The 72,089-nt window shown below is 39.9% G+C and overlaps 1 protein-coding gene across 2 annotated transcripts; it reads left to right on the top strand.

Moving 5' to 3' along the window:
- The first annotated feature begins 11,838 nt into the window (after positions 1–11,838).
- On the top strand, positions 11,839–52,701 carry LOC144525399 (cytoplasmic protein NCK2-like). Of its 2 annotated transcripts, none has more exons than XM_078262183.1 (4): positions 11,839–12,080; positions 43,717–43,958; positions 50,141–50,901; positions 51,956–52,701. In XM_078262183.1, the coding sequence occupies exons 2-4, from the start codon at positions 43,733–43,735 to the stop codon at positions 52,148–52,150; spliced, it is 1,182 nt and encodes a 393-aa protein (XP_078118309.1). In that variant the 5' UTR covers positions 11,839–12,080; positions 43,717–43,732; the 3' UTR covers positions 52,151–52,701. The 2 variants fall into 2 exon arrangements, with proteins under 2 accessions (XP_078118309.1, XP_078118310.1); XM_078262184.1 differs by lacking the exon at positions 11,839–12,080 and adding an exon at positions 33,326–33,677.
- Positions 52,702–72,089: the final 19,388 nt, after the last annotated feature.

Here is a 72,089-nt window from a genome sequence, read left to right as displayed (position 1 = left end):
AATTTCAGGCATGTGATCTAATTGTTACCTTAACAATGGTAGTCTTGATTGCCAGACATATCTCCACAGCGCTGTGGAGTAAGGTCTGGCTACACCACACATACATTCTGGGATAGGAAAAAAAACATTCTGAGTTGTTTGCATTTCTTTAAACCAATCACAATAGTCTTGGGCGGCGCTAAGCTCCGGACGCAGCGTCGGTGGCTCTGCAAAATAGTTTCGGAAAGGAACTTGTTTTGGTGGAACATTTGCAAAAGAAAACGCCGCACAAACTTTTAATGAAGTTAACTGTTCACACAATACAGTAGCGTGAGCTTTTTAAATTAGCTGGATACATGGTTAAACATAATTTGCTTTTACCAGTGTATAGCTGTGTGTAGGCCTACTTTATCTACAACATAAAACATATTCTTTGTAAATCTTTACAATCATTCCCCGAAAGAACCAAGCAGGCCTGCTTTGCCTTGTTATGATCCAAGTTTTCCAAACTCTCAGATCCAAAACGAGCCATTTTTAGCGCGTAGCTTTCTAGTTTGAAGTTTGTTGTTGTTTCCCAAAGCGAACAGAGTTTGAGAACGGCAACACACAGAGAGCAAAGTTGAGGGACATCCGGGCTGTGGCAATTATCCTCGAAATGTAATTTCGTTGATCCAACGGAAGGGGCTTGATGGTGTTTTTTGCCTCCAACGGCGCCTTCCAGGCAGCTAACCCTAACCTTAACCCTAAACATAACCATTGCCGTGCTGCCTGGGAGGAGACGTTGGGGGCAAAAAACACCAAAGACCACGGAAGGGTCAGTCTGTTTTATGCCCAACTGAAATATTTCCCAGGACTGCCCTGGCATGCCCTCAGTCCTTGCCCCTCAGCCCTCAGCCGTTGCTTCTTGCCTGTATTCAGCTAGCACATAGTCATCCCTCCCCCACTCTGTGCTCTGGATCGAGGCCTCCAACTCCGCTACTAAGGCCAGGGGATAAAGGTGCAGCTGTCTGGGCACTGCAAGGCTATCGTGCTGCTAAAGCCTGGTGCTTACTTCTGCTGCAAATACAGCCATGTGAAAAGGTCAAGCAAGGCAGACCCCATCATCACTAGTGAACCGTTAATCATTAATGCCACAGCAACCAATTGGACTGGGATATCGCTGGGTAACCCAAGATCCAATATGATCCTCTGGAAGAACGTTACTGCCCTGCCTGTCAAACTGGTTGAAATGGATCCCAGCAACTGACTTTAAAGAGCATATGGCGTCATAATGAAGGTCTCAAATGGGCAATTAGAACTGATGAAGAGGGACACAATAATATTGGGCTCGCACTGTGGGAATAGGGTATAGATGCAGCTTAGCAAGTGTGACTACCACAGCCTTGATTTGATGCTGAAGACTCACACAGGATTACGTGCATTAAGGGAATATTTGACATTTTGGTAAATACTCTTGTTCGCTTTCTTGCTAAGAGTTAGATGAGAAGACAGTGACCACCCTTACATTATAGTCCGTTCATTAAGGCTACAGTTAGCAGCTGGTTAGCTTAGCATAGCACAAAGACTGTGAACGGGGAAACAGCTAGCCTGGCTCTGTCCAACGGTAACAAAATCCATCAGGGTGATGGAAAAGAGACGAGTTTCTGCATCTGATTGCCAGCTACAGACTAACAACCCTTCCATTCTAAACACAGGATATTTTATGTTTATTGTATATAATAAAAATTAGGCCCGATACATTTTTTAGCCTCAAATTTAGCCTCACTAAGCCTTAACTTGATGGTTTAACTTGCTCCAACAATTGTATTATATTATATTGAATAAGGATTTGCTTTAAAAAATTTCACATGCAGGGCATTTTACATCATGAGGTATGGTCATGTGGTAGAAAGGAGAAAAGTATGCAGAATTACAAAAACATCCCCTCAAACTTCATTGTGACAGAGATGAGTAGGATTACTTTTCTTGCGTTGCACACAAGATAACATGAAAAGTAATCTGCAACAGGAGGATTTGAAACTTGAACCTGATTATTTTTCAATAAAGATTTCAAACAAAGAACAAAACTATGGAAAATATGTGTTTACTCGTCTGAAGATACTTTAGATGGGAAGATAAATGAATTAGCATTTGTTTTAAGAGGTCCCTGCTCAGTAATTTATGCATACATTCATCATTCCATGCATTCCTGTGTATTCCTTAATGCCTTATTAATTCCTAGCATGCATTAGGACAGACAGGACATGCCAAACACAAAACCAGGAAAACAACAAACCGTTTTAAATATAAAGTAACAGCAATTAAACTCTTGCAATGGCCAAAAACATTTTTAAAGTCAAATTAGTGAAACTACAGACACCTGTGCACATTTCTCTGGTCAGTGTGGTTGCTTTTTTTGCTGGCATTCAAATTTATGATGCCGATTAAAAGCCTCCTGTGCTCGTTTTTACTTTATTTTTTATTTTTTTTGCTCGCTGCCAAAGCAGTGATGTGGGTCTATATATGACACAGCAAATCTTCAGTCATTAGCCTGGTGTTGTGTTCCCAGACTGCTAAATCCCTGTGGAGATTAGTGCAATGTTTCAACCCCAGCAGTCACCAGGCACTTTATTTAGATACTGAAATTTGTCTTTTCTTTTGTTCCTTTTGCCTTTTACCTATACAACCACAAACTGAAACCAACAGATACAGAATTACTCTCATCTGCTTTCCTCTGGAATCATTTGGATGTTTCTGTGACATTGGAAAGCACACCGCGTTTATTATGCAGCGATTATAGAGAGCCTAAAAAAGTAGAGCAGAAAGGATCCTTATAACAGTAATACTATTTTAATCTTTAATGGTAATCTCTCCCCTTAGTGTCATTTTTACAATAAAAGACTTCTATAGCCATCTACTGTATTTTATGGACATGGGGATTTGTTCCTTTACTAAAGGTTAATTACCGCCCCCTCTTCTGATGATGCCTCAGTCCAACATCCAGTTAATCTAAACTAGTTTCAGAGAAAAGTCCCATGTTAAGAACTTGTAAATTACTTCTAGTTGTTTTTCTCGTGGTCCCATTCACTAAAAAGGTGCTGCAGTCTCATCTGACCTCACTTATCGGGACAACAACTGGGCCCCTCTGTCTCTGGCTGTGTTAATCTTACTAATTCTGTCTGTTGCAAAGCAAGGGCAGCTGTCATGGTGGCACTCTGGCAGCTACCACCAAGCCCCCATGTCCAAGAATACAGATCCCAAAGATCTGGGGGCTGGTGGAAGATTGAGGCTGGTGGTATGGTGGCAGCTGGGGGCCAACTGTCCAACCGTGAACCTTCCCAACTTTGTAATGCTGTTAGGCTTTTATTATTTGGTTACTCTGATGGCAAAGGCCTATAGGTTTGGTTAAAGAGATGTTTTACTTTTGCTGTGTCAAAAAAGGAATAAGGATTTGTTTACAAGTGTGTGCCACAAAGTAACACTTGAGTTAGAAATTACAAATTAGTTTGCTAATTTGAATTATTTCATTCAGGTCAGTTCAAAGATTCCTAGTTCGTAGTAGCCATTCATATATTTTCTTTTTTCAAATACACATGACATCACCAATCATAATGCCATGATAGGCCCTTTTCACAGAAGACATTTTTAAATGTCACGGAAGGAAAAGCACTGGTGTGGACAAGAAAATGAATTATGTCTGAATTCTATTTAGCTGCCTCAGTTTCAAGGTCCTGGTATAGACCTTTTTTTTCATGGCAGACATTTTGACATTATGTAGCAAGAAAACCACAGGTGTAATAATATCAATTGGGCTGCACTCCATTTAGCAATGGAGAAACAGCAACAGTCTGTTGCAGCTTCAACCTGTCTCCTACAGTTCAATACAAAATTACACCTTTACCAACACTGTTTGTAAGAGTAATATGACTCAACAACCACCTATCTGCAACAGACTTATTATATCATGATTGTTTCTGTAGCTTTTCTGTGGTCTGTCAGTAAACTTTTAACAAGTAATTAACAGATTTTAAAAAAAGAGCTACTGATTCAGTCAATGACATTGATGATTCAGAATACTAAGCTTAGCTTGAGGATTTGGTGTTGAAGATTTGCTTGTAGATGTACTGACCAGCTCTACGTAGTCTCTTTACAATTAGGAGCAATATTATTTCGGTCAGTTTCTGACATTTGTGAATCTTAGTATGCTTCTCTGCATACAAAGAGTTGAAAGCACATAGAACCTCTCAGAGAACTTTTCTCTCAGGACTTTTAACACTTTGGTTTTTGTACAGATTAAACAAATGGGATGTAAAGGTTGAAATTAGTGAGCTCTAGAGGTGATTGTAGGCCAGGCTAGCTATTTCCCTCTGCTTCCAGTCTTTATGCTAAGCAGTTATGGCTTTAACTTAATATTAAACGGACATAAGAGTGGTATCGATGTTGTCATCTAACACTCGGCAAGACAACAAACATACAACTGTTCTTTAACATATATACTCTATATGTTGTCAGTTTATTAGATACACCTCGCTTGGGAGGTGTATCTAATAGTAAGGTAAATGTCATAACCGTCATAAACTAATATGGATTGCAGGGCTGTTTTATTAGAATGCATTAGTTTTACCTTGTAAATGATTTTGATCACATCTCTGAGTATTATAACATAAAAACCTTATTTATTATTTATGGAAATTGCTGCGCAGCAGTTGCAATACAAAGTGGGAAGCGTGCACATATAAAAGTCCACTATTACAATAACAATAAAGTGCAAAGCCAAAATATATGCAATATATACTAAGCCAAAATTAGGTACAGTATGGTACACATGTGTTTTGATGATTACTTTTTATTTGCAAATTGCATTGTCTTGTGTTCACTAAAATTACTTTTTCACACTGTCAGATGTTTTGGAGATAGCATGTATGATAACACAGCCACAACAAAAAAAGACATCAATTTACACATCATACACATTTTACAGTCTATGTGATTCACATTTCACTGGGTCTGGAGGCCACAGAATAGCAAACATAGCACAGGAGCCACCGGTTCATCACGTACATCATCACTTCCAATCAGGTTGCCTTAAAGACGGGCGCCTTACTGCCAAAATAAACATCTATAGTTTCATCAGCGTTGTAACTATAGCTCTGATGAGCTGCAGGGCTCTCAGCAGTCACTCAGTGGGATGACTTGGTATGGCTGGTGAGAAAATGGAAGACATCCTGGTTATAGCAGTGGCAGATAAAGTGTTGACAAGTGTTACTAAGCCTTGATTAATAAGTCAAGCTCTCCTTAGGCTTAAGAGAGGAGGGGTATGAAAGACAGACCATTCCGATCATTTTTGCACTTTTACAGCAGCTTTAAATCCTCTATACAGTGGTCACATGCCATCAGATGTTTTGTAATTTAATGTTACGTGACATTCAACCATGAAATCTAATAATACCAGCTCAATGTCTGGTAGTGTAAACATGCACCTCAGCTCTTTCCAATTATCCTTGAGTCAGCTGTATAAAAAAAAACAACCTTAAATGTTATAAGCATGTGCTTCTAATTTATCATCTAATTGCTTTCTAATCAAATTGATTTGTAAGGGTATGAAAGTCATTGTTGAATGCGAGTAGGGAGTTGGGTTGGTTATTTTGATATTGTGACACTATAGCATGACCCTGTAGAGGTTGGTACTGTATGTGTGACGTGCACAAATGATGATGGATACAGAGACAGTGTTTAGCTTCTCTGCTCTGCCCCCTTGTGGAAGGGCAGCTAGATCTGTGTGCAAGAAACATTTTTGTTTTTGATTGCTATGATTTTGCTCACATTTCACTATAAATTGAAGCATTGTTTTGCCCTTGGGCCTGTCATTTTCAGTTTCACATCCCAAAGTTTCAGATGAGTACCAAAAAACCTTTACACCCCTTTCAATGTGTATAAATAAAGATTGACATGTGGGGGTGCTGTGGAATAAGGAACACGAGAATGAAGTTGCATCAGTGTAAAATGTTAAAGGGATGAATATTGCAAATGAGAAAAGTTATTATATCTTATATAAGAATTTATGGCTTCGAGAGCTGTTGTTTATGAGCCGAATCCAGTTTTTTTAGACTCATTTTACAGATGTGTACAAGTTTTAATTAATACTATTTAAGTAGTTGTACATTTTTATTCCTAACTTGTATATATTTTGAATATTTGTTATTGTATTCTATCCTTATGTATATTGTATCCTATTATGTATATTCTGTATGTGTGCTGTGTGTCTGATATTTTGCTGCTGTAACACTGTAATATCCTGATAATAATATATGGATTTTTGGGCTCAATAAAAATCTATCTATCTATCTATTTATCTATTTATTTATTTATCTATCTATCTATCTATCTATCTATCTATCTATCTATCTATCTATCTATCTATCTATATATCTATCTATCTATCTATCTATCTATCTATCTATCTATCTATCTATCTATCTATATATCTAGTTGGTGGAAAGTCTGGCATAGTGACAGGAATATAATGTAACCCTCTGGTTTACAGTTTAAGTTTAGATGTATTCTTAATCTTTACTTCATGTTAACTTTCATGGCATGCACAAACAGTGGAAAATGAGTCAATAATAACCCAAAGAGGTTTTTGAGAAGCCCCTTTTTTACTGAATTCACAACTTTTATCATATAATGTAATAGTAATAACTTATTTAATGCATTTGATTGATAAAACACCATGATAAAAAATGACTTTGAAGGGAATAATACAAAAATGGACAAGAACACTCATACACGCACACACACGCCAAAGCAACAGCATGAGTATTACAGTTTTTTTCCGATTGCTAACATGCATTGGACAAAACTGAAGTCCCATTGTGAAAACTCTTCATACAGTCAGCAAAACAAAAGTGTATGTGGACCAAACTGTGAATCATGTTTGGCAAAAAATATTTGTGATTTTTTCAAAATCCATGAACTCTTTTCTCCTCCATACCACCTGCAAAACACAATGTATCTGCAGCACAGTTTTTTAATTGATACCACACTGCTTTTAAAATGTTAAAACACAATCAAAACAGAATTATTCTGTGCATTTCTGTAGCAACCAAATTACTGTAAAATATAGAGAACATCTTAGCAAAAATATTTACAATAAAATGAAGCAATAATCATTCGAAACAGCTGATTGCAATTTCAGCTGAAAGAGAAGACTTAAGATGTGATGTTGATGAGAACTTGCGGCCAAATGCAGGAGAGAGGGAGGGTGGCAGTAGCTCATTCAGTAGGGAGTTGGGTTGGGAACTTGTAGCTGGAGAAATGCCAGTTCAACTCCTGGGCACTGCAAAGGAACCAAACCCCCAACTGTTCGGGGCGCCTTTCCATGGGCAGCCCCCTCACTGTGACATCTCTCCATTAGTGCATGTGTCTGAAATTCAGGCCTGTGTGTAATAACAACAGAATGAAAACATTGTAATTTACAGTTTTTCTTGATTGTTTGACCTGCTTAAAGAAACTGGGATCCACTCGGTTTTCATCATCACTGTCTCAGCAGAGCAGAAGACACCTCTTGCAAATGTGTTAACCCTTTCTCATTGGATTAACACATTTTCCCCACCCTTTTGCAGAACAGTTAACATGGATGTCATTCCAGCAGTCCAAACTCCATTGTTTTAGCTATGGTGACCAAACAGAAACCATCTGTTCCTAACTATTAGAAACTACCTACATCAGTGTGAAATCACTGAAGCACCTGTTTGACACTCCTTCACACAAATCTTCAATTAGCAGTCAGTCTGCAGGCCTTACAGTTTTTTCCAATTGCTAAAACACAATTTAGCAAACTAGTGTGGTTTATCATCATCAAAATACTCAATACAATTCACAAAACCACACACCCAAACTGCAAAATATCTCATATATCCTGCAAAATGAAGCACTGCAACCAAAACTACATATAGCATTATCAAAATCAAACTTTTGCACCACATGGCACACACTTCATTCATATTACCAGATTTTTGTCTAACCAACTACACACTGTTGGGCATAATGAAAAGCACTCTCATCTTTAGTATGCTTTGCCATAATACTAAAATAGTTCAAATTGTAGAAAATTCGTTAGATTGTTCACATGCACAGACCTTATCATGGTCATTGCATTTCTGTGCGTGATTTTTATTTTTATTCTTATGTATGTGTGATATATGTGTGTATATGTGTTTGTTGTGTTAAGGTTGTCTAAGCTACTGGATCCTAAAATTTCCTTCGGGGTGAATAAAGTATCTATCTATCTATCTATCTATCTATCTATCTATCTATCTATCTATCTATCTATTTTTCTTTTGTTGCATATTTTAAATGTTTTGGCACGGTTAGAGCCTTTTGCAAACAAAATGTGTCATTTTGACCATGAGTGCCACTGTTTCGGCCTGTGTGTTAACTGTTTTGAAAAATGTGGAGTTTGAGTTGACTGCTGTGTCAAAGCAATCAAGAAAAACTGTAATAAAGTATACATTATAGCAGTGGTTCCCAACCTTTTTTCCTTGGCGCCCCCCCTACTTATGTCTAAGAAAAGCTGAGCCCCCCCCTCCGAAACCGAAGTTGAGGTAACTCTCGAGATAGAGCCTTACTTTCTTATTTGATACAGAGGAGTAATCAGCACATTTACGTTTCTCCACCATGTTTTAGTCATAAAATAGTGATGCCGTGGCGGCAGGAAAAACGAGGATGATAGCAGCTAGCAGCTGACCTGATGACAGCAAGGGTCACAGGTTAAGAGGTCCCGGAGGTTTGGCCTACTAAGTAGCCTGCCTACAATTTTAAGCAAGAACAAAAATATATAGTTTTTATACAGACTTTTGTATACATTATATATTCTAGTGTATTATCATAATTTGTTTAACATGTGCAAATATTTTTTTTTACCTCAACCTCAAACCAGATAAAGACTTGTGCACTCCCCTCTGATCTTTGCAGCCCCCCTGAGGGGTCCCCGGACCCCAGGTTGGGAACCACTGCATTATAGAACCCTCACATACTGTACACTATGAGTGATTATACTATAGTATAAGTAATATTAAAAAAATAAAATAATATTAATTATTATTAGAGCTCTGGAAAATCAAGAATTATTTTTTAGTTTGAACTTTTTAGTTTTCACCATTACAGTAAATTACGATATGCACAAATATAAAAAATGAATGATTTTGAAGCTAATTTATGATTATTTTTTCTTCCATATACTTTGGTACAGTCAATAAAGTGAAATGTGTTATTCTTTCTCTATAATAAAATACTCATTTATGTATAACCACAAACGTTCAAGCTTCAAAGATTATTGTTCTAAATTAAGTTCATTATTTATGGAATGTTCCCAGTTGTCAGTGTTGTTTAGGTCAGTGTGTTATGAGTGATGATGTTTGCTTTCTGAGTGAGAGGTGTTGCCAGTGTTTTGGTCCAGCAAGCTTGTTTTGAGACATGTATGAAGTGGTTTGGTGGTTTGAGTGAGTTTTTGAGGTGAGATTAAATGTTTGGCCAAGATGCATGTTGGTAATGCAGAGACTGTATGAAGAATTTGGAAAAAGTGGCTTAAGTATTGCTCAATGCTTGTTAGCAATCAGCAAAAACTGTAAATAAGCTGGAACAAAAGAAACTTGGATAATACTATCTTTATTTTCAACATTACTTCATGATTCAATAATTGTTGATAAAGCTTGATCCTATCAGAAAATGCCAACCTTCTTTTACTTTTAATAGCAAAATAGGACTGACTCGTTTTTTTTCAAGATGTGACTGTCACAATCTACGAGCTTGAAGTTTAGTCATCCAAAACTCATCTTTCCATAAAGATAATCAATCACACAATACTATTCAATGTATTACAGCTTTCATATCACTGACAAACGTGTTTTCATTGCTCAACTTACTTTTTAAACATTTTATTTGAACGTCTCAAGGTTGACATTTTCTTAATAGGAGTCCAAAGTATTTTACTTTTTCATGACTCTACACTGCTAGCTGCAGAAAAAAATCACTTTACCCACCACACAAGTAGACCTAGGTTTGTATTGATTTACTGTATTACATTTAGGCCTATACAATCATACTCTTTTATGTAGTATGGTGTATAACACGTCTGTGATTATTCTCTATGCACTTATTGTTGTAGTCTACTTCTTTATGCAGCTGTGACACGTCTTTAATTTTCCTGTGGGTGTACAATGAAGTTGATCTCATCTTGAATGTAGTTGAGTCGAGCTGGAGTATCTAGTTGACTGTCTTGTGTCGACTAATATTGCTACTTGCTCATACAATATGTCAAATGATTGAAAAATGTGGAAATCACACATGTATCATTCTTGACCCAGGAAACGGCATTTAGTAGGCCTACCTGTAGCCTACTACATTTCACAATGTAATATGAATACAATAAAATGAAATGTTGGACCTAGATGAATGTAATAAATAGAATGTAAAGCAAATTTTCCATTGTCATCAGCCGTGGGCGAGAGGGTTAGGGTTAGTCCCCCAGAGTTTGTCCCATTTCCTTTGGCGTTGTCCTGTACCAGTCCAGGCGTTGGTGACGTCACCAAAGGAACCGGTGATCAAGCTAACCGAAGACAGCACGGTCTCACCGAAAATTAAGGGATGTTCCTTCAAAAGAAAAATGTTCTCTTCAATAACTGTTGAATGTTATAATGTACTGTATAAAAAAAGTAAAAATGTTAAGCAACTTACTTGTTTACAGTCATTAAAGCTTAAGTGCGAGATTCTAAATAGGCTACTGCTTACTTTCTTTATGGAAAACATAAAAAAATATTTTTGTTGGATAATTTACATTTATCTAATATATATGGAACTTAACTGATTTTGTAAGCTTTTTTATATTTTCTGTTATGTTATAGCTTCAGAACCTTTTTTGAATATTCATAAAAATAGTTTATACATTGTTATGTATTAAACAAACTGACAGTAGTCTGCATCTTGACTGCAACATTGAAATACTGTTTATACTTGAATGAATCTGCAATAATAATCGAATATAATATATGATTATATAACACTAAAAGTAGCAAATCTCACAGAATCAGTCACATCTTTTGAATCACTTCTAAAAAACGTATCTTTAGACTACGTTTATGTGTTTTATGTGCTTATTTTAATGTATTTTGGGTATTTCATTCATTTCCCCTCCCTGTACTTTAATTTGCTGGGCCTTCTTTAATTGTGTTGGGGATTTGTTTTAATTTAGTTTTTCCTTGCTATAGCACTTTGTAACATTGTTTTCAAAGGGGCTATGTAAATAAAGTTTAATATTACTATTATTACTATTATATATACTAGTATTATATTACTTACAGTAACTAGCATAGTCGGTAACTTGTTACTTTTTACAAAAAAAACACATGATATGCTTAGGCCTATATAATATAAGTCAGTGTTATACTACTAATCTAATCAGTAGTTATAGAAAGTCTTTAAAATAAAAACACCATGACGAACTATAACATCAGAATCAGTTTTTATGGCCAAGTATGTGCACACAAGGAATTTGACTTTAACGTGACTTTTAACATTAAATTACAATAGGCTACAATTCGTTAGTGATAAAAAACTGAATAATAATATTCTATAATAACATAACTGAAAGTGAAAGGATCCATTCTGCATAATGAGTAATTTTCCTTACTTTAGGTACATTTTGCTGATAATACTTCTGCACTTTTTAATTTTAACTTTTTAATTTTTAATTCAGGACTGGTAATTCAGACTCTGCTAACCAAATGCCATTGATATACGTACATGTACTGTATATCTGTCCATTCCCAAATGCCGTTTATTTTGAAACTTGTGAGCGGAAGTGGATTGTACATCCGGACTAGCTTGATACGAGGTGTAGGCACCGAGGCAGTCAGCTTGCGACAGAAAAACAAACGAGGATAGGTCGAGCAGTACACAGTCAGCCCATGTTTTAAAAGAAACAAAAATAAACAGTAAAACCAAAGTATAGGTGGATTTAAACGTTATTTGTGTCGGTTTTACGCGGGCTCAGTTACTTATTGTTTGGTTCTCATTTTGGCGGAGTGTGTCACCGTTTGCCCATTCTCACTGGAGTGAGCACTAAGGTAAGCCTGTAACCGCAAATGAACTGTGTAAGTTGGTGCAGTTTGATCGGCTACTTTGCCCACTCAAGCGCTGTTTAAACGTCTGTTTTTGTTTTATTTTCACACGAAAATTTAAATCACAAACAGTCGTAAAAGTTGGGACAAAAATGGTAGCTTACTCGACTCACTTTCTAGATTTGACGCTTGGTCTTTGTCCACTCAGATGTTGCTTAACTAGACATTGTGCTGGAAACCGCGGTTTGCCTTGCATTTGTTTTTGTTAGGATTAAACAACACACCCTGAATGCCTTAATTGTTCATTTCTTCAACTAAAACAGGTAGTTAAAATGTATCCATTTACCCATTTTTTTAGGCTACTATTTACACTGGGTCACTTCTTAAAAGGCCTGTAAGCGCAGGCTACTGTTTTTTTTTTTATTAGATATCTCTGTTCTCAAAGACATCTATTTTGTTTGAATTCTTTTTCTAAATTTGTATTCTTTTCTTATTTTAAAAACACAATAAGTCATTTGTTCATCACTAGAGTGCATGACGTGTGTCAGAGCTTATTGTTTAGAACGCAATAGCTACACAATGAACCACATTTGCCATAACACCATAGATTGGCGACTGTTGCCACATGCCGAGCTTGTCAGTGTTTCTAGTGGCTCTTCGTGGTAACTACACCATGTATCCTTCCCATCAATCCCAATATATGATGGGATGCATTGTCTTTCTTGCTTGTCTGAAGTAGTTGCTCATTATACATACATTGATATTCTTTTTTTTTTTTTTTTCGAAAAGACGAGAAGAAATGTCTTTTTATCTCACGTATGCGGTGGCAATGTAATGATTCAGATTGCTTTAAGGTACAGGCAGCAGTTTTGGGTTGAGGTACACTTCTATGGCACACCTATTGTGCAGACACACCCTCTGTTAAGGGCACCATGGTAACGCATAGGACAAGGTTCACTCAGCAATGACAGGTATGTGGAAGGCAAGTGCAAGAATAGACTGTTTGGCAGGTAATACAGAAACTTCCTCTCTTGCATCACAAGTTAAGAAGTCTTGAGGGCAAACGCGATTCAAATGCTTTGCACATTTCAGTATTTTTTAAACCAGACTAAAACTAGAAGGGTTACTACTCACCGGATAATAATATTGTACTTTTTACTTGACTACATTTATCTGAAAGCTTAAGTTATGATTTTACATACAAGTACACATTTGAATGCAAGACTTCAACTTGTAACAGAGTATTTTTTACAGAGTGGTATTGCTACTTTTACTTAAGTAACATGTATAAGCACTTCCTACTCTCAGTGCGTTTACATGCACTTTAAAGAAACGATTATATTTGGGTTAAGGGAATACCACGATTCCTAAAGTGGTTAAAATCAGAGTTCTTATAAACCAGTTAACAGTTAACGTTATAATGAGCCAAACAAGTTGTCGGTTATCTGACTGGAACACTGTGCTGTCCTACGCTGTGACAAGAGTAGGGGTGTCACGATTCTCCAAATCTTCGATTAAAAAGCACAGGTTGCTATGCCATTTTTAGACTTTTATGCAATATAATATCTGACCTTTGTTCGCAATGTACCATACCACATTGTCAAATTTAAAACATTTCTTAACAACATAATGTAACAATAACTTATATCTTCAGTCAATTGGAAACTTGACAATTTGTCAATAAGCTGTTAAAGCTTCCTTTCTTCAAGTAAAGAAACTCTGGTACCAGCTTTTCCAGTGTGAGCTGTTTTTCTCTCTTTAACAGGTTTGTAAATTTAATATTTTGTGTTTTTGGACTGTTGATTGGACAAATTAAGGTGTTTTAAAATATTGCCTTGGGCTTTAGGAGCCCATTTGTCACTATTTTCTGACATTTTACAGACCAAATGGTTAGATTGAGAATATAATTGACAGATTAACTAATAATAGTAAGAATCTTTAGTTGCAGCATTTCAAGTTAATGTGTACTCAGTACACAGCTCACCAAGGTGTAACCTTCATAGAATGAATTAAAGGCTACCTGCTCCCCTTTTCTAAATGAGATGGTTTAAAATCAGTTTGAAACGATGAGGAAAGACTAGGGAGGAATTGTGTTGGTTTTCTTCTGCTGTTGTGCACCATTAAAAGCATTACATATATTTGCAAGTGCTGATGACTTCATTTGCTAATTCTTTGACTTTTGGGTCTGCATCCATTATACTCTCAAGACCTTTGAGTTGAGCAATCAACAATCCAGGTTAATGAAAAATATATTGGTATTACTAAAATTCCCTATAGCAATGTGTCTAATTGTAACTACTACATGTAATAATTACCATCATATCCAGGCTGATAAAAAGAACAAACACAGGTGTTAATGCTTGACTTTCATTACGTAGGCTGCACCTTTTTCATTGGTTCGGTTCGTTTGAAGTATTTTACTAGTGGCTGATGAACACATGGCAACAAATTTCAGGTAAATAAAATGTATACTTGTGATATTTCCCAATTCCCCAAGTTCATGTGTTGTTATGCACGGCAGCCTTGTCTAATGTAATTGATTTGGTCTCAAAATACTGATTTTTAAGGAGGCCACTTCTGAATTGGGACACACATCTGTAACTTATTTTACCAGTTTGACTCACACGTATGAACACATTACATAGGTTTGGTGTTACTTGTAGAAGCAAAGTATGATCTCTATAATATTATCTCTTTCTGTTTTTGGTTTTGGTTGATTTTGGTTTTGACTGACATCATTTGCAGCTGAATTTCTTTTCTTTAATTTGTTGACTTCCCAAGACAAACACTTAACACACAAATTAGTCATTTGAGTCACATCTTTACAGATGAGATAATAAGCCAAATCCTCTTTCTTCTTTATGTGATTGCACAGTTATGAGCTGAGACTAATTACTCTGCTCGTCTCTCTCTCTCCTATATAATGCTTAATGGGCCTAAATGTCCTTACACACTGTAAGTGATTACATCTCAAACAGTGCCTATACAGTGTTTTGTTCATCTATTGTTTTGAGTAGGAGTTGGTGGGAAAAGTTAACGTTATTAACAAGAAAATATTTCATGAAATGTCATATTTACATGACTCTACAGAGCCATCTGCTCCACTGAACTCAAGTGAACAGTCATTCGCTCTCTTTCCCCTTTGAGGGTGAGCAACTGGAACAGTAGTCTATATCAACATCGTCCGGCGCATAGCGCCACCCAAGACCATTATGATTGGTTTAAAGAAAGGCCAATAAACCAGAGCACTTTCTCCTCCTATCCTGGAATGTTGTGTGGGCTAGCCAGACTTTCCTCTGCAGCGCTGTGGAGTTAGGTCTGGCAATGCCGTGTCTACTGAAACAGTGACAGGCGGTCATCATTCGCAAAGTCATGACAACCAAATAAACAACAGCGCGAGTGCAGCTTTTTTTCCTCAGGCAGAGTGACAAACAGCGACGAAAGCCTCGATGGCTGTTTTACCATGAAAAGCGCTCACGCGGGTCCTGTGAAGTATGACAGATACAGTAGCTTGGAAAATAGTGTTATGGGCACTGAATTTGATAAATGTACTATTTATCAGACCCCAGATGAGACAGATATGAAGCTGACAGTAGTAGTGGTCATAGTGAGTGAAAATGTGATGCAAGATGCACATTGCAAAATGTTTTATGTATCTGGAATTGTTCATTAGCTGTGATATCTGTAAAGCTGAACGGACTCACAGTAGTAAAACAGATTTTATTCTGACCCCGAGACTTCTGTGAGACAGAGGACACTAACATTATATCCCCCCTCCGTTGCTGAAAAACATCCTAGCGGAAATACTGCGAGCTGCACATGATGGAGTAATATTTATAAATGTATTAGTCTATTAAATTAAAACAATAAAAAAAATCATACTTTAAAAATATAATTGGTAGTTAAAGAATTTAAGATATCAATTTCAAGACTAGGTGAAACATAGGTCTTTTTATTTGAATGTGCGCGCTGTGAGTAAAGGGAAGTTAATTGCATTGTCCTCTTACATTTCATGACTGTTATGGAGTTTCTCTTGGAAAGTGAACTTTAAAGGAACACGCCGACTTATTGGGACTTTAGCTTATTCACCGTAACCCCCAGAGTTAGATAAGTCCATACATACCCTTCTCATCTCCGTGCGTGTTGTAACTCTTTCCGACGGTTCCACCGGGAGCTTAGCCTAGCATGGATCCTGAAGGTAATCGGTTCCAACTAGCCTACTGCTCCCAATAAGTGACAAAATAACGCCAACATGTTCCTATTTACATGTTGTGATTTGTATAGTCACATGAGACACAGCCATCTTCTAACCGTATATAAACTGGGAACTATATTCTCAGAAAGGTGAAGCATTTCTACTCTCTGCTCAGGGCTTCTCAGGTGCTGCAAGCATATCACTCGGCCCAAGTAGCAGAAGTAGCACTGCTTCACCTTTCTGAGAATATAGTTCCCAGTTTTGTGTCTCATGTGACCTTGTTATTTGTACACGCTGTGACTATACAAATCCCAACATGTAAACAGGAACATGTTGGCATTATTTTGTCACTTATTCGGAGCAGTAGGCTAGTTGGAACCGATTACCTTCAGGATCCGTGCTAGGCTAAGCTACCGTTGGAACCGTCGGAAAGAATTACAACACGGTTTGTGCAAAGGAACACACCGACTTATTGGGACTTTAGCTTATTCACAGTAACCCCAAGAGTTAGATAAGTCCATACATACCGTTCTCATCTCCGTACACTGTGAATAAGCTAAAGTCCCAATAAGTCGGCGTGTTCCTTTAAATGTATGTCACTTTAAAACACTTAATTACAGTATGGTGTTTTAGACTCAATTCAAGTTTTTTTTTTTTTATGTTTACGCATATTGTCTGCCTACCTCAGGAAATCCTGATCTCTTTAGGAGAGGAGAAGGAATTAATAAGTGCAGGCACAGATGGGCAGTCAGGACACATAAAGCGATACTCACAAAGAGCATCATGTTGGTAGCGAGATAAAGGTCACCCTATTGTCATTGTAATCATCTGTAATCTGGGGAATGGGTAGCCATTAAACTGACAGTACATTTATGACAATGGACCCCCTTTCTATGACCCCATGATCTAGGAAGACAAAAGATGGTTTGTGCTACTATTAAGCAGAAGGCACACAATGGCCTTTAAACAGTATGTCCTTTTTAAAGAAAATAAATGTTTTTGTGTTTTAAAAGTTATATTTATATATTAGGGCTGTCAGCGTTAATCGCGATGCATAACGCGTACATTTCTTTTAATCGCATGCCAGCTATTATTAATTTATTTTACACTTCACTCGGCTTTGCGTCGTGCCTAACAGGCTACTATTTTGACCCTTTGCAGCACCTTTACTTATCATCAAGCTGCCAAACTTCCTCCTGCTGCAGGCATGATGGAGAAAGACAGCAGCAACACAACTCTGAATGGCGCTTTTTATTTTCCAAAACTCCTGGACGGCTTGTAGACAAGTCGGAAGCCATATGCACATTGTGTAAAGCCGAATTAAAATATCACCGAAGCACGCCAAGCTTGAGCTACCACCTACGAGCTTAGTATAAATATAAGCATAGTAGTACAGTTAACGTTGATGCTAGCCGCTAGCATGCTACCCACTCACCTGTGGATGAAACCAAATCCCAAAAAATTACTACAGCTCTTGCGAAATGGGTGGCAACTAACTGCAGACCTGTCAGCATCGTAGATGACTCAGGTCTTAAAGACGTACTACGGTTGGCATGTTCTGACCCGTCTCATTGCCGTCGAGGTGGACAGCAGCCGCACGCACAGCCTGTACGACACGGAGAAAGCAGCCACACTGGAACTGCTGCAAGGTGCTGCAAACGCTGTCTCATTAACCGATGATCACTGGACGTCAGGGAGTAATCAAAATTATTTAGGAGTTACTAAACACTATATTGACTCTGATAAGGATAGGGATTTTTAGTTTTTTAGTTAGGTATTTGGGGGAATTGTGCAAATAATGACAGATTCACATATTTTCTTTTTTTTACAGTAAATAAATAATTACAAATCTTAAAATCAAGTTCATAAAGTAACTTTCTTTGCATTCATTTGATTCCCAATCAAGATACACTGGTAAGAATTGCTTTTGATTGTTAATGTGTACTTAAAAACTGTTCTGAAATGCAAAATAATAGAATTTTAACCATACGATAAAATATGTGATTAATCGCGATTAAAACAATTTATTGTTTGACAGCCCTAATATATATATATATATATATATATATATATATATATATATATATATATATATATATATATATATCTCCCTAGTGGATGAATCCCAATGACTTTAGCGACCCTCTGACTTTTCCTCTAATACCACCATGAGGTGGACATTTGTGTTTTGGCTGGATTGACATGCAATTTGGAACAGATTTTCATTGTGAGGGTGAATCCTGAGGATTTTGGCGATTCCCCTTACTTTTCACCATTATTCTGTGAAATATCTCAACATCTGCGTGATTGTTTTTGCACAAAATTGTGTACAGACATTTGCGGTTCCCACAGGTTAAATCTGGTGACTTTGGTAATCCTTTGTCCTTTTTGTTAGTGTCATCATAAGGATATGTGATTTTGAGTGACATACTCAACCAGTATTGTCATGAAATGTGGTTAATACATTCATGTTCCCCTAAGGATGAATTGTAAAGTGATCCCCTGACATTTCATCAACTGAGATTTCATCTAGCACTATCATCAGGTCAAAATAATAGTTCATGACCAAATACTTGCAAAACTAATGACAATCAGCTGTACTTTCTGTTTATGTTACCATGCTAAAGTAAGATGGTGACAATGGCAACCATTACCTGCTTTACACATTATGTAAACATTTTCATTGTGAGCCTGTTGGCATGCTGATGTAAGCATTTAGCTCAAAGCACCAGCACGACATGAGTGAATGTCTCTTTTGTTTGTAATTCATACCTTAGATTTTCCATGACATTTTTTTTTAGGGTTTCAGTTGTCTCTCTTGAGTGTTCTCTTTTGTTCCTTTAGTTTGTCCATTCTCTCTTCCCCGTCCTTTATCTCTGTCATCACCTCTGTCCTCCGCCACCCGGCTTGAGTTCCTAATTCATGCCCAACAACTGAACTAACAGGCTGTTGGCTCCAGTGTCCTTGTGTCACCACTGGGCACTGGGCCTAATCCTACTCTGGGCCACTGGGGGGAGGGAGGGGGGGGGGAGACCTTGAAGGGAAGGGAAGGAGTTGGAGTGAGGGAGTAAAGCTGGTCATAGTACAGCGGTACAGTATTTCAGCCTTACCCTCTCTTGGTCCACAAACCCACAGCCGTAGTGGATTTTGTAATCTGTGGATTGTGCATCATGATGTCATAGCCCAAGATAACATGATGATGAAGGAAACAGGGCGATGATTATAAAAACCGATGAACAGATTCCTGCAGAGAACTATGAATCTCTAATGCTGGTAATATTTCTTTAATAAATTTATTAATTTGTATCGATACAAAAGATGAGATTTGGGGAGTGGGGGACTGTAAACTTCCTGAGGTCTTCAGGGAGATTACTTTGGAGATTGCAATTTCGATTCCTCCTCTCTCAACAAAGAAACGTGACCATAAATTCATAAACAGGCTGCAGAACTGCTCTTTAAATTGTAATCAAGGATCCACAGCTCTCCCACACTTTCGTTCAGTGTGTATGGGGTTTGTATTACATTGCAGAAAATGGGTACTTTGGACCATGAAGAGAGACAGAGCGAGTGGCGAAACCCAACACTTCTTAGCAGGAGAGTGTAAACTTTGGACAAAAGTTCAGACACAACACACGCAAGTAAAAATGTAAGAGTTAAAATGATTAACTGAGTGATCACTAGGGCCTATCGATTCATTTTCCAAACAAAAACCGCAAAAATTGACCGGTTCTAGCTTCTCGAATGCAAGGATTTGCAAGCATTTTGGATTTGACAAATTACGTTCTATCAGAGCTGCACTCACTGTTTATGGAAAAGGCTTCCCTGGGCTTAATTAAATACTTCTACATCTCTTCACTGAACCACTTCACCTGTACATGGCTCCATCTTTTCACAGACCAAAACCGAAATGCTAAACAACATAGCTCCTCCATTAGTGCTTTAAACTCCAGCTGCCTGAAGTTTGTTTTTAATGAGATGTAACACTAGGCCTTGTTTTCCAAGCCGCTCTCCTTTTATAAAGCTTTGTTTAACTTGTGGATTTTGTCTATGCTAAGTTTTAAAAAGACATTCAGACAAAAGGTGCAGAACATGTGTAAATATGCTGTACAGTAGAAATAGCCTACCTCAGTAATGTTAGCTAACTGCAGAAGTCATTGTCAACACTTCCGGTTTCACAGTAAAGACCTAGCAATGCCTTCACGTTAAAATGCATTTACGGGGAATTCACACCAAAAAAAAGCGATCCTGCGATTTGCCGCAGGGTGGTGCGGTGGGGGGAGTTTCAATGAAACAGCCCATTTGTGTGACGTCCTGTTGTGTTCTTAAACCCCCAAACAAAGCACAAGTAGACTTTATATTTCACAATTACGGTTTTCCGTCAGATCATTGATAGATTTCGATGTTTAGTTTTTTACCCTCATTGGCCCTCATTTATCAACCTAACGTAGAAACCAGCGCAGATATGAGCGCAGAAATCCTGTTACGACAGGCTTCACGTGTGATTCATTAAACGTTCGTATCACACCAATCGGAGCGTAAGAATGGTCGTACATTGATAAATGCAGTGGCTGGAAACGATCGTAATTTAAATTTGACGCCCCAATATATTCTCGGTTTTGAGGCCTCGCCCCTACAATTTACGACATGGCAAGATGTAATCCGGCTAAGAAGCGGCACTTTTCAGAGGTGGAGATTGAAACCCTGATATCTCAGGTTCATTTGCACTTACGTGTGTAGATTTGGCAGCCTGAAAACTGTTATTAAAGGCTTTAGAAAGAATGCAGAATAGAAAGAGATCACTGATGCAGTGAACAGTGTTGCCGTGGTAAATCGGACTCCAGCTGAAGTTTATTTAATTTATACATCCTTGACGTATGCTATAGTCCTAATAGTAATATACAGGCTTATATTGCAATCTCTTAGGCCTCCATGGTGTAGCCTACCTATATTTAAATAAACGCACAGTAGCGGAGTTTATGCAGTGTCTTTTATTTTCCCCGTGTTTTTTTCATGAGTCAGAGCCAGGCAACAGCTGTGAGGGAGAGCACGTGTCCTCCGTCCCCTGTGCTGGACCACCACCCTGACCCTGTCTCCTGACAGCAGAGGGGCTGGAAAAACAAGCCGAAATAACTTGGTCAATGGCAAAAATAAATTGTTCACTTGTGGCCATTAAGAACACTTTAAAAGAGAAACGAAAACCTGAAGAATAAATAAAAATGTGTGCATCGTCATGTTTCCTGTATTGAGTATCATTGCCAAACATAACACTATACCTTTTAAAAGCGAGGAATAATATCCTATCTCATTCGTATAGCCCCCAGTTGGGGCTGTGCTGGCACTGCTCTCTGGGCATCAGGTCATCTGGCTCCATCACTACATTTATGGCATCCTGTTTTCCTGCGTGAGGTTGTGCAGAACCCCACAGTCTAAAACAATGTTGCAGACCTTTTCTGGCGTGTATAGTAGGGTCCCCCCGCTGATGCAAGACAGAGCCATCTGCCCTTAATCAATCCGATGGAGCGCTCCACCGTGTCCCGTGCGCGTACGTGTGCACTGTTGTACTGGCGAAAGAGGTCTTCTAAAAGAGCCAGATTTGCCATTGCTGATAAGTGATCAACTGATGACTTCTCCTTCTCTTGTTAAACTGATTATATGCTGCACCGCAAGTCCACACTGACTCGAAAACTTGCGTACACAAGTTCAGACCAGACGTGAGATTTTATCGCAGCCTACGCTCACGTTCAAATTGATAAATGCCTTGCTTTGTGCAGGAATCGGCGTGCGCCCGTCCTACGCCTGTTTTAGGTTGTACGCACGTTTCATAAATGAGGGCCATAGTATTTTAAAACTTTCTAGTGGCAGTGATGACTCTTGAAATAGTCTGAATCTATTATTTGAGTTTGTTCCATCATGTTGTTTTCAGCGGAGGCTTCGGCAGGCCCTTCATGCTCTAATTGATTTAATTAAGTGGATGTTTTCCCCTTTGGCTGTGCTGATGCACAAACCGCCAGACATGCAGACAAAGGGAGTTATCTCACCCAGAGCACAAGCTTTGCTTATCTTTATTTCACAGAATGATCCACGTTCCAAGTTCCCCTTAGAGCATCACAGCCCACGTTACAAGCTTCCCGCGGAGGTTGAGCCCTATTAACAATCTTTCACCATTCCTGTGGACGCTTCCAAAGGCTATGATTCACATTTTTTAAGGGGTTTCACATGCTGCTCACAATCTGTGATGGGCAGATCTTTTTTTGGGAATTTGTACGAGGTTGTTACTTCAGTCATTTTAATATATTAATATTAGAGATATTCCCCTTCCCCTTCCCCTTCTGTAGCACTGTCTCGATAATTGCGCAACCAGGCCAGATTGTTTCAGATATCTCACGAGTCCTTTATAAGGGCCCACGTATTAAAAACTTGTCGGGTTAAAACGGGCTCGGGCTCATAATTCAAGTTAATGTGTCGGGCCGGGCCCGGCTCGGACACAACGTGCACTGTAGACGTGTGCGATTATCAACATAGTGGCATGGAATGTGTTCCCACTAGTAGCCCAACGGTACGTTAGTCCGTTGATTTGTTTTAATGCCCCGCTATGACTTAACGTTAAGCATCATCAAACGCTGTCAGTCGGCAGTGTTGTTTTTTTGGTTTACCACCATCATGAGTGACCCAATCGATTACAGACTGTTATATTAGACACTCTGCAACTTGCCTTATGTTGGATTTATTTGATACATCTGATTTCATATGTTTCAGTTGTTTTCCTCGCCCCACACTGATGCAAAAATATGTCAGTGATCATGTTAACTGCGTATTACTCCAGTGATGAAATGTCATAGCCATTTTATGTTCAGTGCAAAAATCTTTAGAATAATATGCAAATTAACCGTTATGGAGTAATCGAAAAAATATTCGTTAGATTAATCAATGACAAAAATAGACAGACATGACTCATCTGTTTCCAACTATTCTTTTCACTTGCTTCATATATCAGTATTTTAAGCTTATTAACTTAATTTTTCTGCAGAGAGACTTAGGAACATTTTTCTAACTAATTTCCCAAAAGATAATTACAGAGGATAAAAAAAATCTATTATTATTAGATGGTAATATTTCTTTATTTCTTATTAACCCTGCACGAACAAACCCAACCCTCTCATTGATTTGAATAAGGGCCTCTCTTTTGTGTTTAATGCAGGGTCATCCGGCACACACGTTTAACCTGGCTCAATGTATATGTAAGCTCACAGTCCTGGTAAATTGCTCTGTAACGGAAACTCCATATTATTACTGTTTAATTACCTTACAAAAGAAAAGATAATTGTCACAGTGATACATTTCCCTAGTTGTCAAATCCTGTTTAATAGTATTTGGTGTGAAGTGTTTTGCCACCTGACAAGCCTTATATATATCACATTGATATCGCATTTGATTGTCACACTAGTACCTGAAGCAACACTCGCTCACTAAAGGAGGAGTAGCATTTCTGTCTTTAATCTGCTTCTGGTGCGTTTACAAAGAAGTCCCCAGAGAAATGGCTTTTAAAATGTTTGATGTGTCCCACATTCTGGATCCACAGAATGAATGTGTTTTTCTTCAACATTTACTTATATTGTCCTTTATACCATTTTTCTGATGTCCTGCTATCTTGCTGTTATGTTTTGATTCTCAATTGGCTTGTGACATATTTTCACACCATTCTGATTATGTTGCATGCAACTTTTAAAATAATTGGTTTACAACTGTATCCTATTAGCTGTAATAGACTCTTGGTATTTTTATTTTAAATGTTTCATCCCAAGGTCACAACTTGGCTCATATCACATCTTAGTGTGGCGACTGAACATAAAAGAACTGCACTAACTGTGCATATAGAGAATTTTCAGTAACAAGCAAAAGTCATACATCCTCTCTGATCGCATGCATTTTGATATTTTATGTATCTTTTTATTTTTTAAGGCAGATTATCACCAATTCATCTATGTTTGAAAATATTATGTCTTTATTTGTTCTGAAATCTGCTGCTTCTGCGTGCTTGGGAGTTAATTCAGTTTTCTGAATAGAGCAATATGATAGGCCTCCTCTAATGCATTTGTGCCATTTCTCTCTCACACTCTTATTCTTTCTCTCACACACACACACACACACACACACACACACACACACACACACGGCTGTAGCTGAAGGAAATCCTGCTTTATTTATGAGATGTATGCCTCAGAGTGCCACAAGGTTCTCCTGAGAATTCAAGACTGCGCACAAACATGGCCTGTGGAGTCTCTTCTTTCCTGCGCACACACACACACACACACACACACACACACACACACACACACACACACACACACACACACACACACACACACACACACACACACACACACACACACACACAATCATATATACTTGCTGCACGACATCTATTTACCTTATCTGCCTTTTTGGCTTGGCAGAACCACAGTTGTTTGAGTGTGACCCCGGTCTTCCTCATCAGTGCATGGAGAGCTGCCGCCAGAGGCTTGCTGAATGTGGTGCTTTAGTGTTTTATGTGGCAGCAGTTCAGTGGAAGGAGTGATATCATCTGCATGTCAGAGAAGGCCACACTAAATCACTGCAGTGGCATTCAAGTGTATCGTAAAATGTCAGGTTAAGAAATCACAGAGTGCAAAAAACCATAATAGAAACTAGGGCTGAACGAATAATCGCATTTGCAATAATATCGCGATATGTTAAAACTAGGGATGTCACGAGAACCGATACTTCAGTACTAACTCCGTACCAAAATTCTGAAAACGTGCCGGTATTCCGGGGGATGCAATCCTTCCAGACCTGATGGGGGTGGTATACGCCTAACGTTAAAAATTTTCTAGACTGCCGCTAAATGCTGAAGAAGAACACTGACCAGCACGGAAAAACAGTGAATAGCCGCTCATCTCCCTGTACGGCTTGACCGCATTCAGCTTCTGGCTTTACCGTACATCTACGGCGGCAGCTTTCATGACTTCACCTGGAACTCACAAACAGCAAGTTAGTCTATTTCTCTCTGCTGTTGTCTATCACAACCTAACGTGTGCTCTGATAGCGCTTGTTTTAACGGACCTCTATATAACATCAGCTAACTTTAACCAGCCCGGTTCTTTGTGAAAAACGACAACAGCAGAGAGAAACAGACGTAACTACTGTTACTGTTAGTCCCGGGTGAACTCATGAAAGACGGTACCGTACGCTGGCTGTGTGGTGATGCCAGGCTTCAAAGCAACGGGCTGTGGGGTCCAGAAGACTGACGTTTTTGTTTTTGTAAATCACGCTCTTCTTGCCCCCTCCACTCCACACCATAACAGAAAGTTGAAACAAAAAGAAAACACTGAAAGAAGAGTGACATGACACTGCCCCCCCAATATTTAAATAAAGGACTTCATGTTTAATGTAACTTCGACTTTAGTATCGTGTACATTTGTTGGTATCGGTACAGAATACTAGATTTTTGGTATCGTGACATCCCTAGTTAAAACGCGATTTCCTAATCGCAAAGGCTGCGATTAGATTGGTTGATTGGTTGATATCTTTTATTTTTAATAAAACAAATAATAAATAAATAATAATTTAAATAATTAAACAAAAGTTAAAAAATAACGCTCCATAATTTCCAGTACTTAAAGACCTCTGTTTCCCATTTACACAATTAGATTATTTTCCAAAATCATTAAGCCCTAATAGAAATGGGAGAGCTAAGAGGGTGAGAAGAAGTATTTAATCAGTTTAAATTTTAAGCCAAAGCATTAGCCAGAGATGAAGATGATGGGATGGAGATAACCTCATGATTCATTGCTGAAGGCAAAAAAGAAACCTAAGTTGTTTAAATGATTTAGAGGTGTCAGGAAAAACTGTTCTTGTCCGTAATAGGGAGCATTTAGCCAGGTGTTACATTCTTTGTGTTGGACTTGCTGTTGGAATTTTGGCATTTAAAGCTAGAGGCTAAATTGATAACAGATATTCACCATTTAAAAATAATCAGTATTGTTTAATAACAGTTTATCAAATGACAATGTGAAAACAGTAGCCATTTACAAGGGGCTGCTTGTAGTGAGGAACCTACAGAGAATTTTGACAAGCTTTGTAGTTCGTTGTGGGTCATTGTTTAGCTGTCTGGCCCACAACTTTACTGTTTTGGTCCACTGTCCCCGCTCTCATAGTGCCGTTTTAGGCAGGCAGCTGATTTCAGCACTGCAGCACTGTACACCACCTGCTCAGCCCCAAACCGCAGACAGACAGTTACCGACTAACTGGTGAACATAGTTAGGCCAGCGACGGACTGGATGCGTGGTGTGAGCGTGTCAGCTGCGTGGCGTGTCCGTTTTTATTTCGGCTCCCATGTTAACAGGTTAGAGCTTGCAAACTGCCTGCGTGACACGCACGTCTCACGCGGGGCTCGAGCCGCGCCAAAAACGCGTGCCTGCTAGGAATAGAACCAACGCCTATTTTTCACGCGACACGCAAACGTGTAGAATAGGAAAATATGTTTATATGTCAATGACATGTTGATGTTTGAAAGTCTCTAGGTTTTGATATAAATGCAGATATAAATGTAATAAAAAAAAAAATTGATTTCAAATATTGCACCTGTCAATACAGAACGAAATATTCTGTAACTATTTTGCCGTCAATACTGCCGACGTTGTCTTTGCTGTAATCAAAGTATATATTTATGTTTAACATGGTATTTCATTTTATCAATGGGAAACATACATGTGTACAGACAAGGCTAGCAGCAGCAGCACCGCGTCAGACACGTTCGTGGTGTGTAAAGACATAAAAAATCCACGCATCAGAAACGCCACACTCACGCCACCCATCCAGTCTGTCACCGGCCTTAGCATTTAGCAGCTAAAGAGCAGATATTTCTTTCAGGAGTAAAACACGGAGCTAAAAGAGAGTGAATATTGGACTTGCATTCATCAGGTGGCAATACATGATAATGTTTCTCTGTAACTGCTGGATGTGCAGACAATAAATAAATTAGAATAGGCTGCTTCCTAAATTGTTGAACTATTTCTTTCTTCCTCCACTTTTTGTTTCTGAAACGATTAGGCTAATTAATTGTCTATGATTACATTTGTCTATCAACTTCTCCAAATCAGTCAAACATGCCTTAATTTAAAATATGCTTCCTGGAAGAGGTGGAGAGGGCAGTATAGAAAGACAATAATATGAATAATCCCCTCTTACTTTTGGGTGGTTGTTTATTCTCATAATGTTTTTCTACTGGCAGAGGTGGATGTCAGTTCTGATGCTGTGAAAGAGTGGAGGCATACAGCGATCTTATGCAGTGTCTTGTTCGGCTATTGTTGAAACATGGCTCTCAAGAACTAACATGTATGTAGTTCATGTATACATGGAAAAGAGATGTAGCTTGACTTAAAAAGTTTGACTATGCCATTTCTGTTTTCGACATACTGTTCTGTCTCCCTGTGGCTCTGACATCAGCACAAGGTTATATAACATAGACAAACAAACATGCAGGATATTAGTAACAGCTCTCTGCTCATGCTCCTTAGGATGAGTTCCCACGTGTCTTTGAAAACCTGGATAAATTTAGACTGTTTTTTTTAGTCAGTCGTGGAAAATAACAGTCACTCATGGAAAATAAATAACATTGTAAAATGTCCCAGGAAATGTTTTCTTTCCTGAAAATATTTGAATAATTTTCATCATTTCCATTCTCACCATCATCCATCTCCTTGTGACAGATCACGTTAGGTTTGCTGAACACTGTAACTCTTAATCATCTGAACATTAGTCAATCCACAGACAATTAAACAGCCGCTATTTTCTTAATAAATTCATTTCAGTTTATTTTCATTTATCCAGGTTCTCAAATGTGATAAACATTTTATGTGATTGATACTTCTCTTTGTCATGACTTGATAAACTAATGTCTTTTGGTTTTGGACTGTTGTTTGGAAAAAAACTAGTAATTTGATTAAGTCATGTTGAGCTCTGGGAGATTACACTGGGCATTTGTCTCTATTTTTAAACATTTTATCCACAAAAACAATGAATTCATTAATCAAGAGAACACTTGGCGGATTAATTGATTAAGAAAATAATTCTTACTTGCAGCCCAGTGTTTCTTTGCTACTTTTAAGTTGTTTTATGACTCTGCCTCCATCGTTATCTCACATTTAGTCCACTTTTTAGCCATTTAGTTTAAGGCCACATCCACACGTACCAAAACGATCTTTTTTTTACCCGTCTTCCCTGGATTCGTTTCAAGAATAGTTGCATCCAAATGAAACCATTTGTAAATGACTCAACACGGTACTTCATATTCCAGGCCTATAGGCGGCGCTGTTTCTGCTACAGAAATTCACCAAAACACGGAGAAGAAGAGCATAGTTAACTTCCACTTCCCATCATAACATGACTAGCTAGACTAACGTTCTCTTAATACATCCATGAACTAGCTATAATAACTTTTACCACTGCTCATTTTATAAAGGCCGTCAAACAAACATCAATGAACCAATGTCTTTTTGATAATCTACACGTTTTCTTGCAGTAGCTTTTCTACAATAAGCCGTGGTAAAAGTTACTATAATCCGTTCAAGGAGTTGATGAGCAGACAGATTAGCTAGCTAGCTTCCACTTTATAAACAGCTGACCATAGCAGCTAACAGTTACGTCACTGCTGTAGCGGTCAGCTACTTTAGCGATGTTTAACATTAGCAATATATCTTGTGTAGAATCCAGGACCGGCAGAGCAGAGGGAAGTGTCAGGGAGCAGAGACAAACTATTTAGCTAGATGAAGTGAGCTGGTTTGACCATTGAGATGGGATATGCTCGCTTAGCTTCACCGCAGTGAGTGAAGTCGTGTGTGGCCGTGCACTAGAGGACGAGGGGTGTGGCGATGACATCATCGATACGGACGTATTTGTATTCGCCATCCAAACGAAGCCAAAAGAGAGCCATTTTCGAAATGCAGAAAAAAGTGCGTTTTCAGGCAGTACGTTTACAGAATTCGTTTGGACGGGCGGCCCAAACGATGCAAAACGTGCGTTTACATCAAAAAGCGTCCCCGTGTGGATGGCCCCTAAGACACTTCCTGCATAATTCTTTGTCATGGTATTAGTCTGGAGACCTTTCTTCAGCACAGCTTCTGTGCAAGCCCCTAAGAGGTGTGAAAAGAAAAACTGAACCTAAAAAAGAATAAAGGAAATAATGAATGAATTGTTATCACTTTAGGATTCAGTTTGTATAATCCACTTTAAATCTTGTTCCTGTTTGTGGCACATACTATTGCAATATTAACTGTGACTGTCTAGTCAACAGTTGACTATATGTAAGTGACCTAAGTAAATTATCCACATCTGTACTTGGGTGATGACGTTTTAAGGCGATCAACAGGTCTGCATTGCACCATTTTTTCTGCATTGCTCATGCTACATGAGTCTGTACTCTCTGGGGTACCTCACCTGATCAAAGAGAATAATGCAGGTCCATAGCTGAGGGAGCAGTAGAGAGAAGAGCGATTGAGCAAAAGGTACAAAGAGAAGATAAAGCTCAAGCTGGGATAGAGTCAACAGTGGTTTGTGTGTTTTACACTGTTTTGTTTTAAGACTATTTTTGTACTGAGCTTCTGCATGAGCTAACTTTATATTACAACATATTTTTTTGCAATTTATCCTGAGAGTAGGTAGTTTTAAAACGAAGTTGGCAGTTGGTTCCTTACTTCGTACAGTATAGGGTCATCACTGGTGGTACTCCCTGCATATTCATCACATATGAAGCATATATAGTGAATTTCCTCAAAGATGCAAATTGTGCACACAACACAATTGCACACAGTAGACACACTTGTTTAGTTTCCCTCCTATGTTACCTTATTAAGAGACAAAATCTATTGCCATATATTGCTTGCAGGGATCCACACAGATGCATGGTGATGTATATGATTACCTGCATGAAAGTGTGAAGTTGGATGTTTGAAAGTAAAGGAAATGTTTTCTTTTGCACAAATGCTTTGTTTTTTTCATAATTCAGTCCTCCTATTAATCCATGCATATTCCAAAATAAGACCCACACTGAGGTCTGTGGATTATCCAGAGTAACTGGGGCAACATTTCTGGAAAGAGACATTGCTGTTGAGTTTTTCAAAGATTTTCAAAGAGATATTTTATTCCATTACCTCCATTGTATTGTGGTGATAGCAGAAACCCTGAACAAATAGAACCAAAACTTTATGCATGGCTAGATACTACAAGGCAGAGAAAATATATAGTTTGTGGTTTGAGTGAACTGCCCATATTCATCTTGTGTTTTAGGTAAGAATAAAATAAAACAAACAAAAACTACATTATGGCTCCAACACAGGGTGACTTTGTTTTCACGGTTTATGCATTGTCTGTGTATTTACTTTGCACTAAAAATGCAGGATCCATCAGTTAGGAAAGGAGCTGTGTGAGGGCTGTGAAGAGAGAGAGAGAGTAATGGGAGACTCGTAGGAGTACAACACAATTTAAAAGTAAACACACACCAACGCTGCTGCTTCTGCATCCCTAGATGTGAGTTGTAAACAACACACCATTTCATGAACAGAAGCAAAACAGCGTTAACTGGCTCACAGAGGTAGTACCCTTGTGTTTTCATGTGTTGAAGATTGTTAGTGCATGTGGCCTAGATTGCTTCCATTAAGAGTGAAATGACATAGTGTTGAAATGAAAATGAAACTCTGCTTTGAGAGACAGTCTTTATGAAAGCGCAGGGTTAACGGTGTCTTCTACAGTGCAGCTCTGCAGTAGACTGGAGACCAAATGTTTGCGGGACAGGAGGCTGTAGGTAATCGGGAAAATAGTCATTAGATATTCTCAGTTCAACACGTAGGAGTATATATATATATGAATGAATGAATATTTTTTTATTATTGTGTCATGCATACAATAAAATATTCCCAGCCCACACAGGCTTACAAGACACCATTACCTAGGACAAAGGACCAGATGCCAACGTAACCGCATACCCTAAACAAATAAACCTTCTAGTCTTTTTTGCTAAGCTTTAGAAACAAAAGTCGCCAACTTATAAATATAAAATGTAAACAACAACTCCAATTGGTCATCATCCATGCACCAGAACATTTTGGACAGACATTTCATGTAAAATCTGTGTTCTTAACTCATAATACGGAAAATACAGGAGAAAATGTGATTCGTTCTCAACTTCTCCTAGTTCACATAGTTAACACAACCTTTTATCTTCTTGGATGTTTTTGAATCTACCTACTTCATAGTATATTAAGAAGTGACGGTTTGTTGAATCTGACTTTGCAGTCGTCTAGCTTGCTTTCTTCTAGTAAAAAAACAGTTCTGCAAACTTGTTGCAGTGATATTGCTTTTTATTTGTGTTGAGTAATAAGAAACCCCATTCTTTCTTTTTATTTCCTATGATGTGGCAACATCCTGATGAGTTGGTGAAGTGAATTGATATTGATTGCATAAAGTGTGAGTTTGTTGCATAGCCTATGTTTTATTGCTCCTAAAGATAAACTCTTTACACACCTGCTGATTCTTTACAGGAAAAAGACAGAGAGAATGTGTTCTCCTGATTATAGGTCCCAAACTTCTGAACAGGACATGTTTCGACCCAACAAGGTCTTCATCATGTGTGGCTCATGCTGTGGTTTGGGTGGAGGGCTCTCATATAGCATCTGCCCTACATCTAGGGCAGATGCTATGGGAGTGTATCTATACACCACCTGTTGTTGTGAACATGTTTTTAAAGATTATAAGAATGGCATACCATGGTGACCAGTGTTTCCTCTATGTTGTAAAATTTCTGCTGCCACATTATCAGAAATGGGTCACGTGCCCTACAGGGTTTCCGTTATGTACACCGCGCACCGCCACTCTTTCAGCTGTTCATGAAAAGTCATAAAGTCGTAATTACATGACTCTGCAGAGCCGTGTGCTCTACTGAACTCAAGCAAACTGTCATCTGCTCTCTCTCTCTTTTAGGGTGAGCAACTGGAACAGTGACAGGACGTCATGGCAACCAAATAAACAACAGGGCGAGTACTACTTGTCACTCAATCTTAGGCAAAGTGACAAACAGCGACGAAAGCCACGACATGAAATCCGCACTCACGCGGGTCCTGTGAAATATGACAGCTACAGTTTATTGGAAAATAGCATTGTGGACACTGAATTTGATGAATTTACTGTTTATCAGACCTCAGATGAGACAAGAAGCTAACTTTCGCGTACGCTGCGGTCCCTCTGCCTTTGACACCCCGCTGCAGGAGACGCTGTATTCCTCCGACACGCTGTATTAACGTTACTGTTTTAAAACCGATTTCCACGGTAGTGGGGGCGCATACCGCCCAAAACTCACATGAAAAATGTAGCTAGTAATGTTCACTCAGCGTTTTGTTTTGTTGTTAAACTGTGTGTAAAATGAGCGGTGACGTTAAGTCACCGGTTTCAGGTAACGGCACCCTACGGTACCGTCTATTTGCTGGATGGTTTCAAGGTAATGGTCGGTAGCTAACATTAGCAGATAAGCCCGTTGACAGCGACGTTATTGTTCATATTTTGGCACAATGTTTCTGACCGTAGTAGTGCTCATAGTGACTGAAAGTGTGATGTGAGATGCTAAAAAGAAACTACATGCTGTTTTCAGGTAACGTTACTTTATTTTTATTTTATTTTTTGACTTTTCTTTTTGACGCTTCTTGACACTTTCAATGTTTTCTTTTATTATATTCATTTTTTAGGGGCCAGTAAAAATTGACTTTGGGCAAGTAGCAATTTCTTTCACTTGCCTGACTGGACAAGTGAACAAAAAAGCCTTAATTTTGAACCCTGAATACTATGGGTGGAACGGTACATGTATTCGTATTGAACCGAAACGGTACGAGCGTCTCGGTTCGGTACATGAATTTACACGCTATATAAAAATAAATAAAACTTGCGTGCAAATTAATTAATGTAATGCGGAACAAATGTAATGCGGAACAAATGTAATGCGGAACTACTGTTAGATACGCAGGTTCTAGGGACACATAATCTGTAGCCCCGCCTTAGCTCTGAAGCTAGCCGAGCTCCGCCTACATGCAGTTTTTTGCAGGTCGACGGTCCAGTGAGTGAGTCAGAGATAGCAGCACTAAAGGACGAGTATGGCGAGTGGTGGCGACCCACAAGAGTTAGAGGACCCGCCGGCCTCTTTAAGATCGCAAGTTTGGGAAAACTTCAAGACTGTATGGATGAAGCCTGGAGCCTCCCGTGTCATGCCCTCCCTCCTGGTGCCGTCCTGGCCTCGAAAACTTCGGTTTTCGGGTCAGTTACAGTAGTACAGGCGAGAGAATGGTCGATAAGACGAGGACTGTGTGTCGGCGTTGTTCAGCAGTTGTTGGGTATGTAAGTGGAAATGCATCTAACAATGCACAATAAAAAATGCTTTTCCCTCCATTGTATTGAACTGAACCGTGATGTCTGAACCGAGGTATGAACCGAACTGTGACTTCTGTGTACCGTTCCACCCCTACTGAATACCCTGCCATACTTTAAATACCAACATTACCATTTTGGTTTAGCAAAGTGAGCAACATCGCTCTCATTGCAAAAATGCATAAATAGCACATTATTTATATTGCGACTAATTATCTGTTCCTAATTTCACGTGATCACTTCATAATTCAGTCTCCTCTGTAAAAACTGAAGTTATGTTGACATTAATTATCTCGTTTCCATATCAAAATTGGAATCTTGTCAGACTCATCAAGACATGGTTTGGGCAGCTTTAGAGAAGCAGGTTGGTCACAATATAACTGTATTTCTTTTCATAACCCTGCTTGCAGATGTAAAATGAAATGAAATCTCAGTACTCCTCACTTGCCTGACTCTCATGGGTATTCATTCATAAAGAGCAAACAGCATCTTTATACTCCGGATGTTTATAATATCTGATCACTCCTACATTCATAGCAAGTGTATCTTCTTACTGCTTCTGTTAGATTGCCTCTGGATTGCTTAATTGACTGCATTGATTATATGGGGGTGTAAGAAAATCTAAAATGCAGGACTTGTTTCGCTGAGGGCATTTTGTCTGTTTGATTCCACAAGCTGCTCATATTCAACAGAGTATATTTTCCAAGCCAATAAGACACTGCAGTGTAAAAAAATTTTCTTGCCTCCAGTCTCAAAATGCTCGATATGGCATAGAGCATCTCTTGTTCTCTGCACAGCCTGCAGCACTTGGATGGTCTTGTTAAATTCAACCGCGCTTCAGGTGAGAGTGAGGAAAACTACCAGCTAACTGTTGTGTTTCTCTCCATATGTTGACAGGACATAGATTTGCAAAGCTTGGTGGGAAGAAAACACCAAGTTTAGTCAAAATGTAATGTGAGAAGGTCCTTGGAGACATGCTTTATGATGAGGGGTTAAAAAAATAAATGAAAATGTACAGAGTTTAGTACAGTTAACTTGAAAAGCATACTGTAGCTTATAGCCACTGTCACATCTTTGGTGTTTGACCTGGAAGTGACCTGTTTTTCCACATGCATACTTTATTTCTCTTTTTAACTATCTTTCTCTCTCTCTCTGTCAGACAAGTGAAAAAGTGAAAACAAGCAACATTGTACATCAAAGCTGTGTTCACTACATTGGCCCCCCTGTGCTTTACAGCGCTTGCCTTTTGTTGTTGTGCCAGGGGACATGGATACCAGGCTGTCACATACAGAGTTACAAAAAGAGACAGTCCTTCCTACTTTACCTATGGACCAAAGGTTTAAAAAAAGAGGATAAAAAGGCATGAGGAAAACTATGCTAATAGATGATGGCTTGCAGCAGAAAGAGGTTGCGGAGAGAGGATTGTGTTATAAACCTTACAGGGAACAAGCTGCTGAGAACAGACGTTTCATCATGTGTTTAGAGTGCAGGGAGTTGTGCAAAGTGAAGCGCAGCACTGTTGTGGAAGGAGGTAAAGTGGCCATCAAGGAGTAGAAAAAAACACTAAGTTTGAAGTCAGCTATTTATAGCTGAAGAGAAATAAAGTAAGAATTGCAGTGCAGGAGGGATTCAACATTGTTCATTATCTTCAGCAATCATTATAATAGAATAATAATATCAAATTAACATGATGCACTACTCTCTGCCTAAAATAAGCAGATACTAATTAAAACAGCTACTCACATAATGTGATCTCTAACAGATGAGGGACTGGAGGTTGATGCTTCAGTAAAAAATCATCAATACCTACTACCATCTGTGTGCACAGATAGGGATTAAATAATGGGGGTAATGCACAATCATATTCTACTGTAGTGCCGTCACTCTGGTGTCAAAATAGGGTCTTAAGTGCATATTCTCATGTGACTTTAACATGCAATATATAAAAGAGGCTGGTAACCCCTTTTTAAAATATTACCAAGGAGTTTTTGGGGACATTACTGGAGAGCTATTTCTCTCCTTTTGTCTTTGACTTTAATGGGGGAAAGGAACACCTTTGTTTCTGCCCTGCACCCACAGAGACCACTCTATATTGGCCTTTTGTGTAGAATGAAAGTTTATCCTTTGTAAAGAAATATCTAAAAGTTTTGGGAGCGCCCCTTGTCAGTGGAAATGGGATCACCCAGTGACTGGTGTCATGGAGACTCACTCAACAATGTTGGCTTTACTCAGGAGAGGAGGCTGAAGCAATGACAGAAAATGAAAGTGACGTGAAAAATTGCAACAACGATTATTTTCCTTACCGAATTAACTGCTAATTTCTTTTTTTAATTAATCGTTGGTCTTTATAATTTCAGAAAAATAGTGATGGGTCCTTGCTAAAGCCCAAGGTGCCGTCTTCAAATTGCTTGTTTGTCCAAAACCCAAAGATATTCAAATTAGTGTCGCAAACAAAAAAGCTAATCATCACTATTAAGAAGTTAAAAGAGGAGTGTGTTCGACATGACTGGAACAATCAATGATTTTTTCAATACCTTGCTTTGCGAAATAAAAACATGATTTTCTACAAAAGAGAAGCCAAAAGCCTTTAAAGTTATTTTGGTTCCATGTCCAGCCCTACTTGGCACTTCCATAAAATGTCTTCCAAAAACTTCAAGATCACTTCTTGTTTTGTAAGCTTTCAGTCAAATCATTTTCCATGGGAAGCGATCAATACACTAACTAGTCAACATTATAAACTTTTAATATGAGTAAACATACCAAATATAATTTGGTGCTTTTGGGAAGTAATGTCCTCTGTGGAGTCAATGCAGTCTGTCCGTAAAAGTCAGGATCCAGCTCTGCTCATGAGACTCATGAGAACAATCAGCTGTTTTTGTGCCAGAGCAGCAAGAATTAAACTCAGGCTAATATATTTATATATAATATATATCTATAAAACGTTTACTAAAGTCTCTCAATTACATGGGAAAGCAGCATAATAATATGCGCATACAACATCGTTTTCATTTGCACAGCATAAAACTTATGTGCACATCTATCTATAAATTGCAGGAACGTCTGTCTGTCTGTGTGTTTTGTGCATATCTCTCGAACATATCTCTCGAACAGTCCAATGGATTTCAAACTTGACAGGTGTCTTGCTACGGGCACGAGTAAGTGCAGTGCTGTTGTTTGGATTAGAAATACAAAATATATCGTTAAATATATAGATAAAAGAAGCACACATTGGCTTTTGCCGCTCTAGTCTTCTGGCCACTCCCCCTCTCACACTGTGGACCAGAGACAGACAGCAGCGGAGCTTTGGCAGCTAAAATGTGACATACACCTCAGACCCACAAAAATGTGCAAAGTTGCACTACTTTGGACTGTCTTTGACTTTGAATAAACAAACGACAATTCCCGAATTTAAGGACGTTTCAGAATCCCACACATGCAAAGCACAACCAGCTACAGACAACAAGTGCAGAAAGAGCGTGATGCAGGCTATCTATCTTATAAAGCGAGACGTATCTGTATATATGTGTGTCCATGTTTGGGGGGAAGGTAACCCGCACATCACACGCAGACGCCACATGCAGAACGCTTTAGAACAGCGGGGGACTCTTTTCCTATTATGTATTAAATTGCTGAGCTGGCAGAACATAACGTAATCTCTGAGATTATTCCTTCAGAGCGCTGTGCAATGCGAGAAAATCTCAGAGTTGAACCGGGCAGACACAGCACTTTTCATCAGACTCACCCTGCTGGGTCGGATTAATTAAGTCTATTGCTAACTTACAACACTACATTACCGTCGCCAAAATACCCCCGCGAATCAAATCCCCTACTTCACCGTTAACTGTCAAGCCACTAAACCTGTATGGAAATGAACATGTCCTCTGCTGAAGTGTTAAATTCGTTAATTCTCTCTCTCTCTCTCTCTCTCTCTCTCTCTCTCTCTCTCTCTCTCTCTCTCTCGCTGCCTCTGCACGCGCACACACACGGTCCGGTTCTGGTGGTTGATGAACGCAGATAGGTGCTGATTAGCTCTCATAACGGGCCAGTTCGGTAGCGCACTGCCATGAGTCCATGAGGCTAATGTCTGATTAATCCACATTTTCATTGTGATATTTTGTGATTACATTCTGAATCTGCAGCGTTCTCTGTCAGGTAAATATAGAAGTACAATGTCTTCCTCTGATGTAGAAGTAGCCTACACTGTAAGTCAGTAGTAGGCTATACAGTGGAGTTGCATATTAAGAGGTTTGGGGTCCTTTAAGTACAGTAAGTCCTGTAAGTAATTTGGTGGTACAATTTGGTTTTGAAGAATTCTACAAGCAGCAATACCACAGGCCAAGCAATCGGCCCGTTCCAAACAGGCACATTTTTAACGGGCACTGCACTAGTCATATTAATAACAAACGGATTTTGTTTCTGTCCTAGGTTGGATTAGGTTGTTAGATTGTGCTACGTGCTATGGTTTTGGGAATAGTTGAGTTTGATAAAGAAGCTTTGTGTCTGCAGTCATATGGTGAGGTGGTGATAGCAGCCCTGGCTCTAACTGTGTGGTCTAATTGTGCCTTCTTCTCAGTCCTATTTTGAGCCGACAGCGAGAAACCCTCTTGGTGTTGTATTTGAAATGTCTGTGGGTGTTTGGGCTTTTTGATGGCATCCATGTTTCCCTCTAAAACTGAAGAAGAGCAACCACTAACCTCACCACAGAGAGGCAAATAAGCTTATGTCATATACCACACCCTCAGTTTATGGTCTGTGAGATGTACTGCATGTGAATTAGAGGATGGATACCCGAACCAAGCCCGTCGGGACCCGAGTTCGGGTCGGACAGATATTTAGAAATGATGTCCGGGTTTGGGTCGGGCTCGGTCACATCAGCGCGATAAGGCATTGAACATTTTAAATTTAAAAAAGCTTATTATGTAGGTGCGAGCCTGTGTTAACGTACACTTACACGTTGCCCCGTGTGTGCTGATTCGCTCACATTTCCGAATGCCTTCCTACAGTTGCTTAATAAAAGCGGGCTTTCCACACAAACAAACGTACATGTGTCATTAGTATGAGGGGAAAAAAAACGAGATTTTAACTGTGTCGGGCTCGGACATAAATATCTTAATACCTGTCACACGTGGGCCGGGATCGGACAGAAAAATGCTGCCCGATCCGCACTCTAATGTGAATGAGTGATGAGCGTGTTGGGGGTGTAAACTATTGCCAGTTTAACAATATAGCTGTCAATCTGTTTTTTTTGGCTTTGTTTGTAAGAGGGGGGAAATTCGACAGCAGCAGCTGTATGTGGAAAAACACTGACTGGATGACAAAGGCATCTAATTCTGCACCGGCCTGGTTTTGTTAATAGAGAATAATCATTCTGTAAAGAAGACCATTAGGCCTCTTTAAATCACACAGCCATGTCCACAGTGGCTGTAATAGTGCAAGTCTGGCTTCCTCATGTTTCAATCTGTTCAGCCCACTCCAAATGGTTTAGACACTGATTGCCAGTAGGGAGTAAAGCAGTCCTCCTTTCTGTGAAAAGCAACTACTGCAAACAACGTGGAGTGAAAGGGGGTGAAAATGTCCCCTATTGGCTGAATTCTGTCTTTGACCGGAATGCCAAACACAAAAAGCTCTGCCAGACGTTTTCTTTAAACGTCCCCTCTTTTTATAAACCTCTTTTACTTTCCCTTTCTTTTTGTGTGGTTTTGAAAGAGCCTGTGAGCGTTCCCCCCTCAGTGAAGGGTGTTGTGAAGTGCTGGTGAAGCCCAGCTCAGCAGTCTGTCGCTCATCTTTCCTCTTTTAACTCTCATCAGAGGAATGGGAGGGTCATGGGGGGCATGAGTTCTGAGGCTTTTCTCTTTTTTAAACCCAGTCTACCCCAAATCTGTTTTTTGTTCAACCACCTGCCTGTTTGTTAACCATATCAAGGAAACTGAGTTAGTGGCTCTGATTAAATGACGAATGTATCATAAAATGTTTAGTGGATCTAGTTTTCACCCACAGTAAAGTGAAGCACAAATGGTTTAAAACAAGACTTTCAGATTGATTTTTGTAGCTTGTGGATTTCATTGGCATGTCGAGAATGACCGCACATTACCATCAGAATGAGCAATGGTATGGCTGACTCTCTGACATGATTGCCCATAGAGGAGGATGGTCTTGATTTGGAGCAGCATTCACATCATGCCATCTAATAAGCAAGGTTGTCAAGGAGACATAAATTGGTATCATGGGTGAGGGGAAATAGTCACAAGTACCCATGCTGGGATGGGAGAATATGTTATTCTGCCAATTTAGAGGTCAAAATTAAGCTAGAACTATTGTGTCGTGAGATTAATTTACAGGTGCTTTCACACCTTACCTGATTTCGTTTGGTTTTAACTCTGGTGCGTTTGCCTGTTTGGTTCGCTTCGTTAAGGATGGTGTAAAAGCCATCAAACGAACTCTGGTGTGGACCAAAAAGACCTAAAAAGGTGAGTCTCAGTAACTATAACATAATATTACTGTAAAGGGTGCCTCTTTTTTTATCCTGTTTCTACCTGGTTGTCATTATTTATAAATTAAGAATAAGATTCATTCACTCATAGTCATTTAGTTAATTCTTTGTGAAGAAAAAAAGTGCAGCACGACCTGCTCTTAGTCATCAGAATTTCCCCATGTGGGTCTATGTATGTAGTACTGATGATACAGGATAGCCTCACTAAAATTTTCCAATGAAAGAGTTAGCCCTCAGATAACTTTGTTTTCCGCTTGTGGTTTGTTTATAAAAAGCCTGTGATCACAAACCATACCAAAACTAAAAGGCAACAAAATGCTTCTTCTTTTTTTAACTTGGTCCGGACCAAATGGACTGAAATAAAGATTTGAAAGTGACCTTATGCTGGAAGGCCTGGGTTCATGTCTGCATGACGAAAATAATCTTTTGAATCTAAAGCCAGGAGTTAATACCACTGACATTTCTGGTCTGCTTTGTATTTCAATAGCTCAAATGTAGTGACAGTAATACCATGGAACATTTCCCCAACAGACATCATCAGGTTTGCTCATCCATCCATCCTCACCAGGAGGAATAAATGCAATTAAAGGAAAGGAAAGTAATAGCCTGGTCTAATCCAGTAGCTGTAGCCTTAGGCGGATAGAGGCCACAGCACGTTCACATACCTCCTGTCTCCTGTAAGATTTGACGTCACCGTCCCTCATCTTGTCATAAATCTGTCCTTCCACTTCTATTTCCTGAGCTCTCCAAAGTATCACAGCTGCTGCGTTTCTTGTCTTGTCCTGTACGTCGATGACCTTTCCACCGTCTTCCTTCTGCTGCCTTTGTTGCTGCAGTAAAAGTTGTCACATAATGGAAAGTTGAGTAACTTAACTTATGGTGAACTTGACATAAACTCTCCCTGTGGTGTGTTGCACAACTCCCTTCTTTTCTCTCCTCTGCTGTCCCTGTCCCGGCCTGTGAAGAAATCCAGTTTGACAGCTTTAGTGACAGCAAGCAGAGGCACTTTCACAAGTTCAGCGTTGTACAATGCAAGCTGTTGCACTTGGATTTTTACTGCTTGTTGTAGAGATAGAAATCAGTTATTAGACAGTCTCATGCAGTGACACACAACCCAGCTTTTGGTTGTGCCTGTAATGTAAGAATGTACTCCGTGATGGCTGCGCTGTCTCTGTGGTTGTGGCCTAATTGAAGTGGAATTGAATATCTTGGGTTGAAAAAACAGCCAGCGCTTTAGAGTGCTCCCATTTGCATTTCATAAAATGTAGCCACACAGAAGATATCAATCTTTCCACCAGTAATGGAATCTTTTATATGGTCTAATTTGTGCAGCTACACTTCTCATTAGTCATAATTCTCTTTTGTGGTTACACTTCTTCTGTGCTCTGCCCTCTCGTTAAAGAATAAAGTGGAAATCACAATACAAGGAAATATACAATCTTGCATCTTAAATGTGTGCTTTTTTCCCTTGTGTCTAGTCTGTGGAAAAATCTATATTGTTGTCCACATAAATATGGATATACTCACCCACCTGCTTTGTGTATACAATTATCTTAAATATTTTCCTATTTAACTGTATTTTGTGCAGCAGGGTTTTGTTTAATTCAGAAACACAATATATGTTATAAATGTCTTAAAGGGGTGATAGAATTATATAGGGTATTTCACACTGTTCCTTAAGGTCTCCTAATAGGGTATGTAACATTGGTTGGGCTGAAAATGACCCGGGTGCTGTTCTATGGGCCCTAATGCTACCCTGTGGAATGGCCGATTTTGGAACGAGAGCTTCTTCCAAACGAGAGCTTCTTCCAAATATGGTGTTCTCATGAATATTTAGATGAGCTGTGAGCTGATTGGTTGAGCAAAGCACATACACACACACAGTGTAGACGAGACAGCAGGTCTCATATTTCAGACACTGCAATGTTATACATTGTTCGTCTGCTATTTCATTACTAAATTCACTTCTGAGACTTTTTTATGCGCGAAATCAACTATGTAATGCTCAAATATGGGCTGTTTTACGAAAATTGATGGCTATGGCGCTCCATACCCAGGGCAAACCGTTTCTGGGGTTACTGGACTACCAAATGCCGGCGGCCCGCTGAACTCCACAGCCAGCAGCCCGTGGCCGGTAGGCCGCCGGCATTTGGTAGTCCAGTAACCCAAAAACGGTGACTTTGCCCTGGGTATGGAGCGCTGCGGGCTGCCGCTGTCTCTTCAGACTGTTCCTGAAGTCCGACACCGTCTTACCAAATTTGCAATTAGCCAAACATTTTCGTAAAACCCATATTTGAGCTTTACATAGTTGATTTCTCGCATAAAATAGTCTCAGAAGTGAATTTAGTAATGAAATAGCAGACGAACAGTGTATAACATTTCTGAGATCTGTGCGACCTATTCAGAAGACTAAGCTGATCTCAGGTCAGTGGTGTATGTACATTTTGGGGCGTGACAAAGGTAGAGACTAGAGCCAAATAAGGTACAGCCACAGAGTTGACATCAACTATGAGCTTTGTTGAGATTCGCCCGTTTTCAGCACCAGTTTCAAATTGTGAGATTTGCAGAGGAAAGGGGTGTCAATGGGACTTTGAGGTACTATGTATGCCTATTTTACCCACCGAACTGTCGTAATTCAACTATGACAAGGTACTCGGTTTTGTATTGTATCACCCCTTTAACCTAGCACCATTCATAAACTGCTCTATAAAAAGTATTGAAATGTAATTGGGTTGTAGAGTATTTTTAATTCCCTTATTTATTCCAGTGATCTTGTTTCCAGCTGCAGACTGTTAACTTGGCGGTGCGCTAAATATAAATCGGATTGCACAGATAGTTCTCATACTGTGAGATGCCTTTTATCACAATAAAGATTCTCACAACTTCTTGAGCTAAATTACATCTAACTTTCCTGATCTCTTTATGCATGTTCCTAAATATATTTGTGAACAGATACATGAAACCCATGTCAGTTTACCTCACCTAAGGCCTGAGAAATAGAGCATGTAATCGCTCCCTGTCCGTCTCAAAAACTAATAGCCAAGGTTTTGTGTGTGTGTGTGTGTGTGTGTGTGTGTGTGTGTGTGTGTGTGTGTGTGTGTGTGTGTGAGCGAGAGAGAGCATTGAGAATAAGCACATACATTGATTTTGCATGTGTGTGCTGCTCTCTACCAAAGAAGCCATTTCAAAGGTGAGTTTTTGGGATGAATGTTGCATTTGAGAGTGACTGTTACTGTCCTGAAACCTGTCGGCCTTATCACGTTTGTCTTACAGTCGTCACAGTTGGTTTTACTTGGTATCTTCTTCAGTGGTGTGTTGTGGATGTGACTTTGTAAAGTCCAAAACCAATGTTTACAAGGGACTGTCTGGATCAGGTTTTTTTATTTTTATTCTTTAACTTTACCCTGTGTTAAATTGTTCCTATGCTAATAATCACTCTGATGCTGCTGTATGTATGTGACAGTTGGTAAAGTGTGTTACTCCTTGGCTCACCCCAGCCCTTGTCTTCTCCACAGGAGGACTCCATGAAAGATGACAGAGGAGGTGATTGTTGTAGCCAAGTGGGACTACACAGCCCAGCAGGACCAGGAACTTGACATCCGTAAAAACGAGCGTCTTTTCCTCCTGGACGACTCAAAAACCTGGTGGCGTGTCCGCAACGCTGGCAACCAAACGGGCTACGTGCCATCGAACTACGTTGAGCGCAAGAACAGCCTAAAGAAAGGCTCACTGGTGAAGAACATCAAAGACACACTGGGTAAGAAGAATTTAGTTTCACTCTGCTTAGAAATCAAAAGGTCGCCTGTGTGTTTTAAGTTGAATGTCAGTAGATTATTTCAGTAGAAGTGGAAAATCTCTGCACTTCCTTTTCAATACTCTGCTCCCTTTTAGATGAGATAAGATGTGGTCATAAACAGTGGTCAGTTTGTGTGCATTCATGTGAATCTTCTCAGAAGTAAAATGATTCCCTCACTGTCTCTGCTGGGAGCTGTCACTGTGCACTCCAGGGATCCTGTTGCGTTGGCTGTTGCTCTCAGCTGTCAGCACACTGTCTCAGTCCCCGGTCATGACTTGAATACATTAGACCAGGGGTGTCAAACTCAATTTCACTAAGGGGCACACTGGAAATGACGATCACAATAAGGGCCAGACATGTTGAGTTTATTGACATGCTTTTATTTAACAAAAAAAGTCAATTAACTTTGTATTACTGCATGTCTCATATAGCTTTCTCCCATACAGTTTGGTCGACATAAAACCCTAAGAAAGGCGGCAAAAAAGTTTCTTAGCCATCGTAGAATTTAGCAAGTCATGAAAAACAAACAATACATTTTTAAAAGCAGCTACCACCCAGCCGACTCACCACAGCCTGTTTCACAGCCTGAATATTAATTATTTGGTGTGGTGCACAACTAGTCGGGCCAAAATTTGCCGTGAACCTAAATTGAAATGCGGGCCGGATCAAAATTTGCAAGGGGCCGGATTTGGCCCCCGGGCCTTGAGTTTGACACATTAGACTATATGTAGCCATAGCTGCCACTTATGAGAGGGACTGTCGGTGCATTCAGAATGAGTGTATATACTGTAGCTCAAGTTATTTTTACTTTAACGGAATTGGGCAAGACAAAAACTAAAGCTAAATGGGCTATTTATAAGCTACTCAAAAATAAAGGGGGCTTTCAGTTCTTTTATAGCCAGCTATAAAAAAAATGTGTTTGCGTGCGTACCAAAGAAGCCATTTCAAAGGTGCGTTTTTGGGATGAATGTTGCATTTGAGAGTGACTGTTACTGTCCTGAAACACATCACTCCCCCACATGTCAGCAAGCAGTGGCTTTAACTGTTTCCCATCACAATTATCTTGTGTTGCTATTTTGAATACCTTAGCCTTTAGTCACAGCTTCAAAACATCTGTATAAGGCATCATGAAATTGGTTTAATTTATTTTGACTGATAGTGAGACAAATGATCTCATAAGGCTTTCCAACAGCATGATCTAATTTCTTTTTATGATTTTAGTATTCGAAGGTAGGGGCACAAAATTATTAGGACTTTTGAAGCCCCTAATAGATGCTACAGATGTTACAGCCAAAAAGCAGCTTATGAGATAATCATAATCATAATCATATAGATGTGTGCTAAACTCGGAAGTGTGTTCAAGTCAAGAATGAAAGAATTAAGCTAAAAATGATCAGCTTGCTCTACTTTCTTGTAGCAGGAAAAGCGCAGGCTGGAGCACGACACAAAATCATTCAGAAAGAAATACTTTTTGTCAGGCTGGTAGAGGAAGAGATAGAGAGACGGAGATGTGAGAGAAAATAGAAACGTGGTAGAAATTCTAGCAAGACAGAATGATCAAGAAGTTCAGTTGTAATAAAAATAGTACTGTGTGGCCCTGAAAGGCAGGGGGGTCTGGTGGTCCAATGCGTTGATTCCTTTTGGCTCTGGATACCAGCCCTCTGGGAAACTCTGCAGCTTTATGTGGGCCAGCATGGCACAGCCTGCCACTGTCACACTCACCAGGGTTCACTGTGTGCAGAGACAACACGCATCTCCCCCTCACTCCCCCACTTCCACACTGTTCCCATCAGCCCCATTCTAAGTCACTGTAGGTTTCTGCTTTTCTATGATTAGTAGATTGATCAGTGGAGAAATCAGCAGCCCTAATGGTTGTGCTGGAATGACAGATTACTACTCTGTCCCTGCTTTTTTTATATATCGACATTACAGCATTATGGTCTAGTTCCATTTTAGTCTAAGTAGTGTGCTTCCAGCCAGTAGCTCTTTAGTGTTAAAAGCCTGATCAAATTCAATAGGCGAGAGAGAACATTTTCATGAGGAGGTGATGAGCAAAAGGTGAGGTCGGGGGCTAATGGAACTTACTCAAACACTTAAATAGAGAATCTGATTGGCTGAGAGCGTGCTTACTTCATCCCGTCTATAGTCTCTGGCTCTTTTTCTCTCTTTTTCGCCTCTCCACTAAGTCCGCACATTGTGGTTTTGCAGATAGTCTGTGATTACTTTTATCTCCAGTTTTTCCTCCTCATGTACTGTGCTTTAATGTGGTCGTATCATCGTCATTCATCCAGGCAGAATTGAATTGTAAATGGCTCCATACTGCTTTGTGCCCCAGTTTCCTCTCTCAGGAAATAAAGACAGTAATGGGTGAAATAACTCAGCAAAGGTCCTACTCTTTGCTGAAACTGGGCCAGTACTTACCAGTACAAGAAACTGGCAAGTTAGATATCTGTTTTTACATGGCAACAGTGTGAGTGTGTGCGTGGGTGAATGTGAAGCACTTTGTCCTGTCCTCGGATAAAAAAGCATTATATCCCTGCAGTCCATTTTACTCAGCACTTTCTAATGAACATAGTTATTGTAAGTGTTGAGCGAAATAGCCCCATTTCCTGTTCAAACTTTGAAAAGAAGGAAAAATGTGCAGCTGTGTAAAGCACAATATGTGCTCTACAGTAGTTCACCTTTGTGATCTTTGTTGCATATCATACCCTCTTCCCACATTTTTAGGCATGCTATTGCCATGGCTCTGTGGATGGCAATGTTGGTGTGTCTCTCTGACAGTCTGTCAATCTTCTTTTACTTCTTTTTGTGCATAATTTGTGCCCCCAAATGCTGCATGTGCATGATATACAAGCTGCTGCTTTAGATTATTTTTTATCACAATTTATTTAAATGTTTCTCCTCTAGCCTTTTGGCAGGTTTTACACACAGTAATGTATGCTTTTATCACTGTGGCACTTGTGGAATATTGAGCAACACTGCTAGGGTTATTTAAATGGCCACATAGCTCATCTGTGATACACTCAAAGTACTTTTTTAAATCACCGCACTCGCTGACGGTGCTAATTCTTCATTTAGGGGCCAGGTTGTGATTTTTCATCATGCCCACACATCAATGTTGGTGGTGTGGTATTGTGTGGACTCATTTATTACAGTAACTTCCACAACTGCCCTCCACTGTAAGCTATCTAGTGAAGCAATATGCTGCAACATGCTGTCATCTAGGCTTTCATCAACTCACTTCCCTCTGAGTTGAAGTCCTCTGGGCTTGAAAAGCTAGTTTCCTTCCACAAGATAAAGAGGTAGGTGAAGGTTGGGAGTGAATGTGTGGGAGGAGGGAATATAGCCTGCTGCTGCTCTAACCAGCAGGCCAGTGCCTTCAAGTGGAAATGAGTGAAGAAGAAAGGTGTTTGTGTAAATGTTTCCCTTTGCTCGAGTCAGTGTGTTTGCTGCCTTCTAGAGCATTAATGAATAGGGTAGTTTAGTAGTCATCAACTACTCCCCAAAAGTCAACGAATAGTCAAATATTTGCAGGATATATATACATGCCATCTGAGGAAAATGTGTTAATAAGCTAATGACAGTAGTTGATGGCTACTAAACTACATCATTCGTTAATACCCTATTACCCACACCGCCCCCTGCTGCACATCTGATGTAATTACATGCATATCTGATACATTGCCACTACTTTATTACTGCACCCTGTTAAAACCACAGATGAACGAATATTCGAAAATAATGCGCTACGTCGATTAGTAGTTTTTAATGGTTGAATAGTCGACTATTCTGTGAAACCCCTACTGTCTTCTTATGTGTCTCTCTTCTATACCTTGTGGGAGTGACAATCTATACGTGTGTTCACATCTGGCACATCTGGTCTTGAGTGACCACTTGTGGTCAGATCTCACTTACCCGTTCTATATGCAAATAAACGCATATCGTTTGCCTTTGCACAAACCGGTAGACTGGTTGTGTGTGCGTCATACATTTCCGTTGTTACTCTCATATAAACTTTATATATTAGAAATGTGTACTGATAAATGGAAAAGTGCTGCCCACAGTCTGTCAGGCAGGAGAGAAAGAGGTATTTAAAGAAGTTATTTTGTTTCATGTTCGCTTATAGGAGTCTTGTTAAGTTACTGCTGAAGACAGACATTTCCTGATTTTGCTGCTTCATAATAAAAGCTTTTAAATAACATAATGGTGGACTTTTATTGTGAAGAACTAATAGGAAATTAAACTTTTGACCACTTTGATTTGTAATTTCCTAAATAGCAAGTGATTGCAAGATGTTGTGATGTAAAAACAGGAATGTCTGTAGTAATATCCTACATATTCATGGATTATGGGGCATTTTATGAAACAAAAAATAAGGATATTGTATACTGCCTGCTGCCTTTTCCAGGCAACCGCAGGGCACATAGCTCCAGACAGCTGAGGATATAAGAGCAGGCAGCACCTGAACAAAAACTGGGACACATCACCGACAGTATGATAATGACATCCAAAACACACGATTCACTCTCAGTGGTTTCTGTGACAAGAGAAATACTCTGAATGAGTACGTAGTACAACACATACGCGTACACTCTGCTAAAAGAATGTGGTCACGTGTAGCCTAAACCACCTCCGATGGTGGTGGTCTGATGGTGGTGGTGGTGGTCTGAGTGATCGGATCTCAATGCGTCCTGCGTCCTGGGTGCATTTTCACCTGTACTTAGAGCTGTCAGATCAGATTTTATTACCAGTTGGAAATGGGGTGTATTTTATTTTTCCCGAAGCGACCACCTGAAGTAGGCCCAAGAGTCAACCTTTGTCTTTGGCTCACAGTCAGGAGATACAGAATCACACACACACCTATCAGATATGTAGGATACACGCTGCTATTCATAAACATAATCTGCTTGTTATTCCGGTCTCATCCTTCTGCTTTGCGTTTTTGTCAGCTGTGGCCTCTGATGTGCTTGGTCTACTGTTTGTGTGAGGAACAGCTGCCAAGGGACTCCTCATCTTTCTTCACAGCTCTCCTCCTCTTCTCCTTCTATCTGCCAAGTTTCATGCTACTCTGTTTGAACCGAGTAGTTTTCCAAACAATGTAAATGTTGAATTCAGCAATGACATTTCTGTGGCATTTCAGCAGGCTCTGTGGGAAGAACTCGTGATTAGCTGTCAAGAAACTCACTTCAGTTATTAGTAGCACACATGAGCCTCAACTGTCAAGTGAACGGTTTAAATGTTGTCAACCACATAGCGTAACATTATTTTGACATGAATTTAAATAGGAGACCTCCTTGGTTATGTTCAGCTGAGAGACTTTAGAAACTTACAGTCTCATTGAAGTGTACAAACACATGTTTAAAAATGTCTTTGAAAGTACACAAATGGAAAAGTCAGAGACAGGTAAGACAGAAGTAGACTTTGATCTGGGATATGCTTGTCATTATCAAGCCCATGGTGCCTGCTCCACTTTTCATTCCCTGTCTACACAACCTATTTCCGGTCTTTTGATTAGTATAGATGTGTTTACGGCGTGCAGATAGTGTCTACAGAATACCAAGTAGATAACAAGCTTTCATTTCATTGTGTATGAGTAAAAGGACATGGGGCGCTTGCAGCCTCAATTAGTTTTCTTCTGACCTAAACTGCCTCCTCTCCCCGTAGAGCTCAGGCCTTTCCCTGCTTTCACAGCCTCTCGCCACTGCCCTAATGTGCTTGGATTATACATTTCAATGTAAAAGCTGCTACAATCAATATTTTATATTAACAATGGATCAAATGACTGTTCTGATCAGTGGATCAAATTATATGTGAAAGGGGTTGCTTGTAGTTACAAACCCATAGAGGATTATCACCTGACTCTGCAATTCCCCTAAACTCTACGGAGCATCTTATCTCACAAACATGATTCCAACTGAATGCTAATGGTGCTCCATGTCTGCTGGATGTGTAATTAAGCAACTGTTTTCTAACACGCTTGCAGTATCAAACTTTATATGGTGAGAATATGTCAATGTTGTGTTTACAGTTGTGGCCATGAAATTAATTTATGCAGGTTTAAAGTTGATTTAAACCACATAAGTAGAACAAATTGGGTTATCTTTCTGTGTCACCATTCTCTTTTGTTTCTGTTCATGCTGCAGGTTTGGGAAAAACTAAGAGGAAGACCAGCGCCCGTGATGCATCCCCAACGCCAAGCTCAGACACAGAGTACCCCTCCAATGGCAGCGGAGGTGGAGCTGCTGAAAGGATCTACGACCTCAACATTCCCGCCGTGGTCAAGTTTACCTACACAGCAGAGAGAGATGATGAGCTGACCCTGGGCAAGGGCTCCAGGGTCATCGTGATGGAGAAGTGTAGTGACGGCTGGTGGCGGGGCAGTCAGGCAGGCCGTGTGGGCTGGTTTCCCTCCAATTATGTCCTGGAGGAGCTTGGTGGGGCTGATGACAGAGAGGAAGGATATTCCTCACAGGGCTACCACGTAGGCTCTCAGGGGACTTTGTTGGCCAATGGGCAAGCAGGTGGCCTCGGTGCAGTGCTCCACTTGGTTCAAACACTCTACCCTTTCAGCTCTGTGACAGAGGAGGAGCTGAACTTTGAGAAGGGAGAGGTCATGGAAGTGGTGGAGAAGCCTGAGAACGACCCTGAGTGGTGGAGATGTAAGAACTCACATGGCATGGTGGGCCTGGTGCCTAAAAACTATGTGGTGGTGCTGGATGAGCAGCCTGGCCTGCCCTCCCCTTCGTCGAGCTCCCCACAAAATCGCTTGGTGGCACCGGCACGCTCAGGGAAGTTCGCTGGGAGGGACTGGTACTACGGCAAAATCACCAGACACCAGGCCGAGTGTATACTCAACGAGAGAGGAGAGGAGGGCGACTTCCTTGTACGAGACAGCGAGTCATCGGTGAGTCTGTGGGTTGAAGTCATAGTTGTATTTGGAAGGCTGGGAGAAAGTCAAATGATGCAGAATAGGAGATTTGATACATTTTAGTAGAAGGAAGATATAGCTCCAAGGAAATGTGAATTAGTTCCTGCATGACATGTTATGGGCCCATATTTAAGAGCCAATTTAGGAGTAAAAATGTTGTCTTCTAAAAGTGAAGAATGTGACATTTATTAAGCAACAGAGTAACCTTAAGAGCAGCTTTTTAAGTGATTGTGATTAGTGATTATTTGCATATTTGCTTAGAGCAGTACGAGCCAATCAGACAAGAATTAAACCTACATCTGCCCTCTTGAGCACTCTTAAAAAAACCTTAGTGATTCTATTCTACAAAAGCGTATATGGTTTTAATATTTTTTGAGTTAATATTATTTTGGTGAAATCACCACTAGCAATTAACATGTAAAATAAGCAACAATGTAATGAATATATGAACTGTGATGAGCTGGAAGCAAAAAGAAACTGGACCAGGGAGGAAAATCTGCTGCTGGTTAATTAGAGAGGTGTGTCAGAGAAGTTCAGAAAGAAGAAGTTTAAAATGTAGTGTCACAATGACAAGTGCAGACAATGCAGTTGCATAGAAAGCAAACAAAATCAATCCAAAATCAAAACAACAACAAAAGTAGTGTAACACCTGATCCAATGTGCGTTTGGAGCTATAAGTTTACCAGAAATCAGCAGCAACAGCTGCAAATCATAGGCAAAACTAGACTATTCTGAAAAGATTGGACAGATTATTTTTATCATGACCCATGCTAAATTGAAAAGTAATTTTAAAACATGTGCCCCACCTGCCCCTAATGACCAGTCGCCACTGGGTGTAGTGAAGGATTTTTACTTCTTTTGAGTCAAAAATTTCACATGTTGCAGTTTGATAAATGTGGGCCTAGAGCTTTAAATGTGAGAATACACTGCCACCTGCTGGAGCAAAGCTGCCTGTCTTTTAAAATGTGTTTTTCTGTCATTCTCTTATATTTCTAAGCACATCAACAACTGTCTCCCTCTTTATTTTCAGCCCAGTGATTTCTCTGTGTCTCTGAAGGCGGCCGGAAAGAATAAGCACTTTAAAGTGCAGCAGTCAGAGGGAGTGTACTGCATCGGCCAGCGCAAGTTCAACTCCATTGATGAACTAGTGGAGCACTATAAGAAAGCCCCCATCTTCACCAGCGAACATGGAGAGAAGCTGTACCTGGTCAAAGCTCTGCTGTGATTCATACATCCTCTCACCTACACTGGATCTCACACACAAACACACACTCTTCATACACACTATACACACATTACTAATGCCACCCCCTAACTGTCTTAACTCGAGCCTTAGCTCTGGACCCTCCTTGCTGTGGCGTCTGTACTATATCCAGTTTTTCTGTCGCCCTCCAGTGTTGATCAGGTGAAACTCTTTCTAGCTCTACAACCGAGCGGTTAACCCCAAGACAACTAGCACTGTCAGCAAATACCCAGCTACATCCTTCATGTACAGCACAGTGCATAATAACCTCTGTCTCTTGGATGTGCTAACATGTGCAGTGACGACATCTGCTGCAAACAGAACGCCTGAAGCCTTGTTGGGGGTTGAGCTCTCCTTCTGATGTCGTACATAATGTCCATTTACTACTGCACATTGTAGGTTACACCATTGCTCTTAATCCACATGGAAGGCAGACATTCAGCAGTTCAAAGAGGACTTGAGCCTCTGATGGACCTTTTTGTCAAATTGCTTGCCATGGGTTTATTTTGTAATATAATAAATAATAAATGCTTGTTCTTGAGTTAATTTTGGTTTTTTTTGTTTTGTTTTTTAAGATCATTTAAATTGCTCTCTGAGTTTTGAATCATTGCTCTTTCATACAATGACTTCACAAAGTGACCAGAATCACTCACTTGCCTTTTCTCCTAATTTTCATCATTCCTCTACATGATTTCTCTCCCCGTTTTGAACTTGTCTTCTCGTGCTATTTCAAACTGTTTCTGTCTCCACAGACCCAGTCATTAGTAATGATGTTATTGAAAATCTGGATACACTACTTCCTGTAATATTTCTAAAAGGCATTCGGGGGAGCATTAATGCAATAGGGAGACATCTGATTTCCTGTAGAGTTTGAATGTGTTTCAATGTAACCAAATGTGCCACCCTGTACTCATACTACTGGCTCCAGGTCTGTACTGCACTCACCATACTTGGCATCCATTCATAGCTCTATGCTCATGCTTTATATTGTGTCAAATTGAACATGTTTCTATTCTGTTCTCCAGTATGTCTGTAGCTACGTGTTTGCATACTGACCATAGAAATGGAATGAGAGCCAAACGGACTGTTTGCCGTAGTCATTTGACTAGTTCAAAAGAAAATCATGCCCAGCACTGTGCATTGACTATAGAAATAGAATGAGTTAGCCTAGTTCTTTTCAACGGTACACATCAAATGCCCGCAGCGCTGACCATCCTGCTATGTTGATTTAAATGGGAATGTTCATTTTACTCTCATTCTATTTCTATGATAATAAATAAATAATAATAAACAAAATAAAAAAAAAAAAACTTTTGCTAACACTTTTGCATAACTACACTTGATCTGCTCCAGCGAATGATTGCAGTCATACAAGAGTACCTCTTCTGGTGTCGTGTTTGTCAAAGATGAGTATATCTTTGTGAATCTTGTGATTACAGAGAATTGTGAGAAAAGTGTCATTATACAACAAAAAAAACTACTCACTTTAGTGATTGACTATGACCTCCATGCCCTTATCTCTACACTCATCACATCACACATTATTTCGGAAATACCTAATTCATGAAATAAGTCCCAACAATGACCGTTTGCTAAACCCGAACACCGATTGTCCAGTCATAGCCGACGAGACATTTAACGCGAAGAGTTTGGAGGGAGAATGACTTATTTCCAAACCTTTCCAAAACCGAAAGCTTGACTAAAAGTATAAGGAATGGATTAAACAGTGTGTTCATCTGCTCTAATGTAATCATTAGCATGCCCGGCTAACCAGCTTACTACCTACAGAAGTAACGGAGCATCACTTCCAAGGCCAAAGAGCACATAATTAGCTTTATTAGCTGTAGCTAGTTAGCTACAGCTAATAAAATCTGCCAGCGACAGTTGTCATTTAAGGGGCTGTACTCAATATTCAGAACAGTGAACAAATATGTTCTATGTAAATGTATAGTGGAGTAATGTCCTGGGCAGAGAATGAAGTCACACTCCCCTCTGTGTGTGTTGTAATCAGAGCTTCTCTGATCTTTGTTTTGACAGCTGGTCCGGCCAGGCATGCATGTCGGTATCTGATGCAGAGGGAGAAAGCATCAGTATTTGACGAGTTGGGGAACAGTCTGTTCGAGCCGTGTGGAGGCAATCCAGACTTCTTTTTTTTTGTATATCAAGTACAGCTCCTTTTTAAAATGGCAAAATCGACCATTGCTGGCTAGATAACATTGATTCCCTTTGTCTGCCTCTGGCTGAAACAAGGACCCGCTATTTTCAGAAATTAGTACTCAGTTTTGAGTGGTCAAACTGTTATTGATATTATTTTAAAGCTGCATGTGCTGCGCAAGACTGGACCTTCGGACAAGTATAGCAACAGTAACTAAGAGGGCAGGGCTTAACAAACAATCACAGTCAATTTATAATAAAAGTCATCTTTTACTGTCAAGAAACCAAATATACTGTCATCTGGTCTATAATGAAAAAAAAACATTCTAGTCCTACCAAACATTTTTCTTGTCTATTTGTGCATTTGTTTACCAATGGAAGTGTTGTTGATCCCGGGGTCCTCAGCTTTTATATGATATATCGGAATGTTATTGAACATTGTTATTTAATTCTTGTCTTCACTGTATGTATATAATCAAAAATAAGATGAGGTGCATATATGAATCGCTAAGATCAAACTATGGTACTGTATCACTGACAACGTGATGAGAATTGAAATACTTTTGTTCAATAAAATCTTTTGAAGAATACTAAATTTACTCGTGTTGAAATGTGTGACTGGTTGTCATCTTTACTGCCCTGCTGGCTGTTGTTGGGACTCCCTCCCACCTGGACTGGCACATTATACTCATTTGTCCCATGTTGCATTTTTAACCAGATATACAAACACATCAGGAACAACTTGAGGTTCAGTGTCTCACTCAAGGACACCTTCTCATGTGGACATAAGAAGCCACAGATTGAATGATCATCCCTATGTTTAATGGCCGACACACTCCACCACCTGAGCTACAGCTGGCAAATCTGTCATCAAAATCTGTATTCCAAATGTAGAAAAATGTACGTTGTGATTTCTCTTTTTGTTTACATCTGTAATGTTGGATTAAAACAGGGATATATACGTTGAATTGTGATTAGAGGAGAAACACAAACTGATTATTACCAACATCTTAATAAGTTTAATTCAGGTTTAAAATAGGCTTGAAACGACTTGATACTTTCAGTAGAGCAGGCCTAATTTATAAGCGTGTATTCCAGTACGATTAATAGGTCCTTGTAAATTTTTTATTTCACTTTTTCTGTATATCAAAATGGCTTGAAGTATATTACGGTTGATTTATTGTGGCCTAAACAAAAAGGCTATTTACACGTCAATGTATTACACTATTAAAAGGTGGCATTCTTTAAAATGTTTACTTTAACCTTTTAGTATCCTGAATCTTGCTGTGAGTACTGTGTTTTCACTGTGTTTTTAGTTAAGAGGATGATATGAGAGTTTGTTAAACCACTGTATACACACTCAGTCAGCCATTAAAAGTCCATAATGGCAGACTTGGCAGTTATCCACCTCCATGCTGTAACTGTCAGCTGGTGTAAAGAGTCTGGCTGATATTTGAGGTCATCTGAGAGTGTTTGTGTCAGTCACGATTAAACCACCATCTGTCTCAGCTTTGGGCTGCCAACAGTTGGGATTTCATATCGCTATGTAAGTGTTGACTGAAACACCTCAGCAGTACTGTGTTTTAGATACAATATTTGAAAATAATTACCTTTTGGTAATTACACTATTCAGTGTGTTGGACTAAACAGCATTTACAGAAGGATGTCCACCTGAATAACAATATGTTTTATTTTATTATGATATATTTGGGTAATTAAAAAGATGTATTCAACAACAGGTAAGAAAATATTTTCACCTAGCAATACTTTCACTGAAATGTGGCCTGCAGTACAGTTAGATGTCCACACGATGGCAGTCTTATGCTTCTTGCAAAGCAAGAGCGAATTGCTCCACAATATGAATACAGATTGATTATCGCTTATTTTGTTGGTAACCGTTGTATCACAGTTATTACACTTACACTCCTTTCGGACCTCGAAATTAAACCCTCTCATGTAATATGGCTTAATAAAGACGTCGACGTTAAATGCTGATTTATGATTTCAGAAAGTAGGAGGTTAACCAATATTTTATATTAATCCTATTTTTTCGTAGTCAAATTTCATATCCATGAATGCAGCTTTCGAAATTATAGAAGATTAAAAAGATTTAGCCTATAATAAAATATTGGTTATACCTCCTCTTATCTAAACTGTAGATATCAGATCCAAGGGAGGATTGTAGCGGCCCCTTGGATTTATTGATCAAAACGCAGAGAGTTTCAAATGGGTGTCGGTTTATTTCTTCCTCTCAACGAGCACCATGAACCATAAGCACCATGAACACCTTGAAAACTACAGAATAAAACAGAAGAAATACAAAATGCTTCTATGTAGTTTCACAAATAATTTGCACATAAATCATGTTCACATATTAATCATGTTTACACCCAATACAAATAATTTTAACATTTTAACTAATAACCAATATGAAATATGAAATGAAATGTTTTTAAGCTATTATGACAAATAAAATATCACGTGCTTCTTTTAAATGAAATACAATATATTATAATTGTTCACAGAAAGAATATATTGTTTCTATCTTGATGACATGTGCAATTAACCCATAAACAAACGAAGTAATGACATTCTCTTTTCCTTAAACAAAATCCCTTCTGATAATAATACATACTCCACACATTTTTCCTTCATACCTCATTGTGCTCTCCAAGGATGCTAATCAAAGAGTTTCCTCCATCAGCTAGCATGCTCTCTAGCTCGACACACCCTCACATTTCGGAGCTCTTAGAAATAAGAGGTACGAACAATACAAAAATAATAAAGTAAATCACAATGTAAACTCTTTCTTTACAGGATTCAAATGGATGAATATGATAAATAACCAATGTGTTTACAAGTTTTTACCGTTCCTCCGACGATGCGTGAGCACCACATTGTGAAGAGAGAGTAGCAGAAAGTTTAGCATCACAAAAAACATCAGAAGAAGAAAACGGCGCTTTTCAAAATAAAAGCAGAACAGACCACAAGGTGGCACCAAAGCCCGTCTACGGAAAGCCGTTCCACTCCCTATTCAGCCCCATTGTACCGAATTTGGTTGCAGTTCCACCAGAGTTCCACTGGGGGTGATCGTGGTCCAGTGCTAAATGAATGGGACTCTATGGAGCTAGACGGCTAAATGTGTCTCTTTCGCCTGATTGTCGTTGAGAAATCTCAGATTTGATTGTAGTTTTTGTAAGTTCAACATGGATTATAGGTCAAAAGTTGAATGAACGAGTACTTGTGTCCTTTCGATTTCTTACAGGTTGAGTCGCCCATAACACGCTAGCATTCTGCTAATGAATGCTGATTGGTCAGTGAAGGACTGATTACGATCGGAGATCCCGCTTAACGGCATCCAAAGCTGAACCAGAATGTCAGAGTGAATATTTCGGTGTGGTCTTTAAAACATTAGCAAACCTCTTTCTAGCACGTGTATTAACAGGGAGAGCCTAACCTGTCAGCTGTGTTGTCGATGCTTCGAGGGAACAAAGGAAGCGACTCAGAGCTTGCTGTAAAGCAGTATCTCTGGCCGTATATTTGTATGACGTCATTGACATTATAAAAGGCTTTTTAGAACAAAAAAGCCACTTTAAAAAAATTCTAACACCCAGCAGTGTGTATTTTCTTAGCCTCCCCTTTCGAATGCAACATTCAAATTACTAGACAAAAAATTATATCCTGAGAAAAGTGGATTTTGAGGGGTATAGCTCCATAGACCTCCATTCATTCTGCACTGGCCTGTGAGCGCCCCCTATATGGAACTCTGGTGGAACTGCAACAAGTTCAGAAGCCGGAAGTAACGAGAGAGTGGTCTACAATGTCTAGTGTTGTCTTCCCGTTGACCATGCAGCTTTTTGTCATTCTGGCTCAAAATGAAAACCTTTTTTTCCCCAATGTTTTAGTCGTCTTTTTCGACACTTTTGTGGCTTTTTTGACGTTTTGAAGCTTTTTTCCGCCAAGTTTTTGTCACTTTTTTCAATGTCTGTCGAAGTTTTTCCCCCACGTTTTTGAAGCATTTTTGTCACACACATTTTTTTTCAAATGCTATAAAATCTAAGAAAATACCCAAATTAATTGAAAGTATTTGACCTGATCATTTTACACTAAAGAGCGTTGTATGGAACCATCCACGTTATTTTTTTGGGCCAATTTGTTGAAAGAAACCCACATTTTTGATATAGAGACTTTTTGAAAATGGGTCAAATTTGACCCGAGGACAACAGAAGGGTTAACACATAAATATAATACTGTGTAGGAGAATATTAATGCAATTTATCAGACATTTACAAGGATATCAGGTGTGGCGTCGATACAATTTTGTGGCCAGACAGAGAGGAGATTGGATGACTCTTGAGGTTGATACATTTGCAGCATATTTTCTTTTTTCTTGCACATTTTGTACAGTATTTCCTGATAAATTTGCTGTTTTATATTTTTTTCTGTACAAGTTTTCTTCATGTATTTATAGTTGGCTGGTGTGTACATACAATGAGAAAGTATAGAGTGTGCCATGGCTGACGTCAATACTATTCAGCTGCCTAAATATACAATGTAAGCAACTGGATAATATTACATAGTGGGTAACTATCACACTTTCAGAGTACATTGTCATTTGACCAGATGTCTTTGCATTTTGACTGTCTTGGTCTAACCAATGACAAAAGGAACCTTTTGTTTTGATGACAATGATTAAGTCAATGATAGATTAGTTTACATTTGAAACAGGAGTTCATTATTTTGGAGTATTATACTATATATGATCTTTTGGAAGGCGCATCGAGTGATGTGCTGAATGTACCATGTAGTGTGAGTGGCAAAGCGATTGAGAAAAACTATTGTTTTTTGACATACCGTACTATGACTTTTTATAATTTTTTTTGACTTACGATGACTTTTTATGGCTTTTTTATGACACCTGTCTATAACTTTTTTTTTCTATTTTTTAAATACTATACCATGACTTTTAATGACTTTTTTTCAACGTACTGTACTTTGACTTTTTATGACTTTTTTCGACATATTATTCTATGACTTTTAAGAATTTTTTCGACATACTATACTATGACTTTTTATACCACATACTATACTATAACTTTTTTATGACTTTTTACGACATACTATACTATGACTTTTATGTCTTTTTTTCTACATACTATTCTGACTTTTTATGACTTTTTTCGACATACTATACTATGACCTTTTATAACTTTTTTACGACATACTATACTATGACTTTATTTGACACACTATTCTATGACTTTTTTCGACATACTATCCTATGACTTTTTTGTAGAAATACTATACTATGACTTTTTTACAAAATTCTATACTATGACCTCTTACAACGTTTTTCTACATACTATCCTATGACATTTTTTCGACATATTATACTATGACTTTTTCATGACATACTATTCCATGATTTTTTGACTTTTTTAAACACGATACTTTGACTTTTTTCAACATACTACCCTATGACTTTTTCATGACTTTTTTATGACATAATATACTATGACTTTTTATGACTTTTTCGACATATTATTCTATGACGTTTTATGAATTTTCAACATACCATATTATTGCTTTTTTACGACGTACTATACTATAGGCTAGTGACAAATGGTCACTAACATAAAAGTAAATTAACAGATATTGTTATACACCCCAAAACCAAAAAAGGACTAAAATATAGCCTGTCCGTATGGGAGTTAAGGCATATAAACTAATGCAGATCAATCACAAAAGCTCTGAGAGCTTTGAAACTTGGCATGTTTGTAGTCAGGAAGTTGCTTTACCTACTAGGTACTTTTTTTGACATACTATACTATGACTTTTTTATGACTTTTTTACAACATACTATACTGTGACTTTTTTCTACATATTATTCTATGGCTTTTTATGACTTTTTTTTTACGAATTTCTATACTATGACCTCTTATAATTCTTTTCAACATACTATCCTATGACTTTTTTCCGACATATTATACTATGACTTTTTCTGACTTTTTACGACATACTATGACTTTTTTTTGACATACTATACTATGACTTTTTTACGACATACTATACTATGACTTTTTATGACTTTTTTAAACACATGATACTTTGACTTTTTTCAACATACTACCCTATGACTTTTTCATGACTTTTTTATGACATAATATACTATGACTTTTTATGACTTTTTCGACATACTATTATATGACTTTTTATGACTTTTTTCAACGTACCATATTATTGCTTTTTTACGACGTACTATACTATAGGCTAGTGACAAATGGTCAAAAAGGGCTTTAGTTTTTGAGATACTCCTACCGGAGGTAGAACTAAACCCAACAATGCTTTTCCTCATCTCTAAGGTCTCCCATATATGAAATGGATTCTTGATTAAAAATATTTTACTGCTAAGATTGTTAAATTAACAGATATTGTTATACACCCCAAAACCAAAAAAGGACTAAAATATAGCTGGTCTGTATGGGAGTTAAGGCATATAAACTAATGCAGATCAATCACACAAGCTCTGAGAGCTTTGAAACTTGTTTGTAGTCAGGAAGTTGCTTTACCTACTAGAAAAAAGAGACTGGATGTGAATATCTTGATGTATAGAATAAATAGAGACATATAAACACATACCTAAAATAGGTGAACATGCAAAAAATTAATATCTATGCAGAATGTTTTCATTTACTTTGTGGTTACTTTGCCAGGGATTATCATAGAAACACATATGATGGCTTGTTGGAAAGGTGGGGTTGTGCTGAATCCAGCAATACCAAATATGTAAATATAGCATGACAAATCAGGGTTACAAACAGATTACAGTTTGACCTTAATGAGCCTTTTAATAAAACTATAACTTAACACAATACAAATTAAATGACTGTCTTAAATCAAACAAATGGCAATCTAACAAAACACACACTCTGAGGGGGAATGAGCCCTCTCCTCACTGAATCTCCAGCTCTTCTCAGGCTGTTCTTTTCTAGCAGCAACCATTTGGAACATGAACTGCTTTTGGTAGCCATTCTGGGGGTTAGGCCATCTCCAGTGGCCACTTTGGGGAGGTCAGCCCCCCATGAAGTTACAGCTGCGACACACCACTGTCACTCATCCGCATTGTCATCAGTGAAATATTTGGACGGTCTGGGAAAGGGCAAGAGCAAAACTCTGTGCAGGTCAAGCCCACTAGAAAGACAGAGTGGGTGATGTCTCTAACTTCTTTAGGTGGTGCCTTCTGGAACATCACAGGTTCAATGCACCCATCTTCTCTGAGCCTCCATCCTCTCCCTACTGGGTTCCAGAGAAGAGGTTTGACCAGGTGGCTGTGATGCCACACTGCTGTTTGGTACAAGGCTCTCAGCAAATGTTGCTGGGAGGCATCTTCTGTTGGGGGTAAATTTGCTGCTGACGAATCTGTGGTAGATGCTAATCTGTACCTCAGCTCATCCAGGTTGGTACAAGGATGCCCATCCACCTTTTTCTTTTGGCTATACAGGAGGAGGGCATACCTTCTTGCCACAGGCAAAGCCTCTTCCAGGCTACCAGAGAGTCCACATTTAGTCATTTCCTGTAACTTACAAAGATGGGTTTTCGGTCTTGTGAGGGCAGTGGCCTTCCCAATTCTGTACAAACTGCTTGTGGTGTTACAAAACCGTGAGGGCGTGGCATGCAGGTAAACACTCACAAAGCACTGCTCCAAGCTTCTGAGCGATCAAACAGATAGGGACGAATCTTTCCTTAGTGCTGGATTCAGCACAACCCCACCTTTCCAACAAGCCATCATATGTGTTTCTATGATAATCCCTGGCAAAGTAACCACAAAGTAAATGAAAACATTCTGCATAGATATTCATTTTTTGCATGTTCACCTATTTTAGGTATGTGTTTATAGGTCTCTATTTATTCCATACATATGTTTCGCGCACGCGCAGAGCTTACGCTCAAGTCGGCGTCGCCTCAGTGTGTTTTGAAGCATTTTTTTGGACCTCGGGGACCCGACTGATCAGTTTTCTGCCGACGGTCGGCCGTCTGGTTGGTGTGTAAGCACCTTTAGCATGAGTAGCACTAGGCTACTGTCTTGTATTGTCCTTCGTGTCACGGGGACTTTAGTTTATTTACATTTTGTATTAGCCTGTCCAAACGCGTTTGTTCTGACATGTCTGGACTCCCCCCCGTGCCAGTTCACGTTAAATGACATCACATAGTATACGAGGGTCACCGGGGACCTGAAGCTCAACGCCAAGCCAATGCAAAAACGTCAAAAATAAACTAAGTCCCAGGGACCCGAAGGACAACACAAGGGTTAACCTTAACCTTACTACATCTTTTTTTTAATCAAAGATGATTCAAGATGTTCTTTGTAATGGCAACATTTTATTTTAACATGGTTTAATATTCTACAAGATATTCTTTTCTTGTGTAGACTCAGAAACTCCAAGGAGAAACAGCTGGCATCGTAAACCTTGAGCCTAGTAGAAGCTATTTTTTGTTAAAGGACTTTCTGGCTTCTGAGATAAACCATTGTTGTGTCTAAAGTTAGGAACAGGAGCAGAAGGGAAGGTTGTAAAATCATTTCTTTGTTTATGGTGTTTTTGCAAGTTTCAGGCTGCTAAAGATATCTTGCAGAGGGGTGGCCTTTAACTGAGTTTGCTATTATAAAAATGTGCTGAACTTTGGTTCAGACAGAAGACCCTTTCAGAACGTGCCGTGTTTTAATATGCACTCCTGCTGCTAACGAGAAAAACTTCCACTACAATCTTTTTTTGCACATCTGGACTATTGTATTTTCCTTGATTTTGCTTGTAATTCCGATTCACTTACCCGTGGTCAGAGAGCGATTGAGAAAGCAGAGTAGCAACAGTCCATTCAGCATTTAGTGTCCAGCCCACTTCTTCTGATGAGGCAGGAGTTGACCACACAACCATGATAATTTTAAGACTAAGCCATACACAAAGTATCACATATTATATATTAAAGAATAACAACTCATTACACTGGGATGAATACATTTTTTTATTAAACAATGAGTGACACAACAAGAACAAGTACAGAAAAAAAGGAATACAGTGGGGAAAGGAGACAATTAAAAAAAAAAGCAATACAAATAAGATTTACCGCTGGCACCACTGGTTATAAAACCCTTAAGCAAATGCAGATTCTACTGCCTAACATCCGCACACTGCAAAGGAGGATGCAGCATGTAAAGCTGGAGCCAGGAGTTTTGGGGGTTAGTGTTTGAGATGCTGAGTGTTTAATAAAACAAATCCTCTCCACATATATCAGGCTGAGGTTTGTGGGAAAAAAAACAAGTGTGAACAAGTATGAATAAGAGCAACAAAGTAGAGCCAGGAATAGGGGGAATAGTATAATGGATTAACAAAACATATCCTCCACATATATCAGGCTGAGGTTAAGGATTCAATCAAAGTGCATCAGGGCTGAGAGGAAGGTAAACAACCGTGATAAGGGGTAGAGTCAGACTAAGAAGGCCATTTCAACACAGCAGACTTCCTCAACTAAGGTCATAACATCTAGTCCACTGCCAAACACCTTACTGGTTGCCATGGATGTATTTGGCCTCTCCATCCACGGCATACCGTCCGCAGCCTCCAGTCGCCTCTTATTTCAGCAGCCAGCAGCCACCACCAGCAGCCGTCGCCAGCACCAGCTAGGGCTGCTCGAATATGGAAAGAAATGTGATCATAATTATTTCGGTCAATATTGAAATCACAATAATTTAACACGATTACTTGTTGACTTCTGGAAAGATGTTGCAATTATTGAACTTAAAAAACAGTGGAAAACTTTAAATAAATCAACAGTAAAAAAAACACAACTGTGAAATTTGCCTTAATACTTTTTCATATTTAAACTTATGTCATTGTTATATGTGATAAACTGATATTTTTTGTGTGGAATAATTTGTATTCATACGTGTAATCCAACAGCCCTTTCAAGGGTATAATTAAACAAACGCAACCTTATTTCTAGACACACAGGGTGTTTCTCAATCTCAAGAATGCAAAGAACGGACTTGTGTTCTTGGGGAGAACATTCTTGCTGGTTGTTCTTGGAAGAATGAACCCGCAAGTTCATTAGCACAGAAAACGCTGTTAACAGTTTGAGACGATGCATTCTTCCTGTTATTGCTCAACACCCCCAGCACAGAGGCTACCTGCAGTGCTCCAAAATAACAGCTAGAAATAAAAACCACAACAATATAACCACTTTGTATTAAAACAAGAAAACCTCATAATGTTACAACTATTGCAATAATATTGAAAAATAAAACTTATTGAGCTTTAATTTTATTGTTTATGGTTTAGCTCAAACACCCCTTACTTATTCAAAAGAGTGGAATGCGATCCCTACTATTATTAGTGTATAAGTTTAAGTCAGTTTAAATTAAAAAATAAGTAGGCCTATGCACTGGTGTGTCCTATGTGTTCCTATTAAGGCTATGTGGAATTATCATTTCTATATTATTGTAGTCCACTGGAGGCTATATGCCCAGGGACAACAGATGGAAATTAGCAATTAAAATTATAAAGGTTGGTGTCTCCCCTTTAGTCTACATAACATGTTACCACTTTATGTAGAACTGTTCGTTTATCATACAGACTGAAACTCAACTTCTAATAAATCAGAAAACACACCAAAAAAATATGAACTAAATACTAAATCTAATGTATAGCCTATGGCATAATTTAAACAAGTCTCCCGAAGAGAAACGGGTACCGTATTTTCCGGACAATAAGTCGCTCTGGAGTATAAATTGCATCAGTCAAAAAATGCGTCATGAAGAGGAAAAAAACATATATAAGTCGCACTGGACTATAAATCGCATTTATTTAGAAATTGATTTCACAAAATCCAAGACCAAGAACAGACATTTAATCTGGAAAGGCAAGTTATTCAGCTACACAATAGCACACAGAACAACAGGCTAAATAGGTGTCCGGTATGTTAACGTAACACATTAACAGTTATTCAGCTACACAACAGCATAACGAACATAGCTGGGATGCTGAATAGGCTAAATTAACATAACAAGCCAGCGAGTCCTAGTCCTTGGTTCATGTCAGTCAGTATGAATTAACATTTAAAAACACGTTTAATTAATATATTTTGATATATAAGTCGCACCTGACTATAAGTCGCAGGACCAGCCAAACTATGAAAAAAGGTGTGACTTATAGTCCGGAAAATACGGTATCTCTCTCTCTCCCCCGCCTCTGCCTGCTGCACTGTGCCGTGTGTGTGGCCGTGTGTGTGTGTGTGTGTGTGTGTGTGTGTGTGTGTGTGTTCGCTTGTGGAGTTTAACTCCGAAAAGACAGTTAACCACAGGTTTCCGTTAATATTATGAGATTAGACCATGCCTTAGGCTAACCAGGTGGTACGTAATGAATGTTGGGATACGGGTGATGCCAAGTTCATACAAGTTACCAACCAATGCATCCTTGGTAAAATGGGCGTGTCAAGAACATTTCCGGGCATCTTAACTGTTCTTGGTGAAATGCGAACTTGTGTATTGGGACAGTACTTTGGCAACACGAGATGGCGTTTCACAGGGACACAAGAACACAAGTCAATAGAAGAACACAGATTGCGAAACGCCCACAGTACTCAGCTGACTAGCTAACACAGTCAGGTTCAGCAGATAAAACCTAAATAAAACCCATCCTTAATCAACCTTAATGATCCTAGTAATCCAACATCAATAACTAACTAAATAAAAGTTGTCAGAGATTCACTACTGAACTTCATAATTGTTGGTGTAGCGATACCTTCACAGCTGGAGAAGTCAAGCTAACAAACGAGCTAACAAGCTAACAAACTAGCAGGCAATCGGTTGGCTACCAAGATAAAAATATATATAATTACGCTGTGCACACATACAAATAAAGATCAGTATATGCATCACAAAGGGGACCCTGATAAAATATAGACGCTGACAATTCAAACGAGGTAGCTATTTAATCAGCTTACCTCAGAAGTTACTCGACGGCCAGCAATGAAAATGAATGACGTCCGACGCCGTGAATGGATTGTTTGGAACTATGCGAGACTGCATACCCTGGAAGTAGGCGGCAAAAAGCGTACAACGGAGTCCAATCAAGCCCCCAGGAAGAGCGCCATGTCTAAAAGCCACCATGGGGCTTAGCGGATAACGGTTGTACTGCACCCCATGGCCCAGAAAGACTTTTCACATAGACTTTGCATGGCGAAAGAAACGTCTATATTTCAGCGGCTCATTTGTTTCGGGGTATATCTTACCAGCCCAAACAATTAAAGGGTCACATTTTTAACATTTTTAACATTCACTAGTAGCGAATCCAGAATTTTTAAATTAGGCATGATGAACACACGTAATGGCCGCGAGTAGAGCCGCAGGACTGCGCCCGCTCACATGACTGTTCTCCCGAGGTCATGTAGCTAGCTGTAATAATGGATATAGCTAATGGTTGTAATTCACCATGTGTTCTATTAATACGTCCATGGTATTATCTTATGAAGTTAAGATACATCCGAGGGATGTATGTATGCTGTAAAGCCTGTTAGCTACGTGAATGTAACGTCATTAGCATTTCCCAAACTGGCAGGCTATCGTCTAGCTAGCTAGTTGCTAACATCAGGGGTAGCTAGCATGGCTGTATTAAGATCTATAGCTACATAGCTAGCTATATGCCTACATAACGTTACTACAGACATAGCGATTACATCACCTTGGTTCTCTCTTATGATACATCCGAGGGCCATATGCTGTAAAGCTTGTAACGTGGATGAAAGCTGAAGCCATGGATGAGCTTTGTTCACGAAACTGCAGGCTAACTGCTAGCGCTAGTTAGTAGCTAGCTAGCTAGTTAGTAGCACGACATAATTATTAAATCTCCTTGGTTGTCTAGCTAAATACATCTATCGTTTATTTAGCTAAGCATGTAAACGATCGGGAACATCAAAAACAGTGTTTAACATTAGTGAATATTTTAGACAATGAAAACGGCAAGTTCATGAGTTCGCCACTTGTAAGAGACAAGAGAGAGAAGCTCATGAACGAGCATGTTGCTACCGGTTGCTAAGACAACATAAACAAATTGTTGCTAGTGCGCGTGTCCATCGTGACGTCATGGGCCAACAATGTGGAAGATCCGAGCTCCATGTTTGCTTTATGCGCTTTTGAGCACTCTCATTGGAACGTACGGGGCTTCCCGCCGAACACTGTATCCAGTTCTCCTATTACATCCATGAGTCCAATGGGAGTGTCGCCACTCTGTCTTTCTCTATCACTCTGACCCTGTGATGTGAAGCTGCTGGTTTATCTGTATTTTGCTAGCTTGCTAACTTTCCACTGTTCATCACACACGTTACTAGCTAGTGTGTGATACATTTTTGGGGGCTTTAATCGTTACTGTGCTGGAGAGGATGTTCATTTTACTTGCACAGTGTGATAATTGTACATTTTATTTCAGTATTTGTTAATATTTGTTATTTTTAATATAATATTGAATATTTGTTCATTCCTTTGGCTACAGGCTTGGCTAAACATTTGACATAATATAAACAATATGATATTCAAACTTTTGACTGCTTTCTTTAATAACTACATAACACAGTACTTGTACTTTTACTTTCAGTACTTGAGTAGTACATTTAAAATTTACAATTAAAACTACTTGCAATACTGAAGTACAAAACTTTTTGAATACTTTAGTACTTCTACTTAAGTGTGGTGCTTAAAGAGCACTTCAACTTCTACTCAAGTCACTTTTTTGATAGAGCACTTGTACTTTTACTCAAGTATGGGTCTGTAGTACTTGTCTGGTGCTGAGTGTTAAGACATAGGCCTCCTTTTTGACACAACCACAAGGGGAAATTACAATTACAATTGTGTATTCTGGAGCCAGGCCCAGATGGAGGGCTCGTCAACGAGCGTCTGGTGGCCGAGTTTGCCACGGAGCCCGGCCGGGCACAGCCCGAAAAAGCTACGTGGCATACATCTCTCCATCCCATGGGCCCACCACCTGTGGGAGGAACCGCTGGGGTCGGGTGCGCTGCCACACGGGTGGCAGTGAAGGTCAGGGGCCTCGACGGACCAGACCCGGGCAGCAGACGCTGGCTCTGGGGACGTGGAATGTCACGTGGGGGAAGGAGCCGGAACTTGTGCGGGAGGTGGAGCGCTACCGGTTACATCTGGTGGGGCTTACCTCTACGCGCAGTCTCGGTTCTGGAACCATACTCCTGGATAGGGGTTGGACTCTTTTCTTCTCCGGAGTTGCCCAGGGTGTGAGGCGCCAGGCAGGTTGGGGATACTCACAAGCCCCCGGCTGAGCGCCGCTACGTTGGAGTTTAACCCGGTGGACGAGAGGGTCGCCTCCCTACGCCTGCGGGTTGTGGGGGGGAAAACTCTGACTGTTGTTTGTGCATATGCACCAAACAAGAGTTCGGAGAATTCGGCCTTCTTGGAGACCTTGAGTGGAGTCCTGATTGGGAGGAACGGCCTCCCTGATCTAAACCAGAGTGGTTGTTTGTTGTTGGACTTCTGTGCTAGTCATGGATTGTCTATAACGAACACCATGTTCGAACATAGGGATGCTCATAAGTGTACTTGGTACCAGAGCACCCAAGGCCAAAGGTCAATGATCAATTTTATAATCGTTTCATCTGATCTGAGGCCATATGTTTTGGACACTCGGGTGAAGAGAGGGGCGGAGCTGTCAACCGATCACCATCTGGTGGTGAGTTGGGTCATGGGGTGGGGGAACACTCTGGACAGACCTAGTAAGCCCAAACGGGTAGTGCGGGTAAATTGGGAACGTCTGGAGGAGGCCCCTGTCCGACAGACTTTCAACTCACACCTCCGGCGGAGCTTTTCGTGCATCCCTGTGGAGGCTGGGGTCATTGAACCCGAGTGGACAATGTTCAAAGTTTCCATTGCTGAAGCTGCGGCGAGGAGCTGTGGTCTTAGGGTCTTAGGTGCCTCAAGGGATGGTAACCCACGAACACCGTGGTGGACACCAGTGGTCAGGGAAGCCGTCCGACTGCAGAAGGAGTCTTTCCGGGATATGTTATCCCAGAGGACTCCAGAGGCAGTTGCAAGGTACCGAAGGGTCCGAGAAGTTCGGAGAAGACATGGAGAAGGACTTTCGGTCGGCACCAAGGTGCTTCTGGAAAACCGTTCGCCACCTCAGGAGGGGGAAGCGGTGAACCATCCAAGCTGTGTAGAGTAAGGATGAGACGCTGTTGACCTCAACTGAGGAGGTAATAGGGCGGTGGAAGGAGCACTTTGAGGAACTCCTAAATCCGACTAATACGCCCTTTATGGTAGAGGCAGAGCTGGAGGATGATTGGGGATTGTTGCTGAGGTAGTTAAACAACTCCACAGTGGCAAAGCCCCAGGGATTGATGAGATCCGTCCAGAAATGCTTAAGGCTCTGGGTGTGGAGGGGTTGTCTTGGTTGACACGCCTCTTCAACATTGCGTGGAAGTCTGGGACGGTGCCTAAGGAGTGGCAGACCGCGGTGGTGGTTCCCCTTTTTAAAAAGGGGGACCAGAGGGTGTGTGCCAATTACAGGGGTATCACACTTTTCAGCCTCCCCGGTAAAGTCTACTCCAAGGTGCTGGAAAGGAGGGTTCGGTCGATAGTCAAACCTCAGGTTGAAGAGGAACAATGCGGATTCCGTCCTGGTCGTGGAACAACGGACCAGATCTTTACTCTCGCAAGGATCCTGGAGGGAGCCTGGGAGTATGCCCAACCGGTCTACATGTGTTTTGTGGATCTGGAGAAGGCGTATGACCAAGTGCCCCGGGAGATACTGTGGGAGGTGCTGCGGGAGTACGGGGTGAGGGGGTCCCTTCTCAGGGCCATCCAATCTCTGTACCAAAGGGAGAGCTGTGTCCGGGTTCTCGGCAGTAAGTCGGACTTGTTTCAGGTGAGAGTTGGCCTCCGCCAGGGCTGCGCTTTGTCACCAATCCTATTTGTAATATTTATGGACAGGATATCGAGGCGTAGTCGGGATGGAGAGGGGTTGCAGTTCGGTGGGCTGGGGATCTCATCGCTGCTTTTTGCAGATGATGTGGTCCTGATGGCATCATCGGCCTGTGACCTTCAGCACTCACTGGATCGGTTCGCAGCCGAGTGTGAAGCGGCTGGGATGAGGATCAGCACCTCTAAATCGGAGGTCATGGTTCTCAGCAGGAAACCGATGGAGTGCCTTCTCCAGGTAGGGAATGAGTCCTTACCCCAAGTGAAGGAGTTCAAGTACCTTGGGGTTTTGTTCGCGAGTGAGGGGACAATGGAGCGGGAGATTGGTCGGAGAATCGGCGCAGCGGGTGCGGTATTACATTCAATTTATTGCACCGTTGTGACGAAAAGAGAGCTGAGCCAGAAGGCAAAGCTCTCAATCTACAGGTCAGTTTTTGTTCCTACCCTCACCTATGGTCATGAAGGCTGGGTCATGACCGAAAGAACAAGATCCAGGGTACAAGCGGCCGAAATGGGTTTCCTCAGGAGGGTAGCTGGCGTCTCCCTTAGAGATAGGGTGAGAAGCTCAGTTATCCGTGAGGAGCTTGGAGTAGTGCCGCTGCTCCTTTGCGTCGAAAGGAGCCAGTTGAGGTGGTTCGGGCATCTGGTAAGGATGCCCCCTGGGCGCCTCCCTAGGGAGGTGTTCCAGGCACGTCCAGCTGGGAGGAGGCCTCGGGGAAGACCCAGGACTAGGTGGAGGGATTATATCTCCAATCTGGCCTGGGAACACCTCGGGATCCCCCAGTCGGAGCTGGTTAATGTGGCTCGGGAAAGGGAAGTTTGGGGTCCCCTGCTGGAGCTGCTACCCCCGCGACCCGATACCGGATAAGCGGACGAAGATGGATGGATGGAATTATGTATTCCAACAAGACAGTGGAGGTAGTTTGAGGAGGCTGCCAGGAGACAAATGAGAGCGAGAGACAGCCCAGAAAAGAACAACAGAAACACAAATGACAGATTACACTAAATGGATTTAGAGTGTGACAGTGCAACATTACAGCAAACCTTGTTGTTACCCAGCAGTGATATATTGACAAGATAATGGCTCCTCTGTCTTGCTCTTCACATTTCTTCTCTTTACCTTATTCAGTCCTCATTACCGTCTCACCATGCTACAGGTGCTGGTCATATAATTAGAATATCATGAAAAAGTTCATTTATTTCAGTAATTCCATTCAAAACGTGAAACTTGTATAATGTATACATTCATTCCACACAGACTGATATATTTCAAGTGTTTATTTCTTTTAATTTTGATGATTAGAACTGACAACTAATGAAAACCCCAAATTCAGTATCTCAGAAAATTAGAATATTGTGACAAGGTTCAATATTGAAGACACCTGGTGCCACACTCTAATCAGCTAATTAACTCAAAACACCTGCAAAGGCCTTTAAATGGTCTCTCAGTCTAGTTCTGTAGGCTACACAATCAAGGGGAAGACTGCTGCCTTGACAGCTGTCCAAAAGACGACCATTGACACCTTGCCCAAGGAGGGCAAGACACAAAAGCTAAAGAGGCTGGCTGTTCACAGAGCTCTGTGTCCAAGCACATTAATAGAGAGGCAAAGGGAAGGAAAAGATGTGATAGAAAAAAGTGTACAAGCAATAGGGATAACCGCACCCTGGAGAGGATTGTGAAAGAAAACCCATTCAAAAATGTGGGGGACAGTCACAAAGAGTTGACTGCAGCTGGAGTCAGTGCTTCAAGAACCACCACGCACAGACGTATGCAAGACA

Source organism: Sander vitreus, chromosome 11 (assembly GCF_031162955.1).
Source record: "Sander vitreus isolate 19-12246 chromosome 11, sanVit1, whole genome shotgun sequence".
NCBI classification, from domain to species: Eukaryota; Metazoa; Chordata; class Actinopteri; order Perciformes; family Percidae; genus Sander; species Sander vitreus.
Note: the sequence above shows the minus strand (reverse complement) of the source record. Positions and strands in the feature narration are given on the sequence as shown.

Excerpts from the sequence above, each read along its gene's own strand:
- LOC144525399 (XM_078262183.1), top strand. The coding sequence starts at position 43,733 with ATGACAGAGGAGGTGATTGTTGTAGCCAAGTGGGACTACACAGCCCAG. Across the intron at positions 43,959-50,140 it reads GAACATCAAAGACACACTGG|GTTTGGGAAAAACTAAGAGG; the intron begins GTAAGAAGAATT and ends TTCATGCTGCAG. Across the intron at positions 50,902-51,955 it reads TACGAGACAGCGAGTCATCG|CCCAGTGATTTCTCTGTGTC; the intron begins GTGAGTCTGTGG and ends CTTTATTTTCAG.